The sequence below is a fragment of the Gambusia affinis genome, linkage group LG04 (assembly GCF_019740435.1).
Source record: "Gambusia affinis linkage group LG04, SWU_Gaff_1.0, whole genome shotgun sequence".
Classification (NCBI taxonomy): domain Eukaryota; kingdom Metazoa; phylum Chordata; class Actinopteri; order Cyprinodontiformes; family Poeciliidae; genus Gambusia; species Gambusia affinis.
The window spans coordinates 20,050,737-20,114,295 of NC_057871.1; the positions used below are offsets into that span (position 1 = coordinate 20,050,737).

Consider the following 63,559-nt stretch of genomic DNA (forward strand, 5'->3'; position numbering starts at 1 on the left):
GAAAAGGAGCCAGCAAGAAGAAAAAAATCTGACATCAGGGAATACTTGAGATGATTCACTCACAAGATTCTTAAATAACAATAATTAAACCCTTCACCTCCAAAATTCTCACCTTCTGGAAATGTCCACTATTTCTTTGTTCTGCAAAAATATATCAGTCTTACACAGAAACAGACTTAAAGCTGTTGGAAAAGTAAAATCCGGGCTGATGAGTAAAAATATAAGGGATCAGATCAGAGAGACAATAGAAATCCAAGAAAAAGAGAATTTTTGATGAATTTTAGTTTTTCAGGAGGCAAATCAAAACTCAAAGAAAACTGTCTCCCCCAACAAGCACTGCACTCTGATTACATTTTAAAAAATGTCTATTGTTTAATCAGCCAGTGACAAAAGAAAACAGCCACTGACAGTAAACATATATCAGGATTGACTACAAATTATTTTAATAACTAAAAAAGATTAGTTAAATAGGATTTAACTGACTCTACTGTTACTAAACATGAGTTTGACAAAAACTTTGTGACAATATTGCATTTACTAATTGTTTTTAAATATGTCCATCTGAGTGACAAGGCTGCCACAGTTTGAACAGCACATGTCACTAGTGAGAAATGAATGAAGCATCGAGTAATGAACTTTTGGGCAAAGCAATGGGCCGGGAAGCTTCATTGCTTCATGAGGCTTCATTTGGCCATCACTGCAAGAAGGTTCCTACTTCCTTCACACTACACTGCCCCCTTGTGGTGCACTCCACAACCGCATTCACATCAGGATCAGCCAAATAAATATTAACAGATATTTGCTAGAATGATTTTTCCTTATAACTGGAATGCTCCTAATAAAGTGTTAATAGACTATTCTTAATATGAAATAAACAAATGTGACTGCACAATTTGTGTGCACATGTACATACCTGAGAGAAGGAGCTCATGTTATTTAGGAAAATATCTAGGCATAACCAATGCTAAGCAGCCGCATGAGACATTTATGTAACTTTCATTCTGCATGAGGCTAATTTAAGTGGCTCTCTGTACCTTAATGTTTTGCCTAAAGGTACAGTGGCTTTTTAGGAGTGACATGGTGCCGAATTTTCTTCTTTTAAGCTGGTCACACTGGGCTGGGTGTGTCCTCACTGAGTCGCCCCAAAGCTCTAATGGCTACAAGACTCTTGAGGACTTAATTATAACCTGAGCAGTGCTGCAGGAGGCTCTCAAAATCTGTTAAAGCCACTTGCCTTTTAATTCCAGAAATCTGTCCCCTTCTAATTATTGCATAAGTTGGTCTTTGCAAGCAAATGACTTTGGAAAACCAAATCTGTAAGGGAATCTTACAGCAGGACTAATATATGGAGGCATATTTTAATTTCAATTATTTCTTTACGTGTATTTTAGTTAAATACATATCGTCTCCTTCATAAAATAAATTAGCAAAATGCTTTGGAATAAATCTTTCATTAGGCTGTATAATATTGCAATTCAAAATCCTCTCTGACTTTATTAACTTTCTGTAGAGACTGACACTAGAAATATTCAAATGAAGTCGAATATTAACTTTCTCAGTCAAAGTCTTTCCTCTTATTATTATTTTTTTAACAAAGAGAGTCATCTAACTTTTGCAGAGCAGAATAAAGACATAGAAGTACAAAAAAAATTCAAAAAAGGGGGGCATCACTTATGAGGGATCTAAAGTGTTGTTTATACACTGTGTCTGTATCTGAGCACAATAGGATAGTCTAACATCTGATTCATTTAACTAAAATTCAGTTTACCTGTTATCCTCCTAATACTGGGATGAGAAAACTGTAAACATTGTTTTAGGTTTATGTACTTCAGAGCTGAAAGAGGGCATTTGTTTCTTCTCAAGTCAAAGTTAAAAGGAACGACTCTACATGCTAAATTTTGTGATGGCAAATTTGGCAAAACAAGAACTACATTTGCTCTGCTTGGAACTGTTGCCAGGAGAAAACATGACTCTAAAAACACATGGGCGCACAATGAAAGTTTGCAAAGTTGTATCTGAAGTAGCAGAAAGCCACAGGGGCCTGGGCTGGGGAGGGTAGGCTGCTCACATGTCGTCCCCGCTCGTTCAGATGTGGTTTGTGTTGTGAATGCCACATTTTGCTGCTCCTGTTTGGCTCTAAAAATACCCACATGTAGTGTTTAATGCCAGTCATGATGTGGGATCCCCAAGTGCTTTGCTCTGATGTCAAATCAAAGCAAAGGGAGTGAAGATAAAATAGATGTGAAAAAAAATGTGAGTTTACAATTTTTTTGTTAACTCTAATTTTTAAAACAGAATAGACACGTCACATTTTATTTGAGAATAAAATGTGATTATTTCCGCTCACTGCATAACAGTGAGCGGAAATCAAGTATGCTCCTGACTAAGGACAATTTTATGAAAGGAAAAGCAAGGTTGTTTCAGTGATGGAGAATTTTACATAATTCAATTTCAAATGCTTCATGGAGTTCTTAAAAAATTACATAATTAGGTTTCTTTATTTTTTTTAATAAATGCTCACTGCTGCCTAAACGTTTGGTTATGTCTTTTAGTTGGTGCTGTGCCACTAAAAGCTGTTTTGTTTTGATTCACTTAAGCAAAACATATCTGCATTTAGGATGAGTGACTAAATACAGGACTACTGTTAGAGAAATTTTTGGCCACGGTGAGAAAATAACTTTTTTGCTTTGAGTTGAAAAGTTGAACCCCGCTAACACCGAGGCAGTGTGGAAAAATATCAAAACATCATAATTAAAAGATAAAAACCTGGAAAACACCAGTCTCTGTGTTATTAATCTATATAATGTTTCATTTGTGATAATATCCCGAAATAAATTGACTTCTCAATAATATTCTAATTTATTAAATGGGTCTCTACATATATTTTTAAAATTTTAAATCCCACCATGGTGGTGGTAAGAAAGAAACACCAAAGCGATAGGACATTTATTGTTTTTCTGCTCTCATGTGTCACATCTTTGAAAGTTTGCATTTGTTATCGTAGAACACTTGGTTGAGTCAGGATGAGAGAAACCACATATTCAGACAGTAAATATGAAGCAATATATTGTGCAGTACATCTATGAACAGAAAGCTCAGGGTTTTTGCTTTCCATCAATATAGTTTTTGTTGTTTTTTTTGGTTTGTTTTCTGGAAAATGAACTGCCCACACAGACTGCAAATCATCTCCCCTAGCTGCTACTGGTCTAATGTAAATAAAGTAAAAATACTTAAATGTTGACAACTTAAGAGGATTTATATATATATATATATATATATATATATATATATATATATATATATATATATATATATATATATATAGGATTACCTGAATATCAGTTTGTAAATCCTTAATAAATGTGGAAACAAACATTTCCTTGCCTAAGAAATTAAGGGAAAATAAACCAATATAATTAGAAAAGTTATAAACAAACAGACCCCCAGATGGGTAGAATATGTTTGTTCACAGAGCAGAACACTAACAGGGCACTTGTTAAAACTCTTTGAAAGTCCCCACCCACACACTCACGCACCCCTCCCACACAAACTCTAACCCCAGCATCACCTGTCACTAGGGGCCTCATTAAGCTGACAGGCCGTGGTCCGTCAGGGCAGGCCGACACGTCAGAGCCCGATCCCTTCCTGTCATGGCGTGATGGATCTCCCCACCACTGGCTGCCAAGCTGCCACTCAAGTCCACCTTCACATGGCCTTCCATCAGTAAACACTTGCAAAGCATCCTGTTGATCAGCTCATTTGGATATATCCACTATGGCCTTTCCTGTTCAAGCATGAGGGACTGGTCAAGCCTGGCTGTGTCCGCAACGTCTCCTCTGACTCTCGATGTCGATATGGACTGCAAAGTGTGGTGTACCAATGCTTACCGTAGCTCTACTGGATCTTAACATTGGCCCGCGGCGAGAGTCGGATCAGCAGTGTGTTGAGGCGTGGAGATGTGGAGTTACGAAGACGGCCGAAAGAAACGGATGCAGCTGCACAAGTAGAACAGACATAACTAGACGACTCAGACCTGAAATATTCTGCAAAAAACATGAAGAAAGACAAATAAAAAAAGCTTTAACATGAAAGTTGATTTATAGGAGATGTGCTTTGAAAAATCTCACTTTAATTTGATATCAGATCAGAAAACGACATTCAGAAAAAAATAATCGATCTCTGAATTTAAGACAGATTTGCAACTGTCTATTATGGTTTTTCTATGGTGCCTAGAAAAATGTTTGCGTTTTAAACTTTAACTTACGGCTGCAGACGTCGATGCATTATTTCTGCATTTTATGTGATGAACTGACACTTCTACAGCATCATTTTCAAGTTGACTAAGCATGACCAATTTGTATCAATTTGTACTGGATTTTGCTAAGTTGTACTTGAATAAAGACGCCAATAATCTAATGCACAGAGCACCTTTGCGGTTTTTACTTTTAAAAATTAAAATGAAAAATAAAAATAAATAAAACCATGTAATATTTCTCTCCTATTCTGCAATGATGCTCTACAAACTCCAGTCCTCAAGGGTCGCTGTCCTGCACTATTTAGATGTGCCACAGGTACAAAACACTGAAATAAAATGGCTTAATTACCTCCTCCTTGTGTAGATCAGTTCTCCAGAGCCTTGCTAACGACCTAATTATTGTGTTCAGGTGTGGTGCAGCAGATCTAAAAGTTGCAGGACAGCGGCCCTTGAGGACTGGAGTTTGACACCCCTGCTCTACTTTGTTTCTGTCTGTCACATAAAATCCCAAAGTAGTATAATAAAATCTGTGGTTCCATCAGATGTGTTAGGTCAGAAATCGTCCAATCGTTTTTCATATTTCAGAGACGCACGACATGAAATCCTTGTGAATTTGTTGTGCTGCATTTTATTTATTTTTATTTTATTTTATTTTATTTTATTTTATTTTATTTTATTTTATTTTATTTTATTTTATTTTATTTTATTTTTTCAAACACTTCTTGTGAAGCCAGTCCAACAAAGGAGAAGAACAGAGAGACTGGCAGCTTTGGTGATAACAGTCTCAGACACCTGACACTTCCACTGCCAGATCCCTCCATCCAACATTCTGGTGAGTCTCTTCCTCTGTTCGTATCTTCTGAGAGCTCCTGGTGGCAGGCCGGCTCCTGATGAGACGCGTGTCCCTCTGCTGCAGCTATTTGACAGAAGACAGCTACACACACACACACACACCTGCACACACACACAGAGAACTGGCTTGTTTTGTAATGTAATGTGTGGTTTTCTCACACAAGCAGATCCCAGAGGTGACATGGATACTAAGAAAAACATAGAGGTTTTTTTAATAGCATGGTAGGCCCAGGTAATTAGGTTATAAGATTGAACGGTGTTGTTTGCACTTTTGTCTGTTAGGACTTTGTGTTTGGGGGGGGGGATATGAATTTAGGCCAGGATTTGTATTTTCTTTGCTCCGTGAGGTATAAGCTGTTGTTTCTTTAATAGTTTATTATAATTGGAGGTTGTTCATCATTTCGTTGAGAAGGCTGATAAGACTGACTGGAGTTTTCTGGCACAACCTACTTTCTAAGTGGATGGAAAGGACAAAGCTGGAAATAGGTCAAGATTTCAGAAAACATTTATTCGGAAAACAAATTTATCATTTTAGTTATGTAAATGAGAAGGATTTCAGACAATAAAAAATGAACCAACCATTTGATTGCCATTCTGGTCTTATTTTTATTCATTCACAAGCACAGATTTTGTCTCTGGATACATTCAGTCGCCTGTAACAGTGGAGCCGTATACGTTCAACAGGAGGGTCTTCAGTATTCCTCTCAGCTGTTGCTGGCCAGACGCGCAAGCGTAAGGGTCCTGCAGGTGAGCAGAGAGAAAAACGGCCGATCCAACAATTTTATCCTCTTCCCACATCCAAAGCCTCAGAGGCCATGCATTATTCACCGGAGAAGAAAAGGGGCGTATCTCCGCAGGAGGGTTGGTGAGAATAAAGAAACCTACAGATGAAGGGAGGGACAGCATGGGGCAGAGATGGAAGGATAACAGCACGCTTGGGTGCGGGGTTTAGAAATGTGAAGAAAGAGGAAAAAGTGATCCAACGACAGATAGAAAGTCAGTCACGAGATCCAACAAAAGTGATGAAGACGATAAGGCAAGCTGGTTATTTGGAGACGAGGGTGAATACTTTTAGCAACGTGCTGCAGTGTCTAGCAACAACTGAACTGAAAAGCCTGAAAGATGCTGAGTTAATTATTGGATCACTGAAGCTTACATAAGCATTCAGCTGTCGTAAATTTAAAATTAGAGTGAAGCATAAAACTGGAATAAAGTTAAAGAGCGAGGCTTAAATGAAATGTAATCCTCTGGTGAGCTCCTCTAAATAATGGAACAGATTTTTTGGCTGACAAACAACATAAAAGCACAATTTCTGAGTGAATTTCTGTGGCCCAATTTTAGCACAAAGAGTATTTTTGATCTAATGTTAGAAAAAAAAAAAAGCAGTTTGCCAAAGTTTTCTTTGAAATTAATTATTGCAGTATATTTACAGACTGCTAATGGTTTGACTGCACCTTGGGAAATCTGCTGGTATTCAGGAGCCAATGTTTAATAAATGTTCTCCAGGATTGCCAAAGTCTTTGCTGCCGTCTCAATGTTTCCCACAGATCTATCCTTATTGAACTCATGTTGACAGGATTTTTCTTTTCTTCCATTGTATTCCACCATCTGTCTCTGAGCCTTTCCTCTCTCACGATGCAACGTCTCCCTTTTCCATGCAATCAATTTATCTTTACACAGTTTGTTTATTTGCAGTATCCCATTGTTTTACCTGCAACATATCTCTACTCTCTTTTAACCATTCAAATTGAAGTTTATTTACACAAACACTGAAGGTCGGAATGTTCTTTCCACTGTGAGTGCTGCACAGCTCAAATTATTTATTTTAGTGGTGGGACTCGATTAAATTGTTTAATCAACTTATTTGCAGGGTTTGTAATGAATTAATCGCAATCAGTCACATTTTAATTGAAAACTGCACATCACCAAAACAGGCAACATTTTTCAACTCAAAACCCCTTCTTGTTGATTTAGCAACAGGTACACTGTGACCTGCGGACGCTGACATTAGCGTTGGGGAGGTCTGTTATTGCTGCAACACGTTTTGCACTGAGATACAAAACTCCTTCCTGCACGACTTTCACGCAACAATTGTCTGTTTCAGCATCCCTTCAGATCATTTTTTGAAGCAAAAATGAACTTCCAGTAGGCAAATATAAGCGGCACTGTCGCTGTTGTTTGCTGAAGTGGCATGTGCATCAGCTTGACGGGCGTACCAGACACGCAATAAAAAGATTCCGACCGGAACAAAATGCTAATAATTGATTCATCAAAATTAACGTCTAGGCCTTAGTTTATTGATATAGTACTAATTTATAACTAATATAATCTCAAGATGCATTACAAAAATGTATATTTTAATCCAATCATTCAGACAAATTCCAAGTCAAAGACATGGATTCTAATTGGATCCTAGTTATCAATTAGTGCATTTTATTGTTGAAATTGGTAAAATGTTTCCCATCTAAGAACACAACAGACACCGGGGATTTCCTGCATGAGCTCACTCATTTACCTTGTGTCAAACAATGCAACCTCAGGCAAACTAACAGAGCAGGTTATTGAGGTTTTCCCACCTGAACACAAACACATCATCTACCTTTTCTTCCCTGCTCCGGTGTCTGACAGCCTCTCTGCTGAACACCCACACAAGCATAGCTTTGTTAATTGTACGCACCACAAACCTATCAAATTAAATTTGCACACAAAACCCGACTACGTTATTACTTGGCTCACTGTTCACCCGCCTAATTAATTGAATTAGGCAGCAGACGTACGTCATCCTAATCAGAACGTGTGTGCCGTATCTGGCAGCTTCATCTGTAACCACTGCTGCTCAGCAAAGTGTGAAGGGTAAGATGGGATAATGACATTTTAATTCACGTTCTCTCGGGTTCTCGCTCATCTTAAATATGAAACGTTTTTTATCGTGGCCACATTAACGCTTCTGCAAATTTATGACCAGACGATGCAGGGGGACGCGTGAAGTGAAACTAACTTTGCTTGTTTACTCATGTCATGAAGTAAAAACTGCTCGATATGGTATTCATTTTTAGAAATTCATCAGTCTCATAATTTCAAAAAAACAAATCTGAAGATGTGATATTTTTCCACTAAACGAAAGCATGAGGAGATTTTTGTGCGTTGGTTAGGACCCAGAATGAATCCACGCAAAATTTGACATATATTCATAACACAAATCCTAACCTAAACATTACTGATTAAAAATTATTATTAACTGGAAACAAACACTGAATCATAATTAAAACTAATATAAAGACCTAATGTTAACTAAGGCCTTGCATTGCTGAACTTGAGAAATGTTTGGCTAGAACTACTAGGGTAAACTAGTCAAGACTTTCCTGACTAGTCTTGACTAGTTAGTCAATACAAATTTCCTGCGATACAAATTTATCACAAATCTTACTTTAGCCGCAATAATATCACTGTGAAGGATGTTTCCGCATCAAGTGCTGAGCCTGTAATTACAAGCATGCAATAAATTCATTAAGTAAATCACATTCAAAGTTCACCAGAAACAGTAAATATATAAATGAATGTTTAATTGTAGATTTTTTCAAAACTTTCTGTATTTCCATTTGAAACAAAATACGATTATTAACCTTCGTAAAACTCTGCGTAGTGCCGACTGAGGAGAAACCTTCACATGTGCGGTCAGTTCATAAAATTCACAGGTTTACAGATAAAGGGTTACCACAGGTTTAGATAACTTACTTTAACTAAAGGCTGTTTCACGTAAGATGCAAAAAGACAGTGCTAGCTTTACCATTTACAGCCACTGCACTTCACTGAACTTCACAAGAGGCGGTGCTTTGAAGACATTTATTGAAAATCTGTGTAGAATAATGGTTTCATATTCAACATCAGCACCCAAATATGATTAAACATTTGTCACCAAGTCATAAAAGACTGTGGGTGAGTTCTAACATTATATTTTTTAGTGTACATGTACAATTAGACAAAAATACAGTTGTTCAAACAATGAAAAATAAAAAGCTAACTTACCATGAAAAGACTGTGTTTTAACGGAGTAAAACCTGTCCTGAGAGGACATTTGTATTGATTAATCAATACTCTGAAAGCTGCAAGCTGATGCTCATGCTGATGATCTTTAACATTCAGCACTGATCCCTGTGATGTACTAAATAACATCTTAATTTGGAAACCTTTTGGCTAGAGCTTCCTCAAGGGTATGTTTTTATCCTTCCTCATGACATCTTTCAAATTATATCCTGCTCTGTGTCCTCTGTTTCATCCCTTATACATTTTCATCAAGCTCCAAAGAGGAGAAACACCAGAATAGATTGCAGCAGCAGTCTTTCAGAGCCAGGTGCCATGATCAGACAAAGGAAGGACAGACAGAGAGTCAGGCGTTGTCAAAGCCAATGTTCCTTTTTTTTTATTACCATGATGTCTGTGCTTTTATCACCACTGCAGACAACAAATATCTCTTAAAGCCAATTGGCAGCAGCTGGAAAAGTCCTTCCTGGATGGCGAGTGGGCTTGGACATTCATTTGATCAGCTGCAAACCGAGGTATTGCTGCTGCAGGATGAAGGGCAATGGACAGCATGCTGAGGACAGCAAAGTGGCAGTAGTAGCTGTCAAGGGAGTATTGAACCTGCGATAAGGTGCATTGGTGTTGATTGATACAAGCTTATTAAGTAACAAGCTATATATCTATATTATACAATGGGACATTTTTCTCAGTAAATACATTTCTATTTGAGCTATTGATGTGAAATTCACGTCAGATGTTGCCAACACCCACACATACAAAGAAACAAATAAGTCCACAAAACTACAGTAAGTTATGTGTCACAAAATAGAGTGAAACACAGAATAAGCAGTAAATAGGCTTCATTCGTACAACTAGAAACCAGTGTCACTCAGGTTTGGTTTTTGGGCCATTCTTTCACTGATACGTTTTAAGAATTTCCTTGGCTGGGTGTTCGGTGTGATGTGCAGGAACATTCCCAAAAAATACGGTGTGTGTAAAGACATATGAAAGGTTCAGTTTCGATTTCAACGAACCCAACTCTATGCTACCAGTATTTAATTTATTTGTCCAAATGTTCCAGAGAAAACTTTAAAACCAATTCAACATACTTTTTCTTACCAGTATTCTTATCAGTATTTAACATCAAGTCAGGTTAGAACCGATCTATAACAAAATCAAAGTAAGGTCCTTGTTTTTACCTGCCAGCCTTTGGTTCGTCAAGCTGGATTCAAATATGTTTGTGTGAAATAAAAACAAAAACAGTGTAGTTGTAATTGTTATTTCATAGATTTAGTTGGTATTTCATAATTAGTATCTGGTTCAAAACGAACTATCTGAGGACCTTTAATGGAATGGACTGCATATCCCATGATGCTTTAGAAGTAGAGGTTAGAAGAAGAAGAAGAAAGAATATGGCGGGGTTTTCCAGAGAGCTTTTCTTTCGGAGTTCCGACGCTCTGTCATTTATGTATGATTCATTCATCCTTTTTATTCACTAAAATTCGTCTGAAAAATCCTTCCGACTCCTTTTCGTCTTTGAATTAGTCGAATATACAGCAGTAGTGTCCTGTTTCCAGATACACCGCATTATGGTTAGCCATGCTAAGCCAAATGCTCAGCTTCTACCTCCTGTTGCCAACACCCTTGACCACACCTTAAACCAAGCGCTCTCACTTGTTCTGATACACTGCTGTGGCTCCTACCCATCATAAAATGTCTTTTATCTTCCACACACTGAAAGACGAAAACCTTGGGAGCAAAAATTAAACATGGGTTTTCTTGAGGAAAAGAACCCTATGCAAGGATTTACAAACATTCTCAAACATACTGAAACACGTCGTTAAAGTTCTAAGCACAACAATAAGCCGAAGTTAGCCTGTCACGTCTCCAGTTTAAGACTTATTTTCTAGTGACCTTAACACAAGTAATAGTGCAGTTGGAGAATTTTACTTCATTTCATAAAGTTTCCATTGAGCCCATTATACAAAGATTTCCAGCAAAAGAAAGAAAATTTTAGAAGACTTATGCACCACGCTATACAAAAAAAAAAAAACTAGGAGGCTTTATTGCAACTAATATAAGGAAGCACAGATTGCCTCAAGACTTCACTCTGATAACGTTGGAGATAATGCATCTGCCTACCGGTAAGTAGGCATTACATTTCAGAAAAGGGGTACAGGACATACCTCTTGTATTGATAAAAAACTGGCAACTCAGAGTTGGTTCAACATACTGACCCCAGCCGCCACAGAAAGCATCAAGTAGATTCTATTACACATCACTTCCACTGCTGTCCGTCTTGTAATCATCTCCTCTGCATATTTAATCCCTCCTTCCTCCTTCCTGTCTTCCCATCAAGCATCTGGGGTTAATTCAGGTTCAACCCCTCGCAGCCTCCTTTCTCCTCCACTGGAGATGACTTGTGTTTTTGCCCAAAAGGGGCAGATTTTAAATGGAACTATGTAGCAAAATAAAAGAGCAGAATAAAGACCAGATGGGGAAATGGGAGAATAAACATGGTCTTTTCTGTAAATCCAAAACCAAACAGTTTAAATCATTTCAATCAGCCTGAGAATACCTAATAGACATTTTGAGAGCATACATGGAGTGAGTTCAAATTAAAAAGTGAATTAATGAATTTGCACACAAAAGATTTTGCAAACTCCTCCTGACATAGATGCCTAAAATACTAGTCTCCCCAAAACTATAAATAAAATTAGTCACATCTTTTGTTAAAAAAAATAAAAAATCATAAAAAATCTCCCCATCTACAAGATGCTGCCATGTGCCATGAATCCAGAGAGCAACAAGCTTATCCGATCACACTGCTGACACCCGTGTATGTTGATGTTGTTTGCAGCTTTCATTTCCAGACAGATACCGAGCTGCGTGGCTCACACTAATTGGCTGCATCTCAATCGCATCAAGTCAAAATGCCAGCAGAGAGGCTCGGCGTGGCGTCTCGGCTGCTGTCAAACAGGCTGTGCTCTGAATGACAGAACACCTGCCATCTTTTCGCGAGGAGGCCGACAGAGTACAAGCAGGTAGAGCTTTATTGTGCAGGATCAAAATGAGCACCATGTCAAATGCGTCGGTGTAACAGGAAAGGAAGGGAGACTAACAGCTTCTCCGGGAGGCGATAAAGAGTGACAAAAGTTTGTATTTTTAAACTTAAATTGTCTGAAACACAAATGCTGTCAATGACTAAATGTCAGAAACGGTTGTGGATGCTCGGAGATTTCTTTGCATCTGCTTCTGGCAAAGTACAGTGGGATATTGTTTTCTTTTCTGTTTTGAGATGTGGTTCAGTGTAGGAGAATCGCTCGTCCAGGTTTGAATAGCATATTTTTTTTATACTAGAGGCGAGCCAGAGCAAATCAGATTTCTAAAAGAAAAAGGTATTTCACCTGTTCTGTCTGAAGGTTCAAACCAGACAAGCTCAACATTAATCAGATTTAAATTGAACATATGCTTAAGTTTATCTAATAATGTCTTTCTCGATAGGAACCGAGACGGAAAGAAAAAGTTTAGAAAAAAAAACAGCTATCATTTATTTTCCAATTTTATGTTACAAACGGTCGGACGTCATTTATAACCTCAGTGGTCAGGTGAAAAATCTTTATTTGTATTACAGTAATCAAACCTGTACACCAGGTTTTTTCTCGCTTTCACTGGTATTTTGAAGATTTAACTTGATAAACGATGAGCATCACAGATTCAATTTGGTGGTTGGGCATGGACAATCTAAAAAACATAATATTACTGTCAATCAGACAAAAAATGCTGCCAAAAAAATAAACAACAAAAAACCTTCTTGAATGAATGGGGGCATGAATGGTTTAATGCTTAACTTCAACATCAAAATGTATTTAAAAATGATCCCATATGTATATTAAAGTGACCTGAGAGAATGCTCATCTAACAGGAAGATTAATACACAGGAGAAAAATAGGCTTTCATTATGGTTTCCCAGTTAATCAAAGGCAACATATTGCTTTTGATTACAGTTCCTAGAACTGTAATCATTGCATATATTTTACATTTGCCTTTCTTAGTGGATCAAGACCTTTTTTCTAACTTGGAACTGAACTCCATCGGTGTTAAAGTTTTAATCTGTCTCATCGTTCAAACTCAACACTAAAAGAGAGGAATTCATTTCCAGTATCTGAAGGAAATCCCTCAGGCTTCTAAAAAAAAAAAAATTCTTTCCCAATTTTAAGAAATGCTAATTAGGTTATCTTAACACGGCATTTATTCAGACTGAAAAATTACTCTAAAAGCAAACAACTGATACATTTGTGAGTTCTTCAGATGCTAAAAAAAAAAAAATCAAAATTTTTCTGCATCGTCACTAAACGGTTCAATCTACTGGTCTGATCTCCCATTTAATTTCAAAATCCATGCTTCTTGTTGTTCAGGTTGAAGACAGATGATAGAGGGAAGTTAGATCTGTGGGGAATTTTAGTCTAACTGCAAGTGAATGATACAACATTTTAGCCTCCTAGCAAACAATCAGCCTGGCCTGGACTTCCTTTGAAAAACAACACATCAGGAAAAGAGACTGTGTAAAAAGGAGAAAATGTATAAAAAATAGCACAGCCAAACAATAAGAAGCTGAATCCTAGGAACTTTCTGAGCATATGACAACTAGAATAACACTGCCCTCAACAGGGAAAGCAGTAAAACAGTCTGCTTAATCTCTTTCCAGTCAAACTTTATTAATTTTGTCAAAACAAACAAAAATGAAAAATAGAAGACCGTGAACAAATGAAAGCTATAATCACTCCCCTCCCCGTCTTCTCCTCAACCAGCTGTCTAAATATGGCTCAGCAGGATTCATCCTCGAGTGACGTGAGCCTCACCAGACAGCAAATAAATTCAAAACAGAAAAATCACTGAGCTTCAAAGCTCTTCCCGGCTCTGAGCTGAGAACTGTTTCTAATCGTTCCCTATTCTGAGTTGTTGTTGTGACAGGCCATTTGTAGAGATTCACATTAACTCACTGTAATATTTAACTCTTCATTGATCTCGTTTAAAACTAGATTATCACACACAAACTGCACCGAAAAGAAAGCTAGTCATCATTTACATCCGATTAAACATGTTAATAAATTAATCAGCCATTAGTCCCCATACCCCGCTCCCCCAACCTGTTATTTAATAAAAAATATCCACAAAAACAAAACAAAAAAAAAAAGAAAAGAAAGAAATACAGAAAATGTCCAGCATTCTGTTCATCCCTCCCATCCTGAGCTGTTTCAAGAACTGGACTTGCAGTGAAGGTCGACTCGCCTTCGGAGACGAGAACACCATCAGCGGTGGAGCGTTACAGTATTTTAGAGGACTTGATATCCGTTTAAGCAGATTCAGCTCAGCTTACAGCAAAACACCTACACACACAGCTACAGACGTGAAATGATTTGATTCAGATTAAAAGAACTGTGTTGTATCTGAACTGACCTCAGCCGCAACAGACACGCGACATCTGAGCCTCCTAAATGGATTGAGGGCCCATATAAGAGGCAGGTAAGAGCTTTCAAACACACATGTTGGCCTTGAGAAATTACAAACGTATAAAAAAAAAAAGGTTTTCTTACAAATGTGATCAGATATACTGGGCAATCCCTCTTGTAGGGAAAAAAAACAAAAACAAATTAAAACTTCATCTTTCAGTCCAGTGAATCTGATTGGCTGACAAAGTGGTGGTAATGCATATTGTTTTTTTGTTTCTTTTTTTTTGTGTGTGCTTTTTTTTCAGATGTTTTGCTTTTATTAATTACACCTTGTCATGCTAACCAGTTCACTAGCACGCCAACGCTTCGGTGTAAACGCTGGTGCAGTGTGTCCTCTTTGGTTTCTGAGGTCACCAATCGCTAGTGATCAGTTTAGGGGATGAAGACGTGAGGGCGGGGCCCGCCTCACGTGCGCCTGGCTTTCTGTCTCTTGGCCTGACGTTTGGCTTCATCCAGCGCAGCGCTGTCGGCGCTGGCCTGGGCCATACTCCTCACTCCCTGGAAGCGGCTCATGAGCTGCATCAGGAGGGGAATCACCTGAAAAAAAATATATAAATATATATATATATTTCAGTGTATCTGTGCAATTAATTAGAGGAAGTAGAAAACTGATAATTCTTATTAACGGCAATCTGACTTTCAGACTGGGGTTTGATCTTGAGGGTGAAGGCTATTCTGGCCAAAAGGACTTTTCGCATTACTGGCAAATAAATATATCATTGGCTTAAAAAGGTTACTGATTTAAGTAAATTTAAAATAGCTAAAATTATTATGTTATCTACATGTACCACATTAAAAGCTTTTCTTTTTTTTTACTTTACTAGATGCTAAAAAAATTCATGTATGCATCTTTATTTAGAGAATATTATTAATCACATCAGTTAAGAGTAGAGAAACACATTACCTATGTTAAAATTCTGCTTCTGCTTAATAATCTATATAATGTTGTTCTTTTTAGTGTAGCTGTGTATTTTCTTGTAAAAAAAATGTCAAAATACCAAAGTTTACCATGAATTCGGGGCACATTTTCCTACATTGGACAAGTTTTAAAAATGTAAACTGGACAAATCAAGGACAGGAAAAAATGAAGGTGGAGGGAAAAACGAAAATAAGGACATGAGAAAAGAAGAAGAGGAAAAATATGAGAAAGAAAGTAAAGGAAGTACACCCAAAACAAAGGACAGACATGCAGATAGGAAGGTAGAAGACCAGAAGGAAGGAAAGAAGAAAGAAAGACCAGAATGGATACCAGAAGGAAGAAAAAGAAGATATGAGGACATACAAGATAAAATAAAAGAGGAGAAGAGGAAGAAGGCAAGGATACATAGGAGGAAGGAAATAGAACACAAGGAATTGAGACAGAAACATTTTTGCCTAATTTCATGTTTTTTTCTCATTCCAACTAATTTTTTAAAAATGTTTTGGCAGAAACATTGAGTTAGGAGTTTTATGGCTGTAAAGGTCCAAACCGGAAATAAGCTCTAGGCTTTTGCTGTGTTTTTTTTAATCCCGTGTTGTTGTCCCTGGCTGCTGGCATGAAGCGCTAATGCTCTCTTCTCCACACAAACTAACGTCAGCACAAGATTCATGAATGTAAAAAGTGAGGAAAGAAAATCCACGTGAACAGGGAGCCTGGATGAGGTCGGGCTTGACGGCTACCTTCTCGTGGTTGTACGCCGCTATCAGCAGGAGCAAGGTGAGAGGCAGAGCGATGTAGGAGCCCTGTGCAACATCCTGGTCGGGCACTTTGCGCTGCACAGACAAACGGAGGAGAGAAACGGCCAAATCAGAACCGACGGCGTGTCAAAGTTTAAGATGGCGTTGGGGGAAAACGGGAGTTTTGCTTCTCTGTTTCTTACAGTGGGGTTGAAGGTGAGGGTGACGTGCTTGTGGTATCCAGTGGAAGTGAAGGAGACTTGAGGCAGAGTGAAATCGTACTGGGAGCGGGACAGGGTGGAGTACAGCATGAGCACATAGCTCTGCAAAAGACAAGATCACAGATTGGGTGTACAGCTCACAAACGGCAGAAGGCGCTCATATAATTAGGAGGAATAAGCAGTTAGTCGAAACCTCGCTGTCCCTATCCAGAGGGGGGAAGTGGAAGAAGAGAGACTGTCCCAGAGAGACGCTGTTGATTGGGTTGTCCAGATTGTCGCTCTTGAACAGCTTCACCTGGTGACAGAGGAAATCATTAGCGATAAGCTTTTGGATGATGGTGTGGTTATACAACAAAAACCCAGAATTTGGCGCCGAAATGTTTAGTCTTCTCTGCAGAACTGGAATTTTCTGAAACTGCTTGGTTTCTTGGTATTTAAACTTGCACAACAAATTTTCACTACAGTGCTCTTGGGGGGTACAGTGCTGATTTGGGGGTTTTGGCTTTGTTGTTATGTTGGGACAGCGATCTGTGTCCAAGTTGTAGCTGTAAAATTAATTGGTCATTGAAGTTTTACGACCTATATGTCGAGGCTGAGAAATATGGCTGAAAACCATCACGATACAAGTGTTTCATATCAGTTGATATCGATAATTATTGATTTGCTTTTTTTGTTTTAAATATATGAAATACTACCAAACTGGTCCTGAGCAGCTCTACTCATTTCCTCCCGTCACTCCACGTTGAAGTCTTTTATTTTTAAGCAGTTATGAGGCACGGTGGCGAAACATGAAACTGCTGATGCGCAAGTTTCTCTACAGGCTGTTGCTAGGTAACCAAAGAGTGAGCAAGTTGAGTTGATGCCACCCACCTTGCTTACCAGGGAGTGAGGAGTTGAGAGGGCTAAACCCTTTCCTCTGCCTACATCTCCCAGAAGGCTGTGGGGTTCTGGAGTTCAGTGACATTACTGAACACTCTGTCAAATGTATTTTCTATTGCTATTGATCACATGTCTACTGCAATATACCTCCTTATTGATTCATTGCTCAGTCCCATCATGAACTAAAACACCTGGAACACCAAAGACCAGACTAATGATGAAGCACCAGCCTCGACTCTATTGAACGTTTATTGGGGGGTATGTATAAATTTGAGCCTCCATGCACTTTACTGAAGCTTTATCAGTCAACCAGGACATGACCATACTAAGTACAAGCCCGGCTTGGCACAGCTTGGAAAGTGACTAATACGACATTTATGCGAGTGGTGAACATAAGCGTCTGCTGAAAACTGTTCCAGAGATTTCCAGAAAGTAGCAAAACAGACCAAACATCAGGGAGTACAAGTCCTACCGAGAGCGTCGGGAGATGTTCGGGAGACGTAATGATGTTCCCGCTGAGGTCGAACTGATTGATCTGCCTGAAGGCGATGATGTTGACCCCGTCAATGTCGCTGCTCCCGACCTGATATGAAACACGCAGCTTAATCTAACAGTACAAGCCGTGCATGCTTTAAAAAAAAAAAGAAAAGAAAAAGTGAACTGAGGAAAACCTTTTGTTAAGGTCACATGGTGCGATAATAACAGAGAATTAAAGGGGAATTAAGGCACTTCCTGCCTCGCGAGAGAGATTAGGTGGATTGCAGCTTTTCAGACGAGATGAAATTATAAAATGGTAGGTTAGAATTTGGTTGGGGAGCGGATTAGCGCTGTTTTTGTTCAGCGAACAAAAAAAAAAAAAAAAAAGGTCCATGTGATGAGGCTGATAATAAGTCATAATCACAGGGTTCTCACAGTCATTTCAACAATTCAATTACCAAACTTTCCATACCCTGCTCCAACTTTCTTTGCATAACCGATCTAACAGTTAAATTAATAAATGAAAAGACAGTATTATGTATTTATCTCAACTCTGGAAACTTTCAGCACTTTAGGTGGAAGCAGGAACTAATACAAAGGTTGACCTGCATTCTAAGGACAAGGAAGTTTTAAAATAAAAAGAAATCAGAATAATCTGTACCATTCAAGTTACTCTGGCTTCTGCTAAGGTACTCAAACAAGAAAAGAAAAAACTTATGATGAGTGTAAAGTGAACTGCAATCAAATATCTTACTATACTGTACTGATTAAAAGTAGAGAAATCCTGCCAAAATTCAGAGTACATTACAACCAACTGCATAGATCAGGGGTGTCCAAACTTTTTTTTCGCATGGGCCTAAAACAGGTCATATTTTTAAAAACTAAAATCACAAACTTGTCCTGGGATTTTTTTTTTTACCCCCTCAACAATAAGCTAAGCATACAAAATCTTATTTAAATAACAAAAGTTGATATAGTTTAAGGGTACAGGGTGTGTAAATTATTGAACACTGGAAACTTAAAAAAGGGTTTTGCATGTTTGTCTTATACAAAGAAAGCATTTAGTCTACTTCAAGCAATCACAGCAAGATTTGCATCACTTTTTCTTTTTTAAAAAAAAGTTCACTGGGAGCAATTTAGTGAATTGCTGAAGTTCTCAGTTGCTCTCAGTTTAGCAACTGAATTGCTTTATATTGAACTATAGCATCTGGACATTATTTGATTCCAATCATTAAACAGGACATTTTTTTGGTTTGCACTTCTGCCTTTTTCTTCTTTACGATGAATATATTTACCAGTCACTGTCCATTAGTAAAAAGCTTCTGATTTGTTGAGGATGTTGTCATCTTGCTACCTACCTCTATCGCTCTGTGCTGAGGCAGTGCCCTCTCTATGTGGTCGTTGCCCTCGGCTCGAAGCTGTATCAGATATTTACACCCCGGCTGAAAGAAAACAACACAAACATTTAGTCATGGGAGGAGTCATGACAGCCTAAAAGCTTAGCTACAAATTTCAATTTAACTGCCTGCCTCAAATACCAACTACACTTTATATTTAGCGAGGTCAAATCGCAGTGTTTTTGCACCTGGAGAATGGGATAATTCAACCCCCCCTAAGGTTTAAAACCCGCTCTCACCAGCAGACCCCTGAGTCTGAATCGACCCTCCTCGTCTGTGACAGTGTCCTCGCTGTAGAGGCTGCATTCTCCCTGACCCACCGCCTCCACGGCCACGTCTCGCTCCGCGTCGCCGCTCAGGGACTGCACCGCTCCGTAGCAGCTGGAGGCGAAAGCACAAGAACACACATGTAGAACAAGTAAAAAAAAAAAAAAAAACTAAAAAAAAAACAACAAAGTACGGCGTTGTTTTCATGGCCGTTGAAGCTGTCCGCATTTTGGAGACGTCACAAACACTGACTTTGTTTTGTTTTATTGAGATCTTTATGATAAGACAAAAGTAGTGCATATTGTAAAGTGGAAGGAAAACAAAAATTATTTTCAATATAAAATCTGAAAAGAGTGGTGCGCAAGATTAAATTACAGAGGTGTGAACTCTGCTTACTGATCAAGTGACTTCAGGAGAGTTATTTGGACTTGACTGTATTTCTAAGCATTATAAGCATAGAAATAAAGACTTTTACATTGGATATTATTATTATTTTTTTTTCAATTAGTAACAAACTAAATTATGTTGTTTTATCTGATAAAATGCCTATATATAAAAAAAAACCTTGAATATTTCTGCATTGCTCTGTATAAATCAGTGTGTGTGTACCTGTAAGCGGTCTTGATGCCCGTAATATCGATGCTGAGGCTTTGACCCTCCTCCACTGTGATCATCTGAGACGCCGGCTCAAAGCGGAACTCCTTCATCATCGGCTTGAAGTAGTACTGGCCTGGACTCTGGAGAGAAAAGCAAGGTTATTTCAAACCGGGGGGCCGGGGGGGTGGAAGGAAACTTTATATTGCTTTCTGAGCTGTTTGCTCACCAGGTTGTTGAAGGTGAGAAGACCGGTGTCCTGGGTCAAAAGGTTGGAACGGAAATGCCCTCCACTCAGAGACAGAAGCACTCCAGAGAGCGGCTGTCCATCCTCTGATATTATCTGCAGGGAAGATGGAATATCTTTAGAAAAAAAATAAAATACTCAGATTCTTGCATGTTTTACACATTAAAAAATATCCCTGAAACATAAAGACATTGTGTACTGTGGGTGTATTCAAGCTGGCTGTTCAATTTCATGTCACAGATGTTTTATTTAAAAAGAGGATGTGCAAGTGAAGGATAACCAAGGGCACCAAACTGTGTATCAATGGTGTGGAACTGACGGCGGAGCCATTTATCACTTAGTCAGAAAGGGAGACTAATACCAATTTGTGCAGTACGGAACCTTTTGAAAAAAGGCAGGATAAAGGCCAAGAGCACAGAGCAGAAAAAAAAACCTCGGTTTGAACCATCTGTGAGTAATCTTCTCTCTTAATTACACTTTCAGAAAGAAAAACATGAACAGAAGCTTTTGATTCTGACATTTCATATTCACTTAAAACCAGCACGATCAGTCCAGGGTGGTAAGGATGAAAACAGGCTGAGGGGAGACAGTGTGAGTGGGGCTTGTGGTCCCTTGGATGTAAAGTTGTTACAAAGTATGCAGACGACGGTCGCATGTACCTTGAAGGTGACACCGGCCAGAGCAAACGCCTTGAAGTCTCCTGGGGTTCCCTCTACCGGACTCAGGACAAAGCCCTCCTTACTGGCCTTGATGTCGTACAGCCGGTCGCTGTGGAGCGGGCCAACGCTGACGGAAACGGAAAGACTAAGTAACTCTGACGGAAATAGGAAGACTATGTGACGCTGCCAGAAACAGGAAGACTGTGTGACGCTGCCAGAAACAGGAAGGCTAAGTGACGCTAACAAAAACAGGAAGGCTAAGTGACGCTAACTGAAACAGGAAGGCTAAGTGACGCTAACTGAAACAGGAAGGCTAAGTGACGCTAACTGAAACAGGAAGGCTAAGTGACGCTAACAAAAACAGGAAGGCTAAGTGACGCTAACTGAAACAGGAAGGCTAAGTGACGCTAACAAAAACAGGAAGGCTAAGTGACGCTAACTGAAACAGGAAGGCTAAGTGACGCTAACAAAAACAGGAAGGCTAAGTGACGCTAACAAAAACAGGAAGGCTAAGTGGCGCTAACAAAAACAGGAAGGCTAAGTGACGCTAACTGAAACAGGAAGGCTAACTGACGCTAACAAAAACAGGAAGGGTAAGTGACGCTAACAAAAACAGGAAGGGTAAGTGACGCTAACAAAAACAGGAAGACTAAGTGACGCTAACTGAAACAGGAAGGCTAAGTGACGCTAACAAAAACAGGAAGGCTAAGTGACGCTAACTGAAACAGGAAGGCTAACTGACGCTAACAAAAACAGGAAGGGTAAGTGATGCTAACAAAAACAGGAAGGCTAAGTAACAAGTAAATATGTGCTAAACTGAAATCCGGCTTGATGAATTTGACTGGCAGCCAATCAGAAGCATGAGCATGGCAAATAACAGTTCTATAAATTATTTCCACTTATATTTTTGAATAATGACTAAAAAACAGAAAACCTTTTAAGAAAATTTTTTTTTTAAAATATATAATTGAGAAATAACTTTAATTTTCAGTCCTATTTCATTATCTTCACTCCAGCTTTCTGAGGCTGCCCGGGCGCCCCCTGGTGGCCTCACTTTGAAAACCAGTTTTAAAAGGCTTCATTTTCCCATCCATCATGTTTTACCATGTTCTTCTACTTCAAAAACACCTCATTTGAATAAATGAGACAGAATTTCGGCTCGACGGTTCCATTAAATCCATCAAACGATACCACAGAGTTTATACCCATGACTACATTATATTTGATGTTTAGCCTTTAACCGGATGTCTGGATTCGGAAGCGTAATGTCTTGCTTTATGCATGGCTGCAACACTGCACATATCCTCTGATGACAATAAACATCCAGAGGGCCCGCATCATAGCCGCACAAAAGGCGGAATGCCAGCAAGAGTCCATCCGTTTTCAAGCGAAAGCCACAGGCAGCGTTGGCCCAAAAGTCCTCAACATCCTCACTGAAATTTTAATGCAGTCCATTTATCTGTCTGGATTTTCATACCTGTAGGCTCCCATCTCATTAGTGGCCACAGTAATGAGCGGCACAGAAGCGCCTCTCTCTGTGATGGATATTTCCACACCTTGGAGCTCCGGAGACACTCTGCCCTCTAAGAAGAGGCCAGCGCGTCCAACGATGTCCACCAGCCGACCGGGGCACGTTTCTGACGAGAGAGACAGACAAAGGGAGAGGCTGGTCTGACACAAGCAAAGATTAGGACAAGCCTACTTATTCATAGTTAATGCGAATCCTAAATTTAGACCTGCTTAGTACATGTCTGACTTAATTTCAGTGTGTGAAAAATCTCCTACCCCCTGTTATAGTTGCTTCCACTTCAGGCGGGTAGAACAGCAGCTCCTTGGAGGAGGGAGTGACTGTGATCTTCTCTCCAGCCCTGCAAGGAAATATCAGCTCAGCTCATCGCACACAGGTTTATTTATTTTAAGGCAGATCAGGTGGTTACTAGTAATGGATGTTGCTGCATGTGCAACGCTGAAAAAAAAAGGCGTTAAATAATTTCTATTTGTGTAGATTAAACTGTTGTTACTCAAACACTTTCAAATGTGCATCACCGCACACCGAGTGAAAACGAAAGGGAATCTGGCTTTACGTCAATGATATTTTAGTAATATCATTGACGTGATATTTTATGAGTTTCATGAGTTCTTTTCCTCATGAAAAGAACTACAACGTGCCCCCTTAGTGAGATTTGTTCAGATTTAGAGATTAAATCTTCAGTCTTTTGTCAAGTTTTAATTTCATATTAATTCCACCTCTTCTCTCACGGAAGACATAGTTAAGATTATTTTAGAATTCAGCCAGAACTGGAAATCTGCCTCGGGTCACATATTAGCACAAAAAAAACAAAGAAAAACAAGAACAACAAAAAGTGAATGTAATCACAGACAGCAGCTAGAACCGAGTTCTGGTTCCTGTGGCTCCAGAGCTGCAAATGGTTCTCTGGAGAAAAAGATGATAATATTGATCATCTTTTTCCTCATCTTTATGTTGGAAACCGTTTTTTTTTTTTGGTTTACACCATTTTCCACAAACATAAACATCCATTTCCCAAATTTCTATAGTATATATTCACACCGCTGGACTGAGGGGCGAACGTGTATAAGGTTTGTAAAGCTTGCAGACCCGTGATCTAGATCATCCCCTGATGGAATGCGTGAACGGACCTGGCCCAGTAGGAGAACTTAGTGAGATTTGTTCAGATTTAAGATGAAATCTTCAGTCTTTTGTCAAGTTTTAATTTCATATTAATTCCACCTCTTCTCTCACGGAAGACATAGTTAAGATTATTTTAGAATTCCAGGCTGCAGAACTGGAAATCTGCGCTGGCTCACATATTAGCACAAAAAAACAAAGAAAAACAAGAACAAAAAGTGAATGTAATCACAGACAGCAGCTAGAACCGAGTTCTGGTTCCTGTGGCTCCAGAGCTGCAAATGGTTCTCTGGAGAAAAAGATAATATTGATCATCTTTTTCCTCAGGATGCTTTATGTTGCAGAAAGCAGGTTTACAGTGACACTTTGTTCCACAAAATAAACATCCCACAGCGCACTTACGTTCTTTTTGGTTAATGTTTTTTAATTTATTAGATGGCAGGAGCGTTGGCTCTTGTAAACACCTGGACAAACCATTTTTATGTGATTAATCACTTTGTTCCAGTTTTATATTTAGCTAAGACTGACACAAACCTTTTATGTAGCTGGACTATGCGAACGAGGGAAAGGTTTGTAAAGCTGGGCTGTGATCTAGATCATCCCCTGATGGAATGCGTGAACGGACCTGGCCCAGTAAAGAGAGGTCAGGAGAAAGAAACTCACCGGGCTTGGAGAGGCAGAAGCGATTGACTCCTTTGGCGCCGTGCTGGCCGCCGACGCCGGGTTCCTGCCGCCATCTGGAAGAACTCCTGCAGCTGCTGCTCCTGCCGCTGCTCCAGGGAGAGCGATCAGATTAGGGACGGAAAATATTGGTTACCGAGTTAATCTAAGGTACGACCTGAGCAGGGAGGCGGGGGGAGAGGAGGAACCATTTAATGGACCAGCCATCATGGAAAGAAAGAAAATATATAATTCTAATTTAAATTGTTATATTCAGCATCTGGTTTGTACTAAAAATATTTATTTTCATGAGCTGAACCATGTTGAACCATTTGTTCAAAATCGCTGAATTTTCTTATTTTCCCATTCAAATGCTTCGATGCGGTGAGGCAACTCTGCCTCACCTTGGATTAACCCCTGGCTCTGCGCTGGCTGCTAAGAGGAGAGCATGTTGCTGATGGCAGGCGTCAATAAAATGGTTTAAACAAATTTAATATGTGAACTTATTTCCAATAATTTAGCTTATGTATATAATGTACAGTGCTTTTGTCACCAACTGTGTTTGTGTAACGTGTTTCGTAATGAGCGATTATAAACGGCAGAGAACAGGTTCGAGGTGAGGCAGGCAGTTCTCTTGCCTCATGGCAGCGCCAAGATCCCAGACGCCTTGTTCACTCCTCAACTGCCGAGTAAGTGACAGCGAGCTAGGCTAAACGATTCGGGAAGCAAATCAAGTGCAGCGATAGATTATAATAGAGATAGTGATTTTTTAGTAATAACATTTATTTTGTTTTGTTTTTTAAGGAAATGTGTGTTTTGTGAGCTAGAGTTTGTATGTGTAAGGATGCAGAAGTGAAACATAACCTGTAAACTGCTGTCAATCTATGCATCTATTTGCAAATCTGATTCTGATGACGTCAGTGCCTCACCAGCTATGAACCTCACCGCACGTCACTGAAGGTAAGAGGTCATTTTCTGAAACACCTGAGTTTTCTCTTGTATCAAGAGGGCTGACCCCTCTCCACTTAACATAACCTGCTAGATTTTGAGTAAAATACTTTAAAAACAAAATTACATTTTTACTTTTTTTGTCAGCTGTATTAAAAACTGACTGAATAAGCAAAAAAAAAATAATTGGCTTTCCTCACTTCATTAAACTTAAGACTTATTTATAAAATACAACAAAACAGGAACCTGTGTTTTGCTATACATTTTTCTGCTGAATAGAAAAATACAGGTTGAAAAAAATTAATGTGAAATACTTAAATCCCTATGTACAAAGTGATAACCACAATGTCTGTGGTTGCTCTTGAAGAAATGTAAAGAAATTGCTCCATGCAGTGATCCAAGTCAAAATTAATGTTGCTTATTGCAATCGTGTTTTTTTTTTCTTTCCATCATGTCGCAATTCTACAATTTTGAGAAGTTGACACTGCCTCTTCTGGATGGAGGCCAAATTACAACACTATAAAAAGGTCTAAGTTAGTCGACTGGAGCTAACTTTAATCTAATAAACCATTAATCGACAACTACCGGTAATCGTAAGTCAATTAATTATTTGCATCCCTACCTCGGATGGCTGCATACTGACCAAAGTGATGGCGTGGGACAGGGAGCAGCGCAGGATGTAGCCGATCTGTCTGAACTCGACGCCCAAGACATCCGAGTCCAGAACCTCCACTTCCAGGGATTTATGCTTCCAGCACCATTCCTCGTGAGAAATACCCACTGGGAGCCGAAACAGCGGGAGAAAATAACTTAAATGAAGGTTGAGAAAAGTCCTCGGAAGTAACTCATCTGTGCTCCCTGAAGGGATCTTTAAGAAAAGCTTAAGAACGTTAAGCACCGCAGCAGTCAGGGCTGCCAACGCTAAACTGAGAACAGACACCTCAGGGATACTGTGTGTGCAGACAGCTTGCAGGCAAATAACAGAATGTACACTGTATGCTGAACAGGATTATAGATGTATGGAGCAGCAGGAGACCCAGAGGTGCCATCTGTGCGATAACATGTCTGGTATTTTAGCACAGTTATGATCTAAAGGTGTTAATTACAAATTGATTTCCCAATAATTAGCCGCGGAGTCAGAGAGCTCCGCATTGGAGGAAGAACGACGTTTACAGGAAACAAGCATCTATTCCCCTTCCCCCAACAGTAGAGGTGGATTTTCACAGAAGACAAATGCATGAAAATAACTCTTTGAGCCACAGCTTGCTATTGAAGTTTGTCCACTTATAAGAAAACTAACGGCCTCTAAGTATTATGGTAATTAGAATATCATGAATATCTCCAAAAATCCAAATATGCAAAAAAAATTTGTATTTCTTTGACTGAAATGAGAACAGTGGTGTTAAAGGAAAAGAATTAGGCTTCTACAGCTTTTTTCTGCTTTCACCGTCTGTCAAACTCAAAAATGTCACATCAAATTCATTTGAATTTTATAACTTTCCAATGTGAATCAACTAACCCTACTATTATACCCTAGGTTTAAAGAGAACTTCAGCCACAGCCAGGAATGATTAACCTGTAAATCAAGGAATTAATGTATACAGAACCTATTTGGCAACAAGAAGTAGGATTAAAAAAAGGAAAAAAAATCCTGCTCTTTTGTCTGAGACACTGAAGATGTGTGGATGGGTCTTCCAGCATGACAGTGATTCAAACCTGTTGCCGGGGAAACAAAGGAGTGTCAAAAAGAGAATCATTTTTGGAGTGGAGAAGCAACTCTGTGTGGGGAGTTAAAAGCTTGAGTTGCTTAGTGGCCAACAAACCTAAAGGTTTTAAAGTTACACAATAAAAAAAACTTACAAATTCAGCAGAGAATGATTTGATTTTTCCCCTCAGTGTAAATAATTAGCAATAAATTTAAATAACCTTTATATTTTCCAGGCATAACATTGTCAAAGTTGAAGCTCAGGATGTCGGCACTGCCAGCCAAAGCCACCGTCTTTCTCTCTCCCTGCCGGCTCACTGGCTGCAGGGTTACAGCCAGATCATCGCAGGAAGCTGTAAGAAACCAGCGAACACAAGGATGACTTAAATGGGAGCGTCCACAAACCGGTGTGAACATTTAGTCGTTTAAGGCCAATAGAGAAATCTGTATTAAGAATCAACCGAGAGAGCTTTTACCGAGGCAGTAAACTTTTCCCGAGACAGAAGCCATGAACTGGGTGAAAAGCAGGTCTGTGAGCGGCCGGTCTATGAGCGAGACCTCCAGGGCCTGAGGCTGGAGGGCCAGGCCTGCTTTCACCTCCGCTTCGGGGAGCGACACCTGAACGCATGGAGGGAAAGTCAGGGGAGAGCAACCATGGGAAGAAGTGCGCAACCTCTGTATAGAGCTTCCACAACAGAATGACACAAATGGTACAGTATTCCTTGGTTCCTAAGATTTTCACATATGTAGCTCTGTTCAGTCTGAAGTGGCAACATTTGTTACATTTCCAGCTGGTAAGGTTCATTTTTATACTGCGCTGCGTTATATGATCCAAATGCTTTAGGAAATCCTGCCTCCACCCTCACCTGTCGCAGCGCTGCAACGAGAACCTATGCAGGAAATGACATGAAACCCTCAGAGGAAGACATGAGCCCAACTTCCTTCTTCGCAAAATGTAAACAAAAATGGAGGAGAGTCAGATTTTAGCGACTGCTGCATTTCTCTTTTGTCTTTGGTAAAAGACCACGAGCCGTTTCCCCTGCTAGCGCCGCATCACATATGCATTCAAACAGCGCCAGAGTTCACTTCAACACGACCGAGATCTGGGTTCTTAGGTGGACCAGAGTTCGCTTTTTGGGTCTATATCAGAGCTCGACTGCACATTCACACCTCCCCAAGAGAGCCAGACCTTCTAGACAAATGAGCTAGAGTTTGATTAAAGAAAAATCACATTCTTCCCTTGTAAAAGTTTGTCTCTGTTCTAAAACAAACAAACAAAAAAAAGATAAAAATACAAGTAGGGAAACCTTCTACATGTCAAACTTAATGTTTGTGAACCACTTTCCAGATTTATAATAACTAAAAGGGTTAAATTATTTCAGTGATTAAAGAGACAATGCTCAGATGATTTAGGACACTTAGAAGAAACCTGAAAGCTACACGAGACTCACATGGACGCTGTAGTTCCCAGGTTTGGCCTGAAAGCAGAAGGCCCCCTGAGGGTCCGAATCGGTGGTCCAGCTGAGAGCCTTGTGGGTCAGAGTGACCTTGTAGCGCCCCTGCTGCTTCATGCCCTCAGGCAGGCGGCTGATGGAGATCTGGCCACAAACACTGAACCTGCGTTCAACAAACATCAGGAAGCTACAAGGCTTCTCAGGGACACCAATCACTTCCTGCTGGTATTCGCTTGATTTAGAAAACGGCAAACGTACCCCGCTGTGATGATGTCGGGAAGCTGGGGCGTGTTGGGGGCGATCTTCACTGTGACCGTCTCGAAGAGCATCAGCTCCTTGGTGACGCGAATGGTGTAGACGCCGGCCGTCATGTTCTCCAGCCGGAAGGAGCCGTCCTCCTTACTGACAACTGCGGGGACAACAGGAAGGACGGTGCAGCGTCAGAACGTGTTTGAAATGTGAAATACCCGACGATACCGAGGAGGTTAATTCTGCACAGGAAACGAGAAGTCTTCCAAAGCCCAAGTAAAGAACAGCCAGATATTTTCTTTTAGTTAGTGTGCCGAGACGGCCTCTGATATGGGCAGTATGGTCACCACCCAGGGCGGCATGCCTTCAGGGTGGCACAAAAGAAGACTGGTTTAATTTGCAGAGTGAAATATTTTTCACATTTGAATGTTTGTAAAAAAAAGAAAAAAAAAAAAGTCACACACTGCAGGCGGCTAGCGATGCTGAAGTTTGTATCAGACTCATCCGTCCTTCGATCATCTAAACCCGCCGAACCAATTTCCAGCAGTCATTGGTCAAATGTTAAAAGCACAAGATTAACTGGAACAGCACAGGATATATTGTACCTGAAGAAAAATTGCGTTCTATGAAAACAAAGTAAAAAAAAACAACAAAAAAACTCCTGAAAAACACTCCCACATGATAATCCTCCTTCCACCAAACTTTACCCTTGACAACGCAGCCAGACTTCTGGAACCTGACAAACTCATCCACAGGATGTGTCAGATTGTGTATTTTTATAACACAACACAGTGATGCTAATTACCCTTAATCTGATTGTTGAGCGAGACGGTGGCGTCTGCCACGCCCTCTCCGTCGGCACTGTTCAGCACTCGGCCCGTCACAGAAAAGCCCATCACACGGAAGATGGGCTGAAAAGAGAGCGACAATGACAGATATTTATAAATGTCAGAGATGAATAAAATCTTAACTTTGCCAAACACAAAAGGAGAGAGGGATTTCAGATCATTTTAGTTTAATGACCCTATGTTTGTTTGTTTTTTGTTGTTTTTTTTGCATTTTCTCTGCTTAACGCCTAGTAAATCAATCACAAAACAAAACCAAGAAGGAGAACCTGAATTTGAACTTTTTACCTCGAGTTTCAAGCTGTTGTGTTCCACCTTGAAAGTCATCCTGGAGGGAGCAACATCGAAAGTGATCCTTTCTCCTCTGTAGAAAGGCACCTGCAGAGGAAGGAGGGGGACAAATGAGAGAGAAGTCATTTTTCTGCTTTGAAACAACAAAGCTGATCACAAGAAACCCCTGAAGGTGCATTTAGACAGTTTTTCCTTTCACAATATCAGCTGATTTTTTGTTGTTGTTGTTCTTTGGTAATATCAATATATATATTTTGTTATGTTCTCATGAGATTTATGGTTCTTGGTAGAATCCAGCTGCTACGTCAGCATGATTTGGTTGGGTGATTACGCAACATAGAGGAAGAAGGGAACATAGGATGTGGTGGCATCTAGTGGTCTAAACTGAAAACTGCAACCATCTGAAAATCCATGGCTTACCTCTTAATCATACAGGAAAAAAATTACACTGCAAAGAATTCCTATTCCTGCAGAAAAGTTTCATTACTCGCTTTAATGCTTTAGTGTGTAATGCGAGTGATTAAACACTCCATTCTGTTCACCTGGTTTGAACCTGATGGGAAACAGCCTTGATTTCAAACATGAAAATACAAAATGTCTAGGCTAAAAGGGGACCAAAATTTAGAATTGGACAAAAATTGTCCAAGATCTGCAGAGAAAGTCTGTCAGTAAGTCAAAAATGTCTTGAGTGGATTCATTTGATTCATTTTAACAACATTTCTTCCTCAAAAATGAATTAAAAAACTTAATTAGAAGGTACGTTTTAGATGCATATATTTCCTAGCCTGGCCTACGTACTTCTCCTCGATTCTCTTCTCCTTTTAATGCTCCGCCTGGACTTTCTCTCACTGAGCTGGATTTCTCCTTTATTATTGGGCCATATTTTCTTCATTTTTGATTCATAGCAAAAGCATTCAGCTGGCAAAAACAAAAGGGTCTTCAGCAGAAAAAAAGACAAAAAAAAGTGCATTAGTAGCAGAAGTTGTTGCTAACTTAATTAGTTCTGCAAAATAGGCCTAGCATCATATTTTTAATTCAAGGGCATGCACTGGTTAGAACTTGGTAACTGGATACTCCGACACCATCCGAATGCACCACTTTCAGCAACATACACAAGTGCTACTGATTTCTTTATACTGCTGTATGCACTGTTCCATTTAAGTGACCCATGTAGTAAATTAATGACTGTTAGCTATAGTTTTATACCTCACATTAACGTCGACCTGGGCCTGGTTTTAGCAAACAGAGAAGCAGAAGAACATACCACGGTGTACTCGCCGCTGGTCAGCGAAGGAAAAGTAAAGGTGCCGTCGTTCTTCGACTGAGTGCTGCACAGGTAGACGAGGGATCTGTCCTCATTATCCGCTCCGTCCACCGGCGACATGTTGCAGCCACTGATGTCCTGGAAGTTAAAGAACATTAGCATTTCAACCCACCAAGGTCCACGTTATGATCGCCATAATTTGAAATGGTTTACTGTAAATTTTTGAAATGGTTTACTGTAAATTTTTTTGACAGATTTAAATTGCTTAGGCTTTGAATATGGAACCTTGAAAACCACAGACAGGAGCGGGAAAGATCAACAGAAGGATGGGCAGATGAACAAATGGAAAGATGAATGGAAAGACGACTAGATGGAGGGAAAATGGGTGTAAATGGAAGGTGGGATTGCTAAATCAACAACTTCTAGAGGGACAGACATGGACGGATCAAATAAAATGCTAGGAACAGATTTAAGTTGAACCAAAAAAAAGCAAAAAACGAAAAACTGATCCCTTCTCAATTAGCTTGAAAGACAGAAACTTTCCAATCTGGCTTCACTCGTCTGTTTGTTGGAAACATGCAAACTAATGTTGGTTTACCTCTTTCCTGACCGTGGCCGAGTACAGCAGGAAGGTGACCTCCTTCATGGGCTCTCCATCACTGCGGACCTCCCCAGAGACGTCGTAGCCTCCAACCACCAGATGCTCGGCGGCCAGAGCGTTGGCATTGGAGACGTGCACAGCGGTCTTACTCTGCATGGAGACAGCAAAGGTTGCTGCGTTAGGCTGCATGTACGGTTGGAGCAATTCCCCTTGTGTGATTTGTCCCGGAGGTCATTAATAAAAAATTTTAAAAAAAAGAAAAAACCTTGCTGACCTGACATGGAACCTGATCAGCTCAGCAAGTAAGTGAATCCTGACGTTTTTCTTGTTTTATCCTCAAGAGGTGCAGAGCTAAACACAATTTTTAAATCTCAAGATATTTAAAGTAATATTTAGACATCTGGGCATTTGAAGAAGAAAAAATTTACCCAGATTAGTGACTTTTTAAAATTTTTTATTTCTTTTATTCAACCAGGTAAACCCCGTTGAGATCTAGATCTCATTTTCAAGAAGTCTGCAATACACAGCAACCTAGTCACAAAATAAAACTAATTAATAATATTTCAATGTCAACCCAATGCTGAACTTGCTTCTGATCTAATTACCCATTTTTTTGTGGCAGCATGCAAATGTTGCCAGATTCTACTTATTCATAGGTTTCTTTCATAAACAGGTCAAATTACAGCACAAATTGAAGAAAAAAAACAAAACAATCATGTAAAACCTTTATATTTTTATTCTGAAATGATCACTGTATTTTATTTTTGAAAGATTTTGAGTGGGTGGTGTCATATGAGGTAAGTAAGCTAACGTATTATTAGAAGTGGCAAGAAAATAGTGGAAATAAAAAAAAACCAAAAAAAAAAAACCAACAAAAATAAAAAACAGCTACCTCGGCATAGATTTTGATGCCTTGCTCTCATGTTCTGTGTAAAGACAAAAGTGAAAATTTTTCTTTCTACATTCGCCCTGATTTTTGATTTACTGCGACGATCCTGCAGTCGGAAACCGAAACATGACTCAAAACTGAAATATCTTCCTGTCCTGTTGGATTCTCATTTAAAAGTCAACAATCCTGAACAAGATGATGAGCAAAGTTTCCACACCAAATTGCATACAGTGCAGTTTGAAATGTATTTTCCCCCCAGGAAAGTGCTTGATTCACAGCGCTTTACTTTTAGAGCTCAGGACTGTCTTGGTGACGAACAGTGGTTTAAGATATAATTTAGGAAAAGTGCAAAACGTTTGCCATTTCAACTCCTCCCATAAAGATAAAGTCAGAAGAAAACTGTCGTCGTGGTTACCCTTGACATCGACACACAAATGCTCTCAAAACTCGTAGATCTGTCACTATTTTTTTTGAACACTTAAAAGAAGCAGCCGCTAATCAAAGCTGTAACCTGCGTGATTAAATAACAGAACCAACAAACAGAACGCCACGCTTTTTACTATGGCAATGTAAAATCCTGCATGAAACACACCAACCTTCTCCAGAGACCAGGAGGGATGGAAGGCTGTGATATCATAACTTCCAGGCAGCACTTTGAAGAAGGTGTACCTGTGTTAACAGGAAAAAAAAAAAAAAAAGATGACGTTTTTGCCAGCAGTTAATTTCACCAGTGTGATTTCTGCTGAGGCATTTGTGCAAATCTTTATTAAACAGAGAGAGCTACGGTGCACCTACTTCCCTCCAGGCTGTGTGAAAACACTCCTGACTTTCTCTTCTGATCCCGCCTGGCTCAGTTTGACTTCGACTCCAGCGGGGCCCAGGAGGTGGCTCTTACTCAGAACCTAGGCAGTCGGATCACACAGGGCACACAAACATTCAAAACAAAACCGATAGCAGGGCGGAAACTGCGCCAGCTGATCATGTCTGTGGAGAAACAGCTTTCATTTAGACTAAGAAAACAGCCTGGATACTTAGCTGTATTACTGTTCACATTCACTAAATGTAGCAGCTGGAATCAGTCAGAGTTCAGACTGTTTACACACATTTTACTCTCTGACTACGACTTTTGATGAAGACGTTCATCGTGGCTTCAAATTAATTTTATTCAACAGATGATAAACTTTAGGTTGCTGAAGTCATATTTTTTTTCCCCCCCAAGCTTAAACCTGTGATGGAAAAGACGTATACTTAGATATGTGTAATTATGTTAAAAGGTGCTCTTGAAAGTCAGTGGTCTGATTCAGAATTTTTTTTTTTACTGCGAATGGATTCTTGGCTTTTTCTGCTTAGAGTCAAACGTCTTCATCCTTGATTTTAAGCTGTCTTGGTCATTAAAAAAAAAAAAAAAAAGAAAAACTTGCAGAACTACATCGAAGTCCAGAAAGATTTTTCAAAACTTATCAAAATGTTTCTGTTTCTGTTGCACAAGTGTTTTGTTCACCAAACATGCTGTTCAATTGGCTTTAGCTATGTAAAAATCAAAGAGTTTATGAAAAAGGGGCATAGGCTTTTTATGCATAAATGCTTTTATGGAAGCTTTTATGCATAAACATGCCATTGCATACAATAGCATGTTTATGTATAAACACGCTATTGTTTATGCATAAACAATAGCTATTGAGTTTGAGAAAAAACAACCAAAATGTTTTTTAAAAGAGCCAGCATAGGAATTGGAAGCTAAAACCCCATTTAAAATTAGCCAACAATAGAGGGAAAAAACAACTGCTGCTGCTATGAAACCACTGTGAAAATTGCATGAATAAACTCTTTATGAACATGTATGGAGCATAGAGTAGAGCAGTGCTTTCCCTCTCACACCTGTAGCTGTGCACTGGTGCTCAGCTGGCTGAAAGAAAGTGACAAAAGTTTCCCTCTGCTTACTAGAAAGAGAAATTGGGCCATTTGGAAATGTTTCTGTTCCGAGGGAACAGAAACAGTCATGGCATGAAAATCTTTTTATTATCATTTTCTAAATGAGGATTGCTAAAAGGAAGCAAAACCACTGTGGAACTATGGTAGAAAAAAGCAGCAAAAAAAAAAAAAAAAAAAAAGAGGAAAAATTCTGCAATAAGATCTTACACTACTACAAAATGTAGCAGCGAGTTACTCTGTATTTTTTGCTTAATTGACTTCGTCTTTACATGAAGGGGAGCAGAAAATTTCAATTGTTGTTGACAGATTGTGTAACTCTAAGCACCACATAGTCACCTGTTTAGTAAACTTATTCATAAAGCGGGATTCTAATTGTTTCTTTCAGTTATCATGGAGTATAATTTCCTTTAACAGGTTTTTAAAGCCACAGAAAGCCTTACCGTTCCTGAGACCGAGAAGCCTGTAAAAACAAAATTGATGTCTTCTTCTTTGGTGCAGATGTCACTAACACCATCCACATGCAGGTCCACGCTGGTTGGCTCTGTTGGCAGTAAACGACAAGAACAATAATCGCGTCACACACACGCACACGCACACACACACACACACACACACACACACACACACACACACACACACACACACACGCACACACACACACAGCCTGCAGACAACCTGCGGTTGAGAGTTAAAAAGACTTCTTACCGAAGCTCCAGCCAAGAGGAGGCTCGATCTTTAAAACAAAGTCTCCCTGCATTTCAGAGAGATAAGTGTGAACTTCGTAATTCGTCTGTTTCAGAAATGTTCCATCAGCAGCTTCGTTACCTTGTCATAGAGGGGGATCATGAAGTACCCATTGATCGGAGCGCAGTCAGTCTGATACTTTAAGGAGCCTTGTTTAGTGTACAGTTTAATCTGGGAATCAAACAGGACATGGAAACAGCATTTGATATGTGTACGACTTTATTTTAGGGTTTTAATTGCATTTAGTTAGGTGCTTTTAAGCCCAAGGTTGATTTCATAGGTTTAAATAACCCAGTGCCTAAATCCTCTGGAGGCTTGAATGAGGCAGGATTAGGAGGAGCATTTAAGGGCTTCCTCATCAACTCTGACAGATATTAGGATTAGGAGTGAGTGCCACGTGGAGAACAAGCACAAGATTATAGTGCTAATTTCAAATGATACATTTAAAACAAAACCTAAGCATAGACAACAGCTAAACCACGGGTTTAATGTAGCTAAATTATCATCAAACTACGTTCATTGCATAATTATATATACAGGCTTTTTATTTTTACCAGAATAGAGTATTGTTTACGTATTTTATTCTGCCATTCATGCAGATAGCTCCGCCTAACCTTTGGTTTGCTACGATAATCCAGCTAGCAGCTAGCGGCTAGCTTATCTCACCTCGATCAGGGAGTAGTTGATTTCAACGTCGGATTTTACAAATCCACCACAAGCCACCACGATGTCATCTGAGGAGCCGGCCAGAACCTGAGTGTAGATGACGCAGAACAAGAACCAAAAGGATCCTACATCTGCTTGGATCGTAATTCTCAACATCATTGACAGACCGATCAGAGCCACCCAGCACGCTGCCTCCGGTTCCGTACCAGCTGAGGTGCCGCTGTCAGTCAGAGAACAGAAGCGTCCACAGCAGCGCCCCCTGGTGGGTTGGAGGACATATAACTCAGACAAATAATTATTTTTAAAAAACGTATTCATGAAAATACATAATAGGGAAACCTAACCCTATTACTTATTTTTATTGACAAGATAAACTGAGCTGAAGACAGAAGAAAAACGTGTTAGGGGCACAAGAGAACTGACTGAGACCGAGGTGAAGGTGGAGATTCCATTCATCCAGTGATACATTATGGTTCGGATCAAAGCAGAATGGCCTAGTCAAATTTCAGACCTAAATCTAAATGAGAATACGTAGCAATATTGGTGTAGCAATATTGGTGCAGCACAGAAGTCCCAATAAAAGATACTATGTGGTTTTAACAGGACAGTGTTGAAAGTTTTAAGTGGTCAGAATACATTTGTAAAGGCAATGTAGAGTCAAAATCTGTGTGCATATTTTCTTTTCTTTTATATTACAAACTTGGTTTTTCCTCTCTTTATGCACCAACTACTATAGGTTTTGGACTGAGCAGAAAGAAGCCATTCTGCTCCAATTCTAAAATAACCCAGGGGTTTTAAGGTTACAAAGAAACGTTCAAACACAATTCCTTTTGTTCAAACAATGCAAATTTATTAGTTTACTGCACAGCTGTTTCTATAATGTTGTGTATAAAACCAAATAAAGAAATGTACACATGGCTAAATACAGATCGCTTTGGTAAAAAGAACGCTGAAACAAACTCTTAAAGTGCATGAAATGTAAAGACGCTGTTTATAAAGAAGTGAAGCACATTAATGTGAAATTAAGTCCTTCTTAGAAGGAAAAGATACGAGTAAAAACACAACAGCAGACCTAAAACCATTTTGACTACATATAAAAATATGTCATAAGAAAAACACTGAAAACTGACAGGATGTTAGCATATTCGCAGAAACACGTGTCAGTGTTAATACAGGAAAACAAAACAAAACAAATGAATGTAAGAAAAGTAGAAACAATGTAGATCATATTTATTTTGTTGGTTCAACTCCCGCATGTTTGTCTTCTCCGTGCCTCACACGTGAGTGGAGGACTTTGGTGGAGAATGTGCCAGGACCACCGCCTCGCTGAAATTGCTGGAGAAGCTGGTGTGGTAGCTGGGGCTCCGCCTGCTGGGACTGCAGAGCCGAGGTGTGGATTTGACCCCTCGGACATTCTGGGCCTGACACAGCTTCCGGATCAGGAAGCGTTTGTCCTGGCCCTCCTGTAAAACAAAAAACCCGGCAAGATTTCAGTGCACGGATTTTTCCCCGGCAAGCCTTCACTTTGCAAACCGTCCAGCCTCCCCACCATGACGAGCTTCTCCCTTAGTTGATTGATGACTTTCTTGTGAGCTCCAGCAAGAGCAATCACATAAAACATGGCCAAACTGTAAAAAGAATAAGAGAAAAAAAAGAAACATTTTTAAGTTCAGCCAGAAAGACAAGAAGAAGTACGTCTACTAAAGTGTAAAACACCACACCGACAACTCACCACGTAACCACAAAGAAAGAGACGGCGAAGGTCTCTGACGCGAGCAAGTGAATGAAGGTTTTGGCGTTTTGTGGCAGGGCTTCTACTGCGTCTGGAAGCGCCTCCCAGGACGTGTTGTACCTAAAAAACGGTCCGCACGCCTGCGAGGACTTTATTCTGCATGCAGAGAGAGAAAAGTGAAAACAAAATCCAAACAGAACCAGAATGATGGTCGGTAAACTGTAGTGCAAAATTAAAAAGTGCATATGCACATAACAATGCAGCTTTATCGATTTTGCACTTGGTACAAATAAAATAAAAATCCCCAACAGATCTCCCAAAAAAAGAAAAAAAAAAAGAAAAAAAAAGGGTATTGCAAAACGTGTAAATATTTCAATTAATTAAAATAAGGAAAACTCAAGTACGACAAACTCATTGGATTTAAACGGTTTAAAATCTAAAATCTAAAGAATATAATCACTACTGTTAGTGTCTGTTATAGAAATCGGGAATTATTCCATGACAAAAAACAAACAGAAAAAAACAACTGAAGCATGCATTTGTTAATTTATGTTTCTTACCGTCAGTTGGTTAAGTTTTAAAGAGTCGTGGCTCCAGAGCTGCAGGCCCCTGTGCTAACGGCTGCAGTTTTGCTGTAACCTTTAGAGCTTAATCTCCTTGTAGAGGACAACTGTCCATTCAGCAGTTTTCCCCATGATGGAGAAGGCCTTAATACGGCCATAGCATAAGATTACTGTATTTACCATCCTGTTTTAATCTTATCTGATGTGTAAACCCTCTGGAAAAACTGAACTCTCATTAACTTTAGACCACATTAAATAAAATTACCATGAATAAAGGTATAAAATAAATCGCCCTGTGTGTAATGATTTACACTCATATGGGTTTTTGACTTTTTGAGTTGAATTACTGAAATAAAGGAACATTTCAGTGAATCAGTGATATCCCGACTCATTAAGATGTTCTTCCATCTTAATAAAGGCAAGTCTAGGAAATCTGAGATTGGAGGGCTGCTGTACATTTGCGTCAAACCTGTTCCATGTGATTAGTAAAGTAGCTGAGAGTCTCAAGCAGGCATATCATTTTGCACGACACTTACTGAGCAAGGCTAATAGAAATGGGCAAGCAGGCGAGAATCAGGCCGATCAGCAACACACCAAGGAAGAAGAAATTGGAGCTGGACGCTCGAAACGGCCGGGTGGCCGGACGGCAGTTTCTGATCAACGACAACTATGAGAGATTAAGACGATATACACATATAAATACGCTGCATTTACATGTATATAGAAAAATTAAAAGAGCAAATCACTTTGCAGTTTTCACACTTTTAAGTTCATACAATCAAACAAAAAAAAAGAAGCAGCAGCAACCTTTTTGATGTAGAAGATACAGAAGTATTTGATGGTGCAGATGGCCGGAAGCATGGGACAGTAGAAAGTGCCGATCCAGCAGATGGTCTGACCGTAGACAATTTCCAGCACATTTTGAGGAATACTGAACTCCTGCTGGCCCCACATCTTAGCCAAGGGACAAGCACAGAAATTTACAAGCATCCTGAGCAGGAAGAGAAAAGTGGCTGTCATGAAACTCAGAGAAACTGAAAAAACACAAATAAAAATGTAACTGAGGTCAACCAGAAATATAATCTTCAATTGGTATCAGTTTAAACAACACACACATTTTGAAACGTAAACTCCTACGGCTACGCAGCTGGTTAGTTTGGTGTGTTGGACTGTTGCTCTTATTTATCAAACAAGCCTGGGTTGGCCACTTATTGGAAGGTCATGGTTTTCTAAAGTTAGGGGGAAAAAAAACTTTCTATCATATTGTTCCTATGTTTAAAGTCCATTTGACGAGACGACAAAAGCTGTTTGAGTGAGCATTCTGTGGTTGAGCAGACCGCAGTAGAATAATTCAAAGTTCAAAGCGCCATTACCTGCTACACACCACGACAGAATCAAAAGCAGCTGTGAGTCAATAACAACACAATTCTCAATTAATTTCAGACCACACAATCCTGACACTTCAACAATCACCTTGGAATGCAGGAGACCTGATTTGTGCAAATTTCCTGATTAATTTGCGTAATAAATATCTGACCAGTAGGGGGCACTCAGCGTAATGAAACCTCAAGTCATGGTTTTACTGTTGGATGGAGGTCAGTTTTAACCCCAGCACATTTTCCAAGAACGATTCATTCTGTGAAACACGGTGAGCTGGTCGTCTCCTCATCCTCTGGCCCTGCGACTCTTCCTCAACAAGTCGTCCATAATCTTCTATGAATCATAGAAAGCTGATCTAAGGCGGCTCAAACTGAACAGCAGCGCCCTGAGCCGTTCATAAACCCGTTTTATAAGAAACGTGTCCCTGTGCCAAGGGGCCGTGTCGCCTCGTGATGAAATAACCGTCGTTTCTCACATGAACTTACTTTCGGGGAAACTCCACAAAGATGGTGACTGCAAGAATAATGATGAAGTCAAATATGGTGAGCTTGTACATCTCCTGGCCCACACGGGTCTCCCAGCACTGCAGATTGAAAAACAAAAACAAAACAAAAACACAAACCCACGGAGATGGTTAAAGAGAGAACAACAAAACAAATCTGACCAAACACACATTCTGCTGTTAGCAGAGGTTTGAACTGGAAGGTCTAGGAGAGTATGAGACGAGAAGAGATTATTTTTAGTATTATTATGAAGCTAAATTCTGAGCCCACACAATCTAAGGCTGCACCAACAGAAAACCTGCTCCCACGTAGAAATGTAGGTTATTTTTAGCTGTAGAGTTTAGAGGTTTAGGTCATGGCACCAAATATTTATCCACCTGCATCAATTAAAAAAGATTTCTGACTGGCTGGTGGTAAAAATGGCACCGTCAGCCAGGTACTCCAGAGGGTTAGGAAACTGGATACCGAAACAGAACCCGAAAAATTCAAGATGGGTTTGAGTCGACATTGTCAAGTTAAAAGTTTCTCCGGTAGAAAAAAAAAAAAAAAAGAAGAAAACAATGCTGCTTTTTACATGAATAAGCAGTCAGACTGGATCAGGAGCATCTATAAACGAGGTTGCCTTAGACTTTGACTGGGCCAATCTAACACATGGATACGCTTCATTATAAAAAGGCAAACTCCATCCTGGAACAATGATAAATGAATATTCCAACCCTACTTATAGAGCCTGTTTGTAACTGATATTATTTACACATTTCGGTAAAAGTGGCTGAAAATAAATCCAAACAAATAAAAAAAAAAAAATGACGACAACAAAGCATCATTTTCCTTCCACTTACATTAATGTCTCCACACTGCTTTGTGTTGGCGTGTCATATTAAATCCCAATAAAATGCATTAAAGTTTGTGGTTGAAATGTGACAAAAACGTGGAGCTGTTTTACTGTTGAGCTAATTATTGAAATCAGAGGAAAAACAACTTACAGGGCAAAGTTTTTGGTTGCCACAGGGATCCGTTCCACAATCATTGAGCTGAGACCACAGAGAGAAGAGCAAAACGACAATGCTGGTCAACCGCATGAAGACACACCTGTGGAGAGAAGGTGAAGTTCAGACGACGGTCGCCGTTTCTCCCAAACTAACTTAGCAGGACGAGTGTATGGGGGTAACACTGCACCTCATGAGAGTGAAGCGGATTTCGAAGGCGGGCGAGTAATCTTCATAGTTGATGATGACAGAGAAGAGGAGCGGCGTGATGAAGTTGGCCAAGGTGATGACTATGGAGGGCAGATACTCATGGATGAGATCCACCATGAAATTCACCTGCAGGAAGGAAACAGTTGCACTCCAAGTGACTTGCGTCGATGACTGTACTACACAGGATCGATTTTTCAAAATGTTTATAGACGGATGTTAGTGGAAGTTTGCATTTTAGAAAAAAATGATAATGTAAAACTTTGTAAATAAAGCGTGTAAAACAAATTTGCTTAATGTTTACTCGTCAAATGTTCCGTAAATCTGGAAATTGTTTAGGTTATTCCATCACCTAGATCTCCTCAACACAACCGAATATCCAGGAGGTGATTTTCAGAAAGGATCTTTTTACTAATTGATTTTAGTTGCCTGTGCGATGAAATGTGTGCGTAAAGTCTGCAATGTCTGCTCATGTGCACCAGTCAGGGGTGTGAATTATAACCCGTCAAATGACAGACGGGCTTCAAATTTTCCCGTCGTTTCAAAGAAATAACCGGTCAAACACGGAAAATATTCCGTTAACTCGACCTCTGGTCAGAACCATCAAAATAATGAACAGTGACGATGCTCCAGAGGAACGGAAAAGAGAAAAACACAACGGGAAGAATCGTATTAAGAAAACTGACATTAAAAGATGGACGCCATGCTTGAAACAAAACTCATGTCGGTGATATGTTACCTTTTTGTTTTTTTTTCCTTCTTTCTGGGAGAAGGTGGTGGCAACATAGATGGAGAAGAAGCAAGCGGCCAGCACTCCAATGACAAACATGTTGAGGATGACACGGAGGAGATAAATCCGACACTTGTCCTGTCTGGTGCGATCCGCCATTTTCTGTTTGATCCGCTCGTCCTCCAAATCAGTCTGGAGATACAGAAAACGTGATCCGCTGTCATAGCAGTAAATATGGAAACCAGAGAGGCATGACCCACAGCAAGAAAGCCGGGATAATTTCGGGCCAATAAATAAGAGGAACCACACTGTTTACTTGTGTTTCCAATGGTGTTTTTGACCAAATGAAAACAGGAAATATCTGCTTTTACAGCCAAAGAACGGGTTTTTGATAAATCTGTACAGATCCCACATTCATAAAGTTAATGGCGTCCATTAACTCAAGTGCCTTTCGCACTCAACCAGTCCATAACAAATGAGTTCAGCGAAGAGTCAAGGCAATAGCTTTTGTGAATATGCACAGAAATACAATAGACGTTCCATGTTTGCAAGGCAGAAGTTTACATACAATCATCACTGTCAAAAATGTCCTGGTTTTAGGCTTTAACCTATGAATTCTAGCCATTTTTTTATTTTCTAAAACAAATGTTGGTGGCACGGTTTTAATTTACTGTAGATATATTTTTTTTTACTCCAGAGTCAAAATAGGGCAAATATGTACATACAGCTCAAGTAATATTTGGTTAAAATCTGGAAACACGAGGCAGCTTCAGCAGATCTGCCAAAAGGTGTGATAATATATCAGGATGGAAATATGCTAAGATGTTGTTAGTGGCGCAAAATCTGTTTGATTTATCTCTCTTAATATATATAGAGAGAGAGACAACAAACTTTAAATGATTCAAACTCCTTTTAAAACTGACTGAAAGGCTTAAACAGAGTCCTGCGCTGACCTTGAGCTCGTAGAGCAGACTGTTCCTCTTCTGGTTCGCTGCGCTCTCGCTGGTGATGCAGAAGTCCCAGCCCGCAAAGATCTTGTTACAGAAGCTTTGAAAGCGATCCTCATCTTTGATCAGATGGCGCTTGAATCCTTCAGCGGACCTTAAAGAAAACACAAAACGTAAGGCTCCAACGTACTTCATGTGGGCATTGAGTTCGGCAGGCCGGTGGCTCTCTGTAAACAAAATGACGCGGTTTTCGTCACGCAGCTACGCCAATCAGAACAGACTCCGCAATTCGTCTAATCTGTGCTGGAGTCTTCAACACAAACGTTTGTATTCGGAAATGAGCTCAATTTGTGAGGAGTTGGGACCTTTTTTTCCAATACCTTTTAACAATCCAGAGCAGACTCAGGAGGAGGTATCCTAGAGTTGCGAGGAGATATGCCAGCGGCAGTTTGTATATGAACTTTGGGAAACGGATTTCATCCTTTTTGTAGAAGCCGTATAAAAGGTAAGTCCGTTCCAGAATGCCCTGGAGATAAAGCACAATGATTAAGTCCTGAACATAGCTTTATACACACAGTAACTTCAGAGGTAGGTAAAGCAAGCCAAGTGATTCAATCAAAACAGCTACAACACTGAGCGAAATCATTCAAAGAACCTCAGACAGACGGAAAAGTAAAAAAACAGCTGAAGAAGTTGGAGGTTCTACATTCTGGGTGAATAAAATGCTTAAAACAGAGACAAATTTAAGCCAAAATAGTCTTTACAGCACACAATGTTTGGCACAATTCTCTATTATCCTCTGTTGTTATTATCGATTTATATTTCTTTGTTTCTCTTAAGTCTTATGTTATTGTTTTGTTTTTAAAGCAGCAGCAGCAGAAACGTCGCGTTAGGGCAGCCCATCAGTTGCCCCACAGCGTTTATGTTAAAAAAATGTTAAAAGCTGACTGGAAACTTTGGAAGTAAAACATCAACAACAAAGAAAATACAGAAGTGGGCTAAACAAATATATCCCTTCCGGTACGTTCTGTATGCATAAACAAATGCCTTTTTCTTTTTCAAATAATTATCTTCTAAAGTTTACTACTGTTTATTATCCAAAAATAACAGGTAGCGTGAATTGAAGGTCAAATCAAACATTAATGTTAAACTGGGTGTGATGAGGAAGGAGCAGAGTTGCAGGTCCGTGTATTTTCAGAGATTTTCAAAACATCAGTGATCTTCCTGTTGCGTCTCCCCTTATAGCTAACTGACTGGAAAAATGTCCTAAAATCTAGTGGCTGATTACTAATACTAATACGATGATGATAAAATATGCATAAAATGCCACTGCATGTTATTTACGCCGCCATTTGTTTTTCTTATCGCTACCGCACGATACATTCCACTCTGCATTCAGATTCTCACCGCATTTGCGCCGAAAAAAAAAAATAAAAATAGTGCATCCCGCCACTTACAATTTAGACTTAGATTTACTGCTATATAAAGGAAAATAATTTGCTTAGCCTGGTGGGAGGACCAGTAAAGGCTGGCGGCCCGCCTGGTTAATAAACCCTGTAAAGGTTTAACTTGTTTAAGTATTACCAGGAAAATAAATATCATACATTAACATTAGAATACAGCAATAGCTACAGAAAAACATACTCCAGTTCATTTTCCCTGCGTGTTCCCACCAATGAAACCCTTAAGTCACATCCCCTACTTTATCTGATTAACCATAAATAAAACATTAGCTGGATCGCACAGAAACTTACTTCACCAGAAAGCAGATCTCGGATATGTTCGTGGTAGTTTATGAGTATCTTGCGAGTGGTGCTTGGGTAGGTACTGCAAACATTTCCTGTAGGAAAACGCGGTTAGATTCAGGCGCTTCGCCATTTCCCCTCCAGTTTAAGCTTCGTGACGGAAACAAACAGGTGTGTCCCCGCACCTTGATTCTCGTTGTAGGTGACATTTCTACTGGGCTGGGGGTCGATGATCATGGGCAGCATGACAAAGCAGAACATGACCAGAAAAACGATCAGGTTGAGCGCAACCAGGAAGCGCAGAAAGGAGAAGTAGGAAAGGATCCCCGTTCCAAACATCCCTACAGACAAATGAAAGAGAACGGTAAAAAAAAAAAAGAGCACGACCAAAAACCAAAAACCGGATCGTAAAGATGAGCCTTTGTTTGTCTCACCCTCTATCTGGTGGATGTCCGCCCTCCAGAGCTTCATGGAGCTTAGAAATGCGTGAGCGTCATCCGTCAGCCTCTTCATGTACCTGCGAGCGCCTGCCCTCCACTGTCTGCAGCTGCTTAAGTCTTTCCTCTCCTCCTTGCGCTGATCTCTGGCAGGTGATGCAGACAAAACAAAATGTTACTATCAGGCGCCGACTGACTACTGCTATCAAGGTATTCAGAAGTTGGTTGGTTTTGGAAGCCAGATAGTTTCTACTATTGGGTTCATGCAAGTGAGAAGCTGAGAAAGTGTCAAGAGTGACTAGAATCCTCTGCCCCTCCCTCACCTGTTGCTGCTTATAGCTGTTCAGCTGGCAGAGAGAAGGTTTTCACACTTCCTTAGAAAGTAATTCAATAATTTCTCCAAATTTGATTTAAATGTTTGTGTTAATTCTGCTGTAGTTCTCCTTCCGGGCATCATACACAGGGTTTTCCCCACAGTGAAATTCAAGCCCTTTTCAAGCATTTTCAAAGTACGTTTTCAAACTTTTCCAGGACCAAGCTAAATAATATTTTCAAAAATAATACAAGTGAGCTACAGAAGACAGTTTCAATTTCCTATTTATGTCATCTGTTTCTGTTACTACGGTAATAACATATTGTGACAGTATTCTTCATTCTACAGCAGGCAAGATAAACTGAAATGTAACAACATTTTTATGTCTTGTAATATCTCTTGGACACACCTTATGCATTCAATTGGTCCAGGAAAATTACAAATAAAGTCTCTAAAAACGTGTTCTTGCTAAGTTTTATTTGCATTTATCAAATAGAAGTAATTAATTTTGGTAGTTCTAGCCTGACTAAAACAAGAGAAGTTTGGTCTGATTTAACTTCCGGCAGTGAGGGAAAAAAAAAAAAGTGTGTCTCTTTTTATAATTTTTTAAAATATCCGATTTCAAATGTAAATATTGCTTGCCAAATTTAGGCTTTTAATCAGATGTTAGATTGCGCTTTATTAAAAATAAAAATTTACAGTTTGCATATGAAGCATTTTAAGGACTTTACACCAAAATCAAGCACTTTCCAAACCTTGAAAGCATATTTTCTCGAATTTTTTAAAGGATTTCAAGCACCCACACATTCACACAGTGAGAATCCCATTGCGGCGCACGCCTACTTCCTGCACGCAACCACAAAAACATGAAGCAACATGAGAGCTTTTCTGATTGCGTTAGAAGACATTTGATGGATACTCGGGAGTTTCCTACTTGTGTCTGCGTTTGTCAGCCATGGGTAAGGGTAATTCTCTGATGGCGCGCTGCTCCATCTGACTCTTCTGCCTCTCCTCCAGTCTGTTGACCGTGTTCATCCTGCTAGAGATGCTCAGCCTTCCTTTCCAGCTCCCTCTGCTTTTGACGCTTGACGATTTTCTGCGGTACAGCAGCGACTGGTAGCTGGGAAGTTGGTCCAGCAGCGGGTTGCTGGTGATCCGTCCCCCATCGCTAATGAAGAAAACTTAAAACAAACAAAAAAAAAAAACATAGCTTTGTTAATAAAAACATATAGAAATTAGCAAGGAAAGAAACTAATTGACTTTAACAAAATAAAGCTGTTTTACTAATTACGGTCACAAAAAAAAAAAAAAAAAGGATACCATTTCCTTCATTCAACAGGAAACTGAAAAGTGTGGTGTGTATTTGTATCCAGCCTTCATTAATCTATACTGGAGGTCTATCAGGAAATGAATTCCTCTTTGACAATCAGCTCAACCTCAGTCAGTTTCTGTGAAGAGTCATTTTCAGGTCTTGCCAAAGATTGGATTTATATATTGAAATTCATGTTTTAATATGAATATGATTTGATGCGTTAGTTTTCCCACAACATGAAACACATTCAAGACACACTTGCAATGCAGTGAAAGGTGTATGTTCTGCACAAAAATAGAAATAAACACTTTACCATGACTTTTTGTTGTTGTTGTCGTTTGTTTATATTTTGAACTCAAATTTTGAGTTTTGAATTCCTTAATGTATTTAATCATAAACTCATATTGTAATCTACCAACCCATTTAGTTTTTGTCTACATCGTGACTTAGGAAAAATACTTTCAGTTTAGATTTACTCACCTTAGTGGAAAAATAAGGTTTTAGGAGGAAAAGCCTAATGGTAAGGATTGTGAGAAAACATGAATGGATGGACTAAAAGATATGGACCAAGATAAGATAAAGATAAGACAAAAACATTATATTTCATTAATCTGGATTGATGCAAATACATATATTTTCCCATTTTCACACTTGATACAATCATGAATCCCGAACTTTTCCCCACTAGGTACGAGCCTTGTGTCATTAAAAAAAAGAGAAGCTAATTTTAAGACAATCGTTGACAAGCAGAACAACTTTAGCAGGAATGTGACGTTAGCTCGGAGTTAGCAATGTTAGCAGACAAGCTAAAACTGAACCATATTGACCTGTTGGACAAGTTCGTAAAAGTAGCAGAGGTTCGCTAAGAAGTTCATAATCACCTGAGTCGTCCTCCATTGTTCCTCTGTTCAGTAGAAAAACCGTAGCTTTAACGGATTCAAAAAGCTGCAAAATAAATATAGAACCAGAAGACTTCGTCGGCAAAACACTATACAAGAGAGGAAACCCTCCAGCTGTTGTCAGGAAGACAACAATCCATCCCCACAAACAACTTCCTGAATGCGGTTACCGATCCCAGACATAAGCTATGGAAGTCCGATACAGACGTTATTTGTGTTTGGTTTGGTTTCATTTTTTAAGTAGCTAATGAAATGTAGTCTTTTTATCTCATCTGGACCTGCCTTACATAGTTTCAACTAAAATGTCATAAGAATAGGTTTGTTCGTATTTTTTATATGCAATTTCGGTACAGTAATTATGTTTGTTTGCTGAAATTTAGGCAATTTTAATTCCTAGCAAATTTATGCTCTTTTACCTCAATTTAAATATCTTTAAAAATTGTTTTCTGTATTCATATATAAAATGCCATATTTAGTATAGTCATATCTTCAATTAAATAAAAAAAAACAATAGAGAAAAGTTCTTCCATAATTCAACTCACATTATATTGACTAATTACACCCAGACATATACATATCAGCCTGTTTGGCGCTGTGGGAAAACAACCCCAGTTTGTATACTTTATATCTAAATCTGCCAGATGTATGAATAATTTTGAGCCTAACTATGAGTACAGTACATGGGGTTATTAATGTACCAGGTCGGTTTGTATACATTTACGTGTTTTCTAGGTCTGTAAACTATTTTGGTATCAGGGCTTCAAAAGCTTTAGTTATTTTCTTTTAGACAAACCTTGTGTTTATGTTACAGATAGTTATTACATGCTAATATTGTCCAATTTCTAAGACATTTTCTCTTCGTGGGGAATGTGGCTCTTCTTAGTCATGCATTTCCTTTACTTGTTAAAGTTTCTTGTCACTTAGCAACGGCTAAGTACTTTTGCACTACCACACGCTGAACTCTAAGAAGCACACCAAAGTCTCCATAAAGAAACCCTTTAAATGTTAGCTAACACATATAATTGTTTCTCACATGTCGAGCTGTGATAGACAGGCTTGTAATATTCAGGAGTGGACTTTTAACTTTACAAGATCACACTTCCTGGTAGACAGGGAATATATTATCTCTCTCACGCAGTATGCCCCAGGTTGGCTCACAGGCTCACATCAGGTTTGTCCTGCATGGACCGGAGGAGTCCTAAGACCTTAACTACAACAATATTTTCACACAGTTTCCACTGGATCACTAAAAGGTAAGACGAGTTTAATAATAATGTTGTTATTTGATGTAGTTGAATTTCTGTCAGAACCTATTTGGCCCTATGTGGGGCAGAAACCAATCCTCCTCAATGAATTAATAATGAACAGATGCGGATTAGAGCAGAAGATTAAATTACACATGCTTTCCTCAAACAATATAGCTGTCACTCTGCTTAAACCCACTTGGCTTAAACATGTGACACTGTTTGTTTAGGCTATATTAATGCTGAATGAGGGCAACTTAATAAGGAGGGCTAAATAGTTCAAAGGAAAATATTAGATGGAAAATGTTTTATTCAGTTCATTTGACTGTTTTGTCCTCTTTTCCGCAGGACGTAATCAGGACTTGATGAAAATTCCCACTTTTTGAAGAATAAAAGGGTCTGCTTTTAAGGATCTAATGACGAGTTACAGTAATGGTGGAGTTTTTAACCCAGCCTACCATGACAGTGAGACTCTGGAAATTGACAGGAGGTTTGTATGACCAACTATTCTGTCTAAGCAATGTCTTCTTCTCTTGTTTTGTGTTGGAGTGTTCTTTAATTTTATAAAGTATTGTCTAAAAATCCTGCAATATTCTATATCACTGAAACCCAATTGAATATAAAGAAATAGGCAGTGATGAAGATGTACTTCTTTTAATCTACTCTAAGTTTTATGATATGAACTCAAAGGTCATGTTTGTATGAAGGCTTAACTTGCTTACTGTTACACTAAAGACAGGCATGCCAACAGCACATGTAAAAATTAAAGGAAGAAAAAAATGTAACAAATAAGTTTCACCGTAAAGCCTGTCCCACTGATGTACAAATATTTGAAAAACACAAAGCTTTTTATAAAGACTTTAATTTCTGTGTTGCATGAAATCTAGTGTTTAAACATGACCAGAGTCTTACGTAAAAAAAAAAAAAATTGTTTGTATCTGAAATATTCTAGTTTAAATATCAACTTCAAGCATGTCATAATCATAAACATGCAAAGTAAAAAAAAAGAAAAAAAAAGAAAAAATCTCTAATTTACATAAAAATACTGGCGGCTTTGATTGCCGGAATTTATTTATGGATTTTGCCGTAAAGATACAGTAAAGATTCGCTGATTGCATCGTATTTATATGGAAAAATTCTGGCAACCGCAGCTGCCAGTATTTTACCATAAATTAGAGACTTTCTTTTTTTTTAACAACGTAGCAAACTGAATGGGAGCAACTCATCTTTTGGCATTCAGGTCTTCCAGGACACACCAGCATACCAATCCGTATGCGAGAGTAGACCCAGCCCAGTGGGGGCATAATGTTGAGCCCAGAGATGACGGTGAGTGGGGAGCAGCCGGGGATGGTTGGAGTGGGAGAGAAAACGTCCCCATGGGGCTCATCTCCACACGCCTGGGAAGTCCTCCATTGCAGCATAACCCCAGTAAGTGAATCCCAACTGAGCTGCGAAGATAAAATTAGACCTTGTTTTTTGTTGCCTTCACAAAACTTTATTTCACCAATATTAAGTGAAAAGAACCGAAGAGACTGCTCTTAATAAAGTACAGCGAAGTTACTTTAACAGGGCAAAGATTTAAAATCTGTCCTTTGGGTTGAACAATAAATACCTTGGCTTTAAGCTAACACAGAGTCACTGAATAAAAAATAACATTTATGCATTTGGAATACCTTCATTTCTACATGCAATAACTTCTGTTTAATTCAAGTTGGAAAAGCTGAGACTAAAGAATAAGTTTGACATTTGATGCTAAAATGCATTTTTGGTAATACTGCTAACATTGTAACTTTTTCCTTCTGTATTCTTGATGTTCCCTTATGTAAATAATTATTTTACCCTTCTTTTTTATGTGGATCTTTGGATCCCTTCAAACGTCTAGTCATGTTTAATTAGTGGCTGTTTACTTTTTTACCTCTGTGTCTCTTTGTAACCATTTTGTTTGACTTCTTTCTTTTCTCCACACTTTATCATTCAGATAACAACACATTTCAGACTGACCCAGATTCTCAGTATGATCGCCTACCACCTGTTCAACTTCACTCTTCAATTTCAGGTAGTGTGTTTCACCAATTTTATCTCTTAGATGTTTTAATCACTAAATGTATTAATTTAGGATTTTTTTGTGATATTTTTGCTGAATGAGTTCTGTGTAGTTCTGTGTACCGGAAGATTCTCTTCGGTTATTAACCTCCTTAGAAATCCCCATTGGATAATCATTAATGCAGAACTTAGACACTAACTATCGATGAGAACAAGGAAGCTGGCAGAGAAAATAAAGCAGATTGAACTTAATTTTGACTTAGTTCACACTATTCCTTATCTAACCATACATTTTGTCGTATCTAAAAACACGTTTATGTGAAAAAATAAATTATATTATGTGAAATAAGTCCTGAAGGATTTTCATATTCAGCTTTTGCGGTCACCAAGTGTCTCTTAAGGTGACAGGACTTTAATTTGTACTGCAAGCCTAAAATGTATAGAGGACTAGATGACAGTATGCTGTCTGCAGAAATGAAAATTCACTCACCTCAATATGCTGGACAATTGAAAATGAAAGTAGACCATTGAAGGCAGAAAAGGCTAATGCTGGAGCAGTGTTTACTATTTATATCATACACCGCGGATCACAGGGCAAATATGCATTAATCTGATAAAAGTATAATGTTAGCAAATGGACATATGGTAAGCAGGCATTTGCTTTGGCTTTGTGACTTTAATTATACTATAAATACCTTTACAGTTACATTACAGGCCTAAAACTTTAACAATTTATATACATTTTTTTACATTTTTGTTTGTTATAATGGATCACACTGGTTGAACGATGCTGTGAAGTTTTTGTACACACTGTTTTGACTTATTCCGATGTCTTTATTGATCCCCTGACCATTTTAATCTGACTAAGCAGGCTCAGACAAAATGACACAGATTGATTATAGTTTCTTAAAATATACATACACAGGCTATGTATATTATGCTGGGTAAACTGTGAGAAATCATTTCAAGTGTAGCTTTTTGTTCTGTTTAATTTTGGAAGTTTTTTATTTTTCTTCCAAAAATGTTGAGACAAACCAAACCAGAACTCTCACATAGGACAAAGAGAGATAAAAGGTGTTTTAGTAATTCATCATTTGGCTCTTACAAAGTAAAAAAATATGATTAAGGTGAATATTTTAGATTATCTGATATAACCAGATAATTACTTAATCCAGAGGATAAAATCATCAAAAAGATTATCTATGAACATACTACTATGCCCGCCCTTCACATTTGTTCATACAAGTTAGTGATGTCTGGATGGGAGGGGTGGGGAGGGGATGGGGGCAGATAGGTACAAAAAGTAATTAGTAACAAAAAGTAATATCATCAATCAAGTGACACATTCGGCACAGTAATATTTAAATGCAGTGTGGTGCAATCAGTTTCACTATCACAGGTTTTAATCAGAAATAAAGATACTGTTGCATAAAAGTTGCCACATACGTTCTCAAACAAATATGCTTACTCTGACTTCCTGCTCTTTAAGGATCTTTATCAGTGCATTATGGCCAACGCGACTATCTCAAAAAAAGCATAGGTTAGAGGGGGGGAAAAAATAGACAAGCATTCTATACAAATACAGCAAAAATAAATGAATTTATGAACTGATGTAAATATCAGCATTGTCAATACTCAGCCATGAACACACCTGGTCTTTTTTCTCCTCACATTTATACAGGGAACATGACAATGAGATGGAGAGGAGTAACAATGAGACGGATGAGTATGTTTCCTAACGCTGATCCTGCCCATGCGGCTTTCACAGAAGATGCCATCAAGAGCGAGATGGAAAATGGTACGAGCCCATCACCGGGTGTTTGGTTACAACGAGTGCAAAGTGCGTCACCCGATCTGCATACTGGGTGATGGTTCTTTGAAAGAACCATCTTGTTGTTTCTTGTCTGACAGAGGAACAAAACCTCATCAAGGAGCTTGTTGCCCTGTCGACAACGGAGCAAATCAGGAAGATCCGGGAGCTGCCTGTGAGCTTTGAAGAGAAGAAACACGTCAGGTTTGTGGAGAGTAGTAAAGGGTGATAAACAATCCCTTGCTGCAGTCATTCCAATGCACTCAGTTAATCATCAAACCTTTTTGGGAACCATAAAACCAAGCTTATGCAAATACTTGTTTGTTTCAATTATTTCCATTGTGGCCTTGTACTTAAAGCTCTAGAGCACATGTGTCAAACTCAAGGTATGCGGGCCAAATCCGGCCCACAACAGTGATTTATGTGGACTGCAGAGAACCAACAAAATAAACAGAACTTGAAGATAAGAGCGTCTATGTTTTATAGAGTGAAATTACATCAGTGTGAAAAGATGTTTCATAGTAATTAAATTTCAGAGGTACTCATCAAATGTGGAGACAACCATTAATATTTTAAGAGTTTTGAAACGGTAGTTTTATTAGTACTTTCAGCCACAACTGGCCCTTTGAGGACATTCATCATCTTGATGTGGCCTGAAATGACAATGAGTTTGACTCTCCTGAAGCAGGGAGAGATTCAGGGCATTTCTGAAATAGTTGGCCACAAAACTGAGAGCTCCTGCATGGCCTTTTCTAGACCTCCTGCTGAAACACCTCTGGCCTCTGAGTGCCCCGGAGGGCAGCCTGCAGCTGTCCTGGAGGGTTTGACCTTTATTTTTTGGCCTTTCTTCCCACTTCTTCCAGCAGAACTATTTTCACATCAACATTTAGATAAAACATGCAACTACTCGATTAACACAGGTTTTACAATAGATAGGACTCATTGTAGAGTATTTTCAGGCTTCTTGAATATGCAGACTTACTTAATTAATATATGATGAACATTAAGCTATACTGAAGAAGTCGTATTTTTCTCATATTTAGAAAATTTTTGTGATACTTCTCTGTGAATGAATGGTTAGACACAAACGTCTTGCCAGAAACATTCAAGAGGACCAGAAGAAAAGAAGTTAAAGGTCAAACCTGAGATGTTTGTGTATTAGATACTAACATGCATGTGACAGGAACTCCCGAGTAGAATAATACAGTCTAATGCAATCTGGTAATCACTTCATGTTTGACTCATTTGTGTGTAAGTCAGATTTCTTACACAACACAAGGGCCAAAGGTTTTTATACAGACCGTGTTGCTGTTTTGCACTGTATCTGAGATGTGATCTTATATCAATGTATTTTCACAGGACACAACTAATGGCATTCAAGTCTTCAGGACGGTACCATCACTTCTCATCTTTATCTGATTTTTCTCAAAATATGTCACTGGTCAGTATTTTCTTTGTACTTAAACTTCATTCAAAAATGTAATGAGGGTGTATACTTATGTGTGCTTTTGTGTCACTTGCTTCTGCTTTAGTCAATACGAAGGTTTGGTTACAGTGTAAAATCCGCCAGGCAGACCCTGCAGCTTTGGCAAGGCATCATGAAGGAGATTGGGGGAAAATTTGGCTCCAGTGTTCTCAACTATTTTGTGCTCCTAAAGTGGCTTCTCTTGTTCAACATTTTCTCCTTCCTGGTCAACTTTGGCTTCATTACCATCCCACTCCTGGTTTATGACCTTTCACCCAACGTGTCCCCAAACGTGAGCTTCAGAGGTCTGGAGTTACTCACCGGAGCTGTAAGTGGATTTATAGGTCTGGAAATTATTCCGATGCCTCTTTAAAGAGTTTATATGATTTGTTATTGCTTACTGAAGCTGATGTTCAGAGAGGTCCAGTCAGGTCAGTTCCTTGTTTGGAAATAACTCATCTTCAACCTAATAAGGGGTGGTTTTCTCAATCTTAGATTTTGAATACTATCAATGCTGAATATAATTACTTGATCAAACTAACCCAACCTATTATTCACCAACTCCAGTTTGGCATTTATGTCTTCAGAATAACCAGTCAGTGGAAGTCTGTATGTAAATTTTAATTTATAGCATTTTCAAATGGCAAATGTTATGTTATGTTGTTGTAGCTAAGAAAACAATAGCTCTTGATTTGGTATGATTTAAACATATAGTTCTCTTTATTTGCTCTATGAATGAAGGACGTAGGGCTGCACAGTGGCACAGTGGGTAGAGCTGTTGCCTTGCAGCAAGAAGGTCCTGGGTTCGATTCCCAGCCCGGGGTCTTTGTCCCTAATGGGGTCAGGAGGGTTCCTGGTGTTTATCTCCAGCTGCGTTCCTGGACAGGTCGCCAGTCTGTCGCAGGGCAACACAGAGACAGACAGGACACACAACCATTCACACACACACTCACACCCAGGGAGAACTTAAGCACAAATATAGCCTTGTCAAATAGTAGAAGCTCTGATTAAATGCAACTCTAGTTTGTAAAAATGTATTTATACAAAACCTCACACACACGGGTGGCGTTCATATATGTTTGCTTCTTCAGGGTTATTTCAACTACACCATCATGTACTACGGGAGCTACAGCAATGAAACAATTAGGGGCCTGGTGGATTACGACATGCAGCTCGCCTATTTCTTTACCATCTCGGTCTATATGGTGCTGTGTGGACTCATGCTCATTTTCAGGTACTTTGTTCTTCTTTCAGTCACTTCATCCACCTTAACCTTCCAGCATTTCTTCGTGTGACATACACATTTTATGCAATCTGGCTTCATCCCAATGCAGCATGGCGAGCTCCTTTAAAAAAAACTATGCCCTGGCAGACCCAACTTCAAACAGTGCATGGCAGCTCTTGTGCAGCTGGGATTTCAGCATAACCAACGAGAAAGCAGTGAACCAGCGTAAGAACAACCTTCGAATCCAGCTGAAGGTGACTCCTGCTCTTCTGAAGATATTTGGCGAGAAAATTAACATTTAATCTTTGAAATAAGTGGACCTACTAGCTAAATGAAATGACTCTGTAACTCCAAAAGCATTCATTCACCCATTCAAATAGTTGAATTGAGATTTCAGGTCACAGTAACTTCTATGACCACAGGTTTATAAAATCCAGCATCGTGTGTGCACAAGGTTTGGTTCTGACATTTTTTTTTCACTATTAAGCATCACATATTCAACTGTTAAGTAGCTTAGTAACAAAGAATGGTTGAACTCAGCCGCAGAGTGAAAGGTCATGAAAAATCTCAAACTGAGTTTAACAGATACTGATGTGAAGAGTTTGGACATGTATATCATCTTGTTTTCAAATATTTTTGTGTAGTACACAATTTGTTGCTGTTCAAGCACAAAATGCAAAGTTAGCGCAATATTTGTCATCTTGCTGCTATTCCAGGAGTCTTTATCAGAAAAGGCACACAGAGAGCGACAAACAACTTCTGAACAACTGAAGAAGTATGGGATTTATTTTAGCTCCTGGCTCCTCTCCACCGGTTTAGCTGTTGGCTGTGGAGCTAGCATCTTTTATCTCTGCCAATACGAAGACGAGGTACGTAAGAGTGCAAGCATGTTCTTATTGTTGTCGAAATCCAATAACAAAGAACTGTTATTACCTGGACTGACTCTAAAAGCAACAGGCACAGCATCTGTGCCATTACCCTAAGTTATGTTTTATGTCTTTTGTCAGGAGAGATGCGTAGACTTCGTCTCACAAACAGTGTTTATCTCTGAGGATTGTCTCTTTGTTATCGTTACAGCGGGCTGAAGACACCGAAACTTGGTCCGCACTGAAGGAAGCAGAGACACTCCTGGTTCCCTTTGTAGTGTCTTTGATGAATATGGTCATTCCCCTCTTCTTCTCCCTCTTCAACAAGTTCGAGCAGTACTCCAGCCAGCGCAAACAGATTTATGCCCTGTTGTTCAGGTGAGGTGTTAGGGGTGCATATACCCTAAAGGTTTTAGGACATTAAAACAAAATGAATCCATTTTTCTAGATTTGTTCTTCAGTAGTTAGATGTGCTTGAGTTTTTCTAAGATATTTCCGTTAGTAATTTTATCATGACAAGATAAAAATCTGATACTGCATTGAATAAACCTTGACTTTGTTCAAGTCTTTGAAAGAAAGGTTCAGATCTGATATAATGGCATATTGTTTAATTAACTTTCTCTATCACTACACAATGACTTGTTTGTCTTTTTTTCTTTCTTAGAAATGTGTTACTCCGGATATCCATTTTGGGTGTTTTGTGCTATTACTGGATGAATACAGTGTCTCAGAAATTCACAGTATGTATTTGTCAACATCCCTTACTACTTTTTTTTTTTGTCATAAATTATTGTGTGTTTATTCATTGAAAAACTTGTTTTCTCTCAGTGCTGGGAGCCCATGGTTGGACAGGCTTTGTACCGTTTGGTCATTGTCGATTTCATTTTTCTGATGCTGGGATCCTTGTTTGGAGAGTTTCTGAGCAAGTGAGTAGCATTTTTTCCCATTTACATTACCATCAATGAAGCATGGAGAATTATTCTTTAATGATAGCTGCACTATACATTTCTTTTGATAACAGTGTGATTGGGACCAAGATACAACCACGTTTAGGAGTACCAGAGTTCGATGTAGCCAGAAATGTCCTGGAAATCATTTATGCTCAGACTCTGGCCTGGTAAAAACATACGGGGCAGTTTCTATTTTCATGTTTTGAATGATTGCAGGAGGTAGTTGAGTAAAAGTTTACACTTTTTCTTTCATTAGGATTGGAATCTACTTCTCTCCTCTGTTACCTGTGATCCAGATTCTCAAGTTCTTCATCTTGTTTTACTTGAAAAAGGTAAATGATGGTTTAAGGTGATTTGAAAACCTACTATATATCGCAATGACACACCTAGATAGAAAAGGCAGATACAATGCCTCTCCCAACAGAGTCGCACTATTCACCCGTCTGGGTCTCATGTTACTCTTTGTTTATTTCTGTCAATAATTAATTTAAATCCTTTCATTGCTCAGTTAAAAAGATTTAATTTTTGCTTTTATGCAACTGGGAGCTCTGGTTTCTCAATAATGAGGATAATCAAGTGGCCTTTGTTTGATTTACGAAACAACTCTAGGTAGATCTATTGTTAAACGCTTAATGAACAAACTCAGTGACCTCTAATATCATGCTTTCCAAGTTCAAAACTTTTCTATTCTGTGAAATATAGACGCAATGCTTAGGCTTTTATTGAGTGAGGATATGACTCACTCTCCAGGGCTGCATGACCTGTGGACCAACATGTCTTCTCCAAGGAACTTTTCCATTTTATATTGTATGGTCTATTATGCATTTTATAGGTAGAATTACACCTGCTTGTTGTTTTTCTTGCTGTTGTATTCATGTGTTTGTCACCAACTCTCCAACGTGGAGTAAAGACAGAAGCTAGCAGGCTAAAATCGCTCATATATTAAAGCGCTAATGTTCATCAATATGTGTATCCGCTCCTCCCTTAGGTCAGTTTGACTCACAATTGCCAGCCTCCACGGCGTTCCGGCAGGGCAGCTCAGATGAAGACCATCTTCATCTTTCTCCTCTTCTTTCCTTTCTTTGTGGGAGCCCTGTCTATCGTTGCGTACACCTCCTGGAGGTACATGAGCATGACTTTCACCGCTGCTAAGATGTGTTGTAGCTTGATGCTGTGTCATATATGATGATATCCTATTTCCCACCACAGGCTGACCCCTTCGGAGCAGTGTGGCCCTTTCCGGGGCCTCAACAGCACATTCAGTGTGACTGGAGAGTGGATAGATGGCGTGAACAATATTTCTAGTGCTCAGTGGGTTGTGTGGATCTACCAAAATGTCATCAGGAGTGAAATTTTCTACTTTCTTAACACACTCATCATCCTGTAAGCATCCGTCTGTGTATGTTTTATTAATTGAGTCTTAAAAGGTTTTTGACATCGGTTACCTTTCTGCCATATTTTACGTAACAGACCAACTGAAAAAAGTGCTTAATATTTATAATAGTTTTATTTAGATCTATCCAGGCACAGCTGGTATCACTGTTGTCTTGCAGTAAAGAGGTCCTGGGTTCAAATCCTGGCTCAGGGTCTTTCTGATTGGGTTCAACCTGCTGACCTGGCTAGGACGTTCCTCGACCCTGCGATTCTGCAACAACGATACATAAATTGATGGTTTTTTTTTTATCTATCTGCTTCACAGTTGTGCACAGGTCTGTCACATAGAATCTGATTAAAATATAAAAGCGTTTATGGTCATAAAGTGATGGAATGTGGAAACGTTTAAGGATTAGGGATGCTGTTGCCAGGCACTCTAAGTGCAGAGTGCGTTGTTCATTAATGTGGAATCTTTGCGCAATAGTTGTCAAAGTGTGAACAATTCTTGTCATGTTTCTTTTCCCCCAGTGTCATCATATACATCTTCTGGCAGCTCATTCAGGGCCGAAAGCAGCTCATTGTTCTTCTGAGAAAGCAGATTATTAATGTAGGTTTAAATTGTCCACCTGAATGAGTGTTTGACTAGTACTAATTTCATTTTGCTTTTTTTCCCAGTTCATTTATCATATACATTTTGTGCTGATTTTACAACCACCTCTGATTTTTTACTTCACATTTTTCACTCATCAGGAGGGGAAAGACAAGTCCTTCCTGTTAGAAAAGTTGCAGAACCTGCAGCAATCCTGTCCGGAAGTTATCAAAAAACCCAAAAAACGGACAACTGTATGCTTTGCACATATTTCTATTCAAAACTGATTTGTTTACAGTTTTTTTGTGTGTGTGTATGTGTGTGTGCTTTACCTAATGTCTTGTTGTTCTTCAGCATGCAAGTCGACGTTCAGCTGAGCGCTCCTTTGGAACTCAGTCCAACTCAAACGCAATGGTTCAGGTTCTACTCGCTCGCCAGCAGCTGGAAGAAGAGGAGAGACGCAGTGCCAGTGGCGTTTCAGTCCCGTCTGACATTTCCGCCTCTGACGCCGTGATGCAGGCCATGCTGGCCCGCCAGAAAGCTGAGAGACAAGATGAAATCGTCTACGAAACCACCGATGGACGCCCTCCTTCTCTCGATGCAGTGGCGCAGAGCTTGGCAGCCAGACAGAGGGCTGAAGAGAGGGATGACTACTGGAGCACGACCCACTTTAACCGAAGTAGCCCAGTTTACAGTTCCATTATCCAAGTCAGACAAAGTAATGAAAGGGACAGAGAAGATGATTCACATGATGCTTCATCCCCCCTATCAAGTGTAATGAGTCAAGTCATGCAAGCCAGGCAGAAAGCAGAGGAAGAGGAATGGAATCAGAAGATCCATCCTCCGGGGCAAAACCCGGCTCCTCCCGGCTCCAGCGCTCTCATCCAGGCCATGTTGGCCCGGCAACAGGCCCAGAATGAATATGATGATGGTTATTGACCAAAAGCCTCAGACTTCAACGGAAAAAGTCACATTATCAACATTATTGTGTTATGAATCATTTCCATTATGTCAGATGTTTCTCTCGACTGAAACTTATTCAGTTCAGTTAAAAAGTAACAGATACTGCTATAAGGGAATAAGAGCTGCAGGTTCACCTCTTTTATATACCTGAGTATGTGTTAGTTCTAGTGTATTGTCCATGGATGTGTGTAGAGGTATAGAAGTGAACATTGAGGTTTATCATGTGCCATTTTAAGTGCAATCTTTAAAAAAGAAAAAAAATGTTAACTGCTTGTATTAATGTTGGTTATCTAGAACTGTTACCACTTAGAAAATAAAAAAGTTATGTTTTGCATGGACAAAACACTATTTAAATTAATTCAATTTAATTAACATCTTTGTACAGTTGAGCATTTTATTTCTGGCCAGTGTGTACGTATATATTTTTACCCAGTGTTAAATAATATTTCATTAATTGTTTTACTTGCTATATATTTATAAAATCAATCAATGTTTAAAAAGAATAAATAAAAAGATTCTGGAGATGGAGCAGCTTGTTCTTTTTTTAATTCACAAGAATTTTAGAAAGTTCTGAAAAAGTGGAAGTGCAATAATTGAAACTATTATAGAAAATGATTTTTTTTAAAAAAGTAATGATTAACAAAATAAAATATAAAGTTTGTTGATGTGGAACATTCTATTAATCCTGCATTTTTCAGAGATGTGGTTTAACTTTTAGATTTGTTACATTTTTGCTTTCAACACTGCGGAAAACCCCTTATGATTTAGAGTTTCTCCAGTTTTATTTAAACTTTTTTGACAACTATGTGCCACACAGTGACGGCACAGGCAGAGCGCGTATGACCCATATTCAGAGGCCTCAGTCCGTCACGGGACCGAGTCCCGGCCCACTGACCTTTGCTGCATGTCACACAACCCAATTCACTGTTGGATCACTATCAAATAAAGGTCACAAGAGCTGGAAAAAAAAAGCTTTTAAAAAAGGATTTTTTTTTTTGGTAACTAAATATTACAAAACTATCCATATATTTATTTTACCTGCTTACTTGTTGCAGAGTTGCTGGTGCATACATCCAGTGAATAAGGAGTGAGACATTGCTCATCCAACACAGAGATCAACAGGACAGACAACCATCCTCATACACACACTCACACTGAAGGCAGCTCAGAGAAGTTGCCGCATAGAAAGATTTTTTGACTGGGAGGATGCTGGGGTGGATGGAGAGAACATTCAAACTTGACATAAAAACAACAAAGTGATGAGTGATGAAAGACAAAGAAACCTTCTTTCAGCCAGCTGACAGCCAGTGTGCATGGCTCAAGTTACTTCATCAGCTCAGTTACTCTAGGTGCCATATTTCTATCCACAGCATGATGGAAAATCATCTTGGAACTCCATGTTTTTAAAACCGTGGTATCCTGATAATGGTAGATGGCCTGCAACGAATCTGAAACTTCAAATGATAAATGGTTCAATAAACGTGCGCTTTATTCACCACATTGAAAACCCAGTTAGGCCTATTGGTTGTTCTGGTCTTTCAATCTGACCCAGTCCAGGGCTGCGAGAAACAGAAAGACACGCACTCCAATTGTATGGGTGAACTCAACATTTCTTTATATATTACGATATATTCAGTTTCACAAATAAAGAAAAATAAAACACATCAACATCCATGGTTCTCAGGAGTTGTCCATTTTTTTCACCAGTTTATTTCCCAACTCGAATCAAGAGTGACTTGAAGCCGCCGGATCTGCTTCAGTTAAGGCAGTGTTGGAGAGCAAACACAGCTGGACACAAAAATAACACATCAGCATTGTTCCTCCCCAAGAGATGCTGCGAGGTCGACAAAGTCCAATGAGGTGGTAGGCATAGGAGTCCTCCTGCCGCTTTTCAGGGACTGACTGGAGTAAACGTCCACAGATTTAGAAATGGAGTGCAAGGAGTTGTCCCGGAAGTATCCGTACGCTTCACGTGCGTTCTCCTCCCGGATGGTCTGCTCAAAAGTCTTGCGCTTGTGTCTGAACTCGATAACGGTCTTTGTGTAGGAGTTGAGGGTGGTGACTGATGCGCCCATACAGCAGGTGAAAGATGCCCATGCCAAGCTGATAAAAAAAACAAGAAGAGAGTCTGTTTTGTAAAAAGTGAGGTGTTTTTATTCTGCTGTGACAGAAGTTACATTTACAAGAAAGAAAACCAGAATGTACTATACTCTCTCTACACAGATAAGAATCACAAAAAAAGTGCAGCTAAAACACAGTTTAGTAGCCAGAAAGCTTGTGGCTGGATTTTACAGAGGTGACATCCTGTCATGGCTCTACACTGGAATTCACTAAGCTTTTGAAAATGATCCTTTGACTAATCGTGATGGCAATAATAAACAAAGCAAAAATAATCCAAAGTTTTGCTTTGAATTGGTTGTGTTTTTGTTCCCAAAAGCACAAGCTCTCACAGATCATGACAAATTGCAAATGCCATAAAACAACAAAAGTTCAGTCTGATTCAAAGTCAGAAAGTGAGGGGGGGTGGGGGGTGGGGGGTGGGAGGGGGGGTGGGAGGGGGAAGCTGTCTTTTTATACAACATTGTGTAAATGTCTGTTTGCAACTGCATTAAACACATACTGTCTATAATCCACAGAAGAAGATTTATCATCCTGTTGCATCATTGCGATCACGTCTGCAGGGGGGCTTTAGACACCAAAGCTTAATCCTGCCATATGACATCTTGACCTCAAATGCAAACAGTAATGCTAGAGAAAGGTATAGATTTACTTTCTGTAAACTTAGATTGCAAGGACCTTTAAATAAAAAAAACTTGTTTGCTGGTATGGATCTGCAGCGTCTTACCAGAAAGACCACCCATAATCCCAGTTGTAGGGTCTCCAGTCAGGAGGACCATGGCTGACAGTGACCTGGAAGACCTGCGTGTACATCACATGAGCCACCATGCCAAGAAGACCTGAGATCAAATATATAGTAGAGCCACTGTCAGATCACCTGGTTCATGTCACAGTCAAAAAAGGTACCGAACTTCTCAGACATGGGATGATTTGTTTCCAGAAATGCATTTGAATACTTAAATGTAGAGTTTTACATTTTAATTGATCGTAAAACAAGCTGAAAGTACCTGAGAGCACCGTGAAGACGGCAGCAAAGGCGTTGAGCTTGAGCCCATCAATTACGTTGCTGGAGTGGACCAGCTCCATGCACATGAGGCTGAAGCCCACCATCAGCAGCAAAATGTACAACATCTCAGAAACCACAGATAGCCACAGCATTCCTGTAAAAAAAAAATGTAATTACCAAGTACAATTCAGTAAAATACTCATGATTAGAACTCTAA

At 39.3% G+C, this 63,559-nt stretch overlaps 4 protein-coding genes across 4 annotated transcripts in view; 1 reads left to right on the forward strand and 3 right to left on the reverse strand.

Moving 5' to 3' along the window:
- Window positions 1-13,824: 13,824 nt before the first annotated feature.
- On the reverse strand, window positions 13,825-36,172 carry nomo (nodal modulator). The gene is made up of 29 exons (XM_044113742.1): window positions 35,933-36,172; window positions 35,348-35,437; window positions 35,228-35,273; window positions 34,963-35,063; window positions 33,386-33,492; window positions 33,187-33,259; window positions 31,699-31,851; window positions 31,101-31,238; window positions 29,834-29,923; window positions 29,506-29,611; window positions 28,710-28,860; window positions 28,449-28,614; window positions 27,474-27,615; window positions 27,219-27,350; window positions 25,936-26,072; window positions 24,348-24,433; window positions 23,696-23,716; window positions 22,823-22,905; window positions 22,515-22,674; window positions 21,038-21,164; window positions 20,361-20,474; window positions 20,147-20,274; window positions 19,510-19,651; window positions 19,232-19,315; window positions 17,869-17,979; window positions 16,711-16,812; window positions 16,500-16,619; window positions 16,300-16,392; window positions 13,825-15,177 (listed from the first exon to the last, which is right to left on the reverse strand). Exons 1-29 carry the CDS (start codon window positions 36,089-36,091, stop codon window positions 15,046-15,048), a joined length of 3,294 nt encoding a protein of 1,097 aa, XP_043969677.1. The 5' UTR covers window positions 36,092-36,172; the 3' UTR covers window positions 13,825-15,045.
- A 588-nt stretch (window positions 36,173-36,760) lies between these two features.
- On the reverse strand, window positions 36,761-47,879 carry LOC122829262 (transmembrane channel-like protein 7). The gene is made up of 16 exons (XM_044113688.1): window positions 47,672-47,879; window positions 46,413-46,659; window positions 45,163-45,311; window positions 44,914-45,069; window positions 44,738-44,823; window positions 43,364-43,509; window positions 42,990-43,137; window positions 42,046-42,228; window positions 41,290-41,435; window positions 41,097-41,202; window positions 40,093-40,190; window positions 39,035-39,218; window positions 38,764-38,894; window positions 37,665-37,820; window positions 37,482-37,560; window positions 36,761-37,395 (listed from the first exon to the last, which is right to left on the reverse strand). The coding sequence occupies exons 1-16, from the start codon at window positions 47,685-47,687 to the stop codon at window positions 37,207-37,209; spliced, it is 2,220 nt and encodes a 739-aa protein (XP_043969623.1). The 5' UTR covers window positions 47,688-47,879; the 3' UTR covers window positions 36,761-37,206.
- Window positions 47,880-48,544: 665 nt separating this feature from the next.
- On the forward strand, window positions 48,545-60,641 carry tmc5 (transmembrane channel like 5). The gene is made up of 21 exons (XM_044113689.1): window positions 48,545-48,942; window positions 49,282-49,423; window positions 50,174-50,361; window positions 50,912-50,989; window positions 52,658-52,774; window positions 52,888-52,990; window positions 54,146-54,227; window positions 54,319-54,579; window positions 55,343-55,485; window positions 55,586-55,730; window positions 56,193-56,345; window positions 56,554-56,720; window positions 57,007-57,082; window positions 57,171-57,268; window positions 57,364-57,459; window positions 57,549-57,624; window positions 58,281-58,414; window positions 58,502-58,675; window positions 59,195-59,273; window positions 59,417-59,509; window positions 59,610-60,641. The coding sequence occupies exons 2-21, from the start codon at window positions 49,350-49,352 to the stop codon at window positions 60,192-60,194; spliced, it is 2,922 nt and encodes a 973-aa protein (XP_043969624.1). The 5' UTR covers window positions 48,545-48,942; window positions 49,282-49,349; the 3' UTR covers window positions 60,195-60,641.
- A 1,256-nt stretch (window positions 60,642-61,897) lies between these two features.
- The window catches only part of LOC122829264 (germ cell-specific gene 1-like protein), a 6,545-nt gene continuing 4,883 nt past the window's right edge, over window positions 61,898-63,559 (reverse strand). The window contains exons 3-5 of the mRNA XM_044113690.1: window positions 63,344-63,496; window positions 63,064-63,175; window positions 61,898-62,321 (exon numbers count right to left, since the gene is read on the reverse strand). Coding sequence (XP_043969625.1) covers window positions 62,027-62,321; window positions 63,064-63,175; window positions 63,344-63,496 — 560 coding nt within the window. The 3' untranslated portion in view covers window positions 61,898-62,026. The remainder of the gene's footprint in view (window positions 62,322-63,063; window positions 63,176-63,343; window positions 63,497-63,559) is intronic.

Coding starts and splice junctions, on each gene's coding strand:
- nomo (XM_044113742.1), bottom strand. CDS start 36,091: ATGATGTTGAGAATTACGATCCAAGCAGATGTAGGATCCTTTTGGTTC. Junction 33,260..33,385: donor TTCACACAGCCTGGAGGGAA/GTAGGTGCACCG, acceptor CTGTTAACACAG/GTACACCTTCTTCAAAGTGC. Junction 15,178..16,299: donor CGGCGTACAACCACGAGAAG/GTAGCCGTCAAG, acceptor ATTTTTTTTCAG/GTGATTCCCCTCCTGATGCA.
- LOC122829262 (XM_044113688.1), bottom strand. Junction 45,312..46,412: donor GCTGACAAACGCAGACACAA/GTAGGAAACTCC, acceptor ATCACCTGCCAG/AGATCAGCGCAAGGAGGAGA. Junction 42,229..42,989: donor GTCTGCTCTACGAGCTCAAG/GTCAGCGCAGGA, acceptor CTGTATCTCCAG/ACTGATTTGGAGGACGAGCG.
- tmc5 (XM_044113689.1), top strand. CDS start 49,350: ATGACGAGTTACAGTAATGGTGGAGTTTTTAACCCAGCCTACCATGAC. Junction 54,580..55,342: donor TGGAGTTACTCACCGGAGCT/GTAAGTGGATTT, acceptor TTGCTTCTTCAG/GGTTATTTCAACTACACCAT. Junction 57,083..57,170: donor CAGTGTCTCAGAAATTCACA/GTATGTATTTGT, acceptor GTTTTCTCTCAG/TGCTGGGAGCCCATGGTTGG.